Source organism: Cryptomeria japonica, chromosome 7 (genome assembly GCF_030272615.1).
Source record: "Cryptomeria japonica chromosome 7, Sugi_1.0, whole genome shotgun sequence".
Classification (NCBI taxonomy): domain Eukaryota; kingdom Viridiplantae; phylum Streptophyta; class Pinopsida; order Cupressales; family Cupressaceae; genus Cryptomeria; species Cryptomeria japonica.
Genome location: NC_081411.1, coordinates 179,718,307 through 179,790,395, shown reverse-complemented (window position 1 = coordinate 179,790,395; position 72,089 = coordinate 179,718,307). Strand labels below are relative to the sequence as shown.

The 72,089-nt window shown below is 34.2% G+C and overlaps 1 protein-coding gene across 1 annotated transcript; it reads left to right on the top strand.

Annotated features, from left to right (window-relative positions):
- Positions 1-45,730: 45,730 nt before the first annotated feature.
- On the top strand, positions 45,731-69,274 carry LOC131048454 (aldo-keto reductase family 4 member C10). Its single transcript, XM_057982401.2, has 4 exons — positions 45,731-46,226; positions 46,379-47,300; positions 64,022-64,276; positions 68,838-69,274. Exons 2-4 carry the CDS (start codon positions 46,731-46,733, stop codon positions 69,072-69,074), a joined length of 1,062 nt encoding a protein of 353 aa, XP_057838384.1. The 5' UTR covers positions 45,731-46,226; positions 46,379-46,730; the 3' UTR covers positions 69,075-69,274.
- The last annotated feature ends 2,815 nt before the right edge of the window (positions 69,275-72,089 follow it).

Here is a 72,089-nt window from a genome sequence, read left to right as displayed (position 1 = left end):
ACACCTTGTTGAAGAGGCAATATGGATGGATGAGGTAGAAATTATGAAGCATGGCACTTCATTGGACCAACTTATCTCATGTGGAAATGAGATCAGCCCACCCCGGTAGTATGGTGCAAGGGCACAAGCCTCAATTTCATAATTTATTGATTCAAAAGTTCATTTTTTTTATAGAAAAGTGTTGGGATGGATCAAAGAATCCTTTTTTAATGTTTTGTTTTGTAATAAGGCACCAATTGTCCATTTTGTAAGGCCTAGTGCCCTAGGGTGCATTATAAACCCTATGGTCAACTATGGTCAAAGGGACTTAGGATGAGTAGAATTAGGGAGTCAAGGTTGTTTTGGTATATTTAGATCCATTTCAACGTGTTTAAGTTCCTAGGTTGATAATAAAATTAGTTTGAATGGCAAAATGCAAAAATTGTCAAAAATTGACAAAGTTGTCAATTTGTAAAGCAACTTTTCAAAAAGTTGTTGTAATTGGTTGCCCAATGTTCAAAACCATCTAACATTAGTTTTAACATGTTGGGAAAACTATAAAATTCCTCAACAAACTCATGTGGGGGTTGTTGTGGGTGGAATTTGTAAACTTGATATTTGAAATCAATAAAAAACTGCATTTTTCCAAAAAATTTGTTGTTCTTTCAGTTGGTACAGAATTTCACGACCTCTAAAATGAAAAATCATTTCATGGGGAGTTAGACGGGTGAAATACCTTTCTTTTGAATCCAATCAGAGGTCTGGAGGTGGATTCTTAAGGGAGAAAAGTTGTAACAGATCCAAATAACCCATGAAAGTGCTCTTTCCTAGGGTTTCAACTTTAATTTCCCATTTCTTCCAAATTCACCATGGGAAAATTTGAAAACTTGGTGAAATGGAGTATTTGGAAGTTTTAGGTCCCAAAGAAAATTGAGAGGGGGGGGGTGAATCAGTTGTCCAATAAATTCAACCAAAATTAACTTAACCAAAACTTAATGCTTAATACCAATAAACCAAACTTTATGCCGATAGACAGTCTTAACAGTTAATTGCAATACCGGTAAAGATTAATGCATGAAACATAAAGACAATAACATCCACAACACATAACACAAATGTGTGTATGTGGAAACCCTATAAGGGGAAAAACCACGGTGGGAAGCCTTACCCACAATCAAATGATACTACTGCAAATAGTATGTGTGTATAATATGGATTCTGCACATGCAGAAAGGCTAGCTGCCTAGAGCTCACTGCTCAATCACAAAATGAGAGTCACACTTACTACAATTGGATGGTTAAATCCAATAATAATGTACAACACAAAATAGCATCTTCATATGTTGGATTCAGTACCTGTTTAGTTCTGATTGCCTTCACAAAATCCTTCCTTCAACCTTCAAATGATTTCTACATGTATAGCTCTGCTTATATTTGCATATACCTTATTGCAATCCTTTTTGCATTCCTTTCTCTCTTCTCCTATGATCTCACAAATGAGATCTTACATTTATACCATAACCTCAGACCAATTGAATAGGTCGGCTCACTAAAAGATATTACAATTAAATCAATATCTGATGCATGATGTCGGCTCAATGCATTTACAATAATAATAAATCATCTCCATAACAAGTCGTGTTGATCTGGAATAGATATGATTGTCAGTGCTTATCTTAGACCTATTTGCCAGTAACAGCAAATATGCAAACCCGAATAAATAGTTAACCAAATTGCCAAAACCAAGTGATCGAATAGTGTCTTCGACATAACCAAGTACTCTCCAAATCATTCCAAGTGCCGGTGAACAATATAATCTGTCAGTGAACCAAATACTAGTGACTTGCATAAGTCTCTGACTTGCCAATGAACATAACCAAAATCTCCAAGTGCTAATAAGTGTTGACAAGCGATGACAAGTGTTGACATCAATGACAAAACCATATCAACATATCCAAAATGCCAACAATCTCCCCCTTTGGTGTTGATGGCAACAGAAGATGGAAAAAACATCAAAGTGTCAAAATAGAAATACCAAAAACCAAAAACCAAAAATCTCCCAAAATACAAATATAGAGAGTAATCAATCTCTCCAACAATCTCTCCCCAAAGTAATAATCTCTCCCCAAGGGATAAAGTCTCTCCCCCTAGGAATAATATGTGTTATCCATGTGTTTTTCCATATCAATCTCTCCCCCTTTGATACCAAATGCCAAAGCAATACAAAACCTAATACAATTAGTTCAAAGAACTTATCACAAAATACCAACTCATTCAATATACCAACTACTCCCCCTAAGAAGTAGTTCTCCTCATCAAAGCTAGAAAAAGATTTCTCTGTTAATTGTGTCGGTTGATGACAAACATCAACTGTCTAAGTCTCTACCGATGGGGGTAGGACTCCAAGTTGCTCTTTGAGATATTCAAATGTTTCCTTAGGCAAAGGCTTTGTAAAAATATCTGCAATCTGCTATTTAGTATTCATGTAAACCAATTTGACTTCTTTTGCTTCAACATTCTTCTTTAGAAAATTGAATTTGATAGAAACATGTTTAATCTTAGAGTGAAATATCAGGTTCTTAGATATATCAATTGATGCCATATTATCACAATAGATAGTTATAGGTTCCTTGCATTTTACCTTTATGTCCTTCAACATTTGCTTGATCCATAATACATGTGTACAGTTAGTTGCTGTTGCAACATATTTTGATTCTGTTGTTGATAAACTTGTACAACTTTGTTTCTTGCTCAACCATGAAATTAGTCTACTGCCAAGAAAAAATGCTCTGCCAATGGTGCTTTTTCTGTCATCCACATCTCCTGACCAATTAGCATCTGTGTATGCACATAAGTCAAAATTTTCAGCTCTGGGATACCATAAACCAAGATTTGTAGTGCTTTGTAGGTACCAAAAAATACTTTTCACTGCTGATTCATGATTTTCTTTAGGATTACTCTGAAATCTTGAAATAATACATTCTGCATTCATAATATCAGGTCTTGTTTGTGTCAAATACAATAAACCTCCTATCATAGATTTGTATCTAGTCAGATTAATAGGTGTAGATTAATCCTTCAAAGATAATTTATCAGTTGTAGTCATAGGTGTGCTTACCGGTTTATAGTTTTCCATGCCAAATTTCTTTAGTAATTCCTTCAAGTACTTAGATTGACATAGGAATATACCTTTATCAATCTATGAAATCTGCAATTCTAAAAAGAATTTTATCTCTCCAATCATAGACATTTCATATTCTTGCTTCATTTTGTTAGAAAAGTCTTTAAACAAACCATCTTCTCCTCCAAAGATTATATCGTCAACAAAAAATTCAATAACCAAGATGTCATCATTAGTCACTTTGTAGTATAGATTGTTGTCAACATTACTTTTAGTGTAACCAAGCTTCAAAAGATATTTGTCCAATCTAGCATACCAAGCTCTAGGAGCTTGTTTCAATCCATATAAAGCTTTCCTTAACCTGCAAACCATGTTTTGTTATCTGTCAAAGAAAATCCATCAGGTTGCTCAATGTAAACTTCTTCAAGATCTCCATTCAGAAATGCACATTTAACATCCATTTGATATACTTTATAGTTCATGTGTCCTGCAAAAGCCAATAAAAGTCTGACTACCTCAATTCTAGCTATCGGTGCAAAGGTTTCATTGTAATCAATTCCTTCTTTCTAAGAATATCCCTTACACGCCAATCTTGCTTTGTTTCTGATTAACATGCCATCTTTATTAAGTTTATTTTTGAAAACCCATTTAATTCCAATTACATTTTTGTCTTTAGGCCAGGGAACTAATGACCAAGTGTTATTCCTTTCAATTTGTTCCAATTCATCTTCCATAGCTTTAATCCAATATTTATCTTCACATGCCTCATTAATTGATGTAGGTTCAATTTGAGAAATAAGACATACCTCCTCATTTGCCAATCTTCCTCTAGTCATAACTCCTTGAAATTTGTTTCCAATTATCTGATCTTCAGAATGATTCAATCTTACATACCGGGGTGGTTTTGCTTGTTGTTGTTCTTCAGTGACTGTTGAATCTCCAAATGATGCTGGTGTAACTGGATCACCAATTTGTACCAGTGTGTTCACAGTAGGTTCATTTCAAATTATCTCTATTGATGGTTCAGAGTCTATGTACCTTGAATTTCCTCTAAACTGATCATCGATTTTCACATTTGCACTCTCAACAATTTTCTGCAATCTCTTGTTAAAACATCTATATGCCTTTCTCTTAGATGAATAACCAAGAAATATTCCTTCATCACTTCTAGGATCAAATTTGCCAATATACTCATCTCTTCTAATATAGCATTTACTTCCAAATATTCTGAAATATTTAAGACTAGGAGTATTACCAAACCATAGTTCATGTGGGGTCTTACCGGTTTCTCCTCTGATGTGAACTCTGTTGAATGTATACATAGTTGTATTGACCTCTTCACTCTAGTATATATGAGGTAGATTTGCTTCTGATATCATACTTATGGCTGCATCCAAGATAGTTATGTTTTTTCTTTCCACAACTCCATTCTGCTCGGGTGTCCAGGGTGTTGACAACTATCTTCTAATCCCATTCACTTCACAGAATGCATTAAATTCCTTAGATGTGAATTCTCCTCCTTGATCTGATCTTAAACATTTGATTTTCTTATCGGTTTCATTTTCTACCATCACCTTGAATAGTTTGAATTTCCCAAATGCTTCAGATTTTTATCTGAGAAAAGTAACCCAACACATTCTAGAATAGTCATCAATGATTAGCATAAAGTACATATCTCCTTGTATACTTCTAGTTCTTACTAGACCACATAAATTAGTATGAATTAAATCAAGAATATTGTTAGACTTCTCTGGAATACTTTTGAAAGATGCTCTAACTTTCTTTCCAAATTGACATTCCTTACATACTGGATTGTGAGGTTTAACAATCTTAGGTAAATCTCTAACTGCCTTAGTAGTACTTATTTTCACAATACAGTCAAAATTTACATGATAAAGTCTCTTATGCCATAACCAACTTTCATCAATATGTGCAATCAAACATGCTTTTTCATTATTGTTCAAATGAAAGATATTACCTCTAGTCTGATTACTAGTTGCAATTTCCAAACCAGTTATGTTTAAGATTTTGCATTTGTCATTCTTGAATTGTAACTGAAATCCTTTCTCAACTAATTGACCAACACTCAAAAGGTTATGCTTCAAACCTTCAACATAGTAGACATTTTCAGTATTGTGCTTACCATCAAAAGATATAGTGTCTTTTCCTTTGATCAAACAAGCTTTATCATCTCCAAATCTTACTAGACATCCATTGTAATCCTGAAAGGTTAAAAATTTACTCTTATCACCAGTCATATGATGTGAACATCCTGAATCAATAATCCATTCATTCTTATCTTCAACTTTAGCTGCCAGGGCCTGCTCTACCGGTTGAATAGTAGGTGTCGGTTGATCTTTTGTTATAGCAACAAAAGCCCATCCATTGTCCATCAGATCCTCATCAGAATCATCAGTAACTCCTTCATCAGCATAATAACAAAATTTGTCTCTATTCTTCTTAAACTTGTATTTCTGATAGTTAGGGTTAGGCTTGTATGTTCTCTTAGCTTCTTCTCTTAATCTTTCATGTCTATTAGGACATCTAGAAGCCATATGACCAATCTTATTACAGTTGAAACATTTAAAGGGTGCTTTACCTTCATACTTACTTCCAATTGGACCTTTAGGCATTTTTCTTACAAATAGTCCTTCAAGTTCTTCAAGTTCTTCATTTTCTCTCCTGCTTTCTTCAAAAACTCTTGCATAGAAAGCTTTCCAATCAAATTTATCATGTGATGATGATGATGTTGTATTTGATGATGCCTTAAAAGCTAGATCTATCTTGATAGTAGTAACGGGACCAAATTCCTCAAGCTCAAAAGCTGAAAGTTTTCCAACCAAGGTGTCTGTAGATACTGATGCATTAGGCATTGTTCTTAATTCATTTATAGCGGTAACTTTCATTTTATATGTCGGTGGCAAAGATCTTAAAAATTTAGAAACATTCTCATCTTCACTTAAGGTTCCTCCACAACATTGTATACCCAAAACAATTTCATTTACTCTTTCCATAAAAGCAGAAATTCTTTTTTCTTCTTCTTCCATTTTCAGATTTTCATACCTGACTCGAAAGAATTCAAGTTTTGCAATTTTGACTGTGGAATCTCCTTCATTCAATGTTTCCAGTTTGTCCCAAATAGCCTTAGCAGTAGATCTATCTGACAATCCCATGACTTGGTGATCTGACAATGCGCTCAAAAGTGCTTCTCTTGCTTTGCAATCATTTTCTTCATCTTTTCCCAAGGTTGGTGGATTAGGCTGACCAAGAGTAGGAGCAGTATAACCATTCTTCGTAACCTCCCATATATCCTTTCTAATGCAATGCAAGTGTCTCCATCCTGATCTTCCATATGCCATAGTTGGTTCCATCAAGTTTCAGATTTTCCTTCCTAAAATAGTTAGAAGACATTGGATCTCCTCAAGTTGTTAAACTTATGCAAAAAGAGGACTAAGCTCTGATACCAATTGTTAGGTCCCGGAGACAACTGAGAGGGGGGGTGAATCAATTGTCCAATAAATTCAACCAAAATTAACTTAACCAAAACTTAATGCTTAATATTGATAAACCAAACTTTATGCCGATAGACAGTCTTAACAGTTAATTGTAATACCGGTAAAGATTAATGCATGAAATAGAAAGACAATAACATCCACAACACATAACATAAATGTTTGTACGTGGAAACCCTGTAAGGGGAAAAACCATAGTGGGAAGCCTTACCCACAATCAAATGATACTACTGCAGATAGTATGTGTGTATAATATGGATTCTGTACATGCAGAAAGGCTAGCTGCCTAGAGCTCACTGCTCAATCACAAAATGAGAGTCACACTGACTACAATTGGATGGTTAAATCCAATAATAATGTACAACACAAAATAGCATCTTCATATGATAGATTCAGTGCCGGTTTAGTTCTGATTGCCTTCACAAAATCCTTCCTTCAACCTTCAAATGATGTATGTGTGTATAGCTTTTCTTTTATTCACATATACCTTATTGCAATCCTTTTCGCATTCCTTTCTCTCTTCTCTTGCGATCTCACAAATGAGATCTTACATTTATACCATAACCTAAGACCAATTGAATAGGTCGGCTCAATAAAAGATATTACAATAAAATCAATTACAAGTAAATCAATATCTGATGCATGATGTCGACTCAATGTATTTACAATAATAATAAATCATCTCCATAACATGTCATGTTGATCTGGAATAGTTATGACTGTCGGTGCTTATCCTGGACCTATTTGTCGGTAACAACAAATATACAAACCCGAATAAACAATTAACCAAATTGCCAAAACCAAGTGATCGAATATTGTCTTCGACATAACCAAGTACTCTCCAAATCATTCCCAAGTGCCGGTGAATAATATAATCTATCGGTGAACCAAATACTAGTGGCTTGCATAAGTCTATGACTTGCCGGTGAACATAACCAAAATCTCCAAGTTCTGATAAGTGTTGACAAGTGATGACAAGTGTTGACATCAATGACAAAACCATATCAACATATCCAAAATGCTAACAGGGAGTGTATTTTAATATCCAAAAGGTTTCAGACTGAAAGGATGCAGTTTGGGTGAGATTTTGTTAAATTTGGTCAGGCATCTCTATGTGACTGGTTGTGAGAATTGAATAAAATTCATGAACAATCCTCATAACTTTTGTTTTAATGCAAACCAGAAGCTATAACTTAGTATTTGGTGATGATTTGGATACCCCAAGGTGCTCCAATAGTTAATTTGGTGGATTTGTGGATTTGGAGGGTAGTTCCTTTGTTTAGTGCTTAAATTAGCCTCGTGTCGAATTGAATTTCATCCTCAGAATGTTACCTGCAATAAGTTAGTTTCACAAAATACAAATGAAAATTCTAGAGGAAATCCAAACTCAACCAATGAAACTACATGAAATACATATGAAATAAAAATACTATTATTACCTTCATGGTTTATATCTCATTGTGTCCTAACTCCATTGTTCCTGGTTGCGATGGTGTGCTCTCAGACAATGCACGATGGCTTCCAAGATGGCATATGAAGAATATACTGATAACTTGTAGTTAAATAATACTATGATATGCAAATACTACATGATTATGCTAAAATGATTATGCTATATGATAATGCTATTACTATTTTCTATTTGCTTCAAGATTGAAACTCGTGGATGCATATGATTAGCTTGCAAAATGCACTTGAAGTCTCTTGAAGTCTAACTCTCTCTCAACTAAAGCTCTTGATTTTATAGACCTTGAGAGGATGAGATGATGTGGCTTAGATCAACGGTCCTGATCAGATTTACAGATTTGGATGGTTGTGAGCAAAGGTGAAGGTTGAGAGAAAGGGGGAAGGAGAAGACAAGTGTCACTCATCTCACCTTGACTGGGTTGCTGACTGAGAGAATCTAGGGATGGTTGGAGGAAATTTAGGCATGATGGGACAAGCGGACTCAAGTCCTTCCTAAGATGTAGGGGGTGTTGGAGAGAATATAGGAGATGGTTATGAAATATGTGTACGTACACAATATTCATTTAATTTGGAGGTTGGAGATAAATGATGAATTAATATTTAAGAAATATTAATTTCTTTAGGCACATGTTTGATGAGTTGGCAAAGGGAAGATGAAGTGGAGATGGAAGGTGAGTTGGAAAAAGGATTTAAATAATTTAGAAATTATTTAATATTTGAGACTATAGGATAAGAGAATAACTATTAAATATTAGATATTTAATTGTTTGGAGAAGATAATTAAATACTAGATATTTAATTAACTTTGTTAGAAGAATAATTAAATATTATATATTTAATTAATTAGAGGAATAGGATAGATGAATTAATTAATAGAATATTAATTAATAGAAAGACACGAAATGAATTAAATAAATTAATCTTTTCAAATTAACTATTTAATAGAAGAATAATTATTAAATAAATATAAAATATTTATTTAATTGCTCATAGCCATTTTTATGTGTATACATTTTGCCCCTCTTTGAAATGATGTCGAGACAACATTGTTTCAAAGATTAAATCAAGTCTCGATAATGCGCCTGATGGAGATTGAAAATCCTAATTGTGTGCCCCCTCAGGGGATTGATCGTGAAATTGTTGAAAACTCTGGTTTGAACGATTGATCTCATGATATTTGATAAAAAATTTAGTCAATTAAATTCATTTGTAAAAAAAAAATTAAATTGCCCCATTGAATAGCATTAATTACCCAAAGTTAATTTTTATTTCATTGTTATCATTGTCAGCTTGTGAAGAAAATATTCTTGGTGAGGTGGCAAAATGGTGATTCCTGTGGAGAACCATCATTTGGAGCATGTTTGATGATATCAGCGACCTCCCGAATATGGGTATCCGATATGTATCTCATCCCGAGCTTTGTTTTCAATTTGTCGTGCAAATTTTCATGTTTTTAGGCGCATTTTTGAATTTTTTGAAATTTTTATGATTTTTGGTATTAAATTAGCGCTTTTGCATTTTGTTTTAGCGCATTTGTAATTAGGTTTAGCGCATTTGCATAGATTAGCGCAAATGATGTTTTTGTTAGCACATATGTTAATTATGTTAGCGCATATGCATAGGATAGCGCAAATGTTTCGTTTGTTAGCACTTTTGGAGCCAAAGTTAGCGCTTTTGCTTTGTTTTGTGCATATGTTCGTAGGTTTAGCGCATATGCTTGAGTTTAGCGCATTTGCATAGATTTAGCGCTTTTGCTCAATAGGATAGTGCAAATGCTCAAAATTGATGCTTTTGATAAGTGCAAAAGATAAAAATCACTTTGATGATTAGATTTAACGTGTTTAATGCGCATTAATGATGAATAGGGACCTGGTTGAGTGATTTCATGATTGATTTGATTGATTGATTGATTGTTGATTGCTTGATTGATTGTTGATTAGCATTAAGAAACTAATTTAGTTTCTAATGCAAGAGCTTAGCAGAGTTTTGATTGAACTCAGTGATTGATAGAAAACCATGATTGATAGGTTTTAAAATGATTTGATAGCTTAATTTTCTTCAATTTGATTTGATAGATCGATAGCGTAGGTTGCTTCAGTGTGATTTGATAGATAGATAGCGTAGATTGCTTCAGTTTGATTTGATAGATAGATGATAGTTGATTGATTGATTGATTGAATTCTTTTGATAAATAGGAGAAACATGATATTCTCTAGTGAGATTATCGACAGTACGACATTTAGTGCTAGAGCTGACACAGGCAGAGGTTAGACATATAGATGTATGTGGTTTATGCCATTTGTTGTATATGTCTGAGATTACACATAATAGAGGATTGTTGACGGCATTAACCGAGAGATGGCACAGTGAGCATAACACTTTCCACTTGCCCACGGGTGAGATTAGTGTGACGCTCGAGGATGTCTATAGGATTTTGTACATCCTAGTGACTGGCGAGTTAGTGCAGTATGATTTTCAAGATCGTGTTGGGACAGAGGCTTGCAGAGCCGTGTTTGCTGATGATAGCATTAGTAGAGGAGAGATTCGATGGGAGGATATGGTGATGTATTATGAGACTCTTCCCATTATTCTTTTTGGTTTTATTGGAGGATTTATTTGTCCTGATAGGCGATCGCGAGGTTTTTATGTTGGATGGGGTGAGATTCTCCTGAGTATGATGCAGCATCGTACTCAATATGCTTAGGGTGTTTACATGCTTGCACATTTATATCACGATCTTCATCAGGTGGTGTATGATGAGAGTGTTAGTTTGTCTATTGGATGCACTTTATTGCAGATCTGGCTATTACTCGGCCTATCCATCACAAAGTTCATGGAGAGAGACAACCATATGTATATTTGTATGCAAGTATCCTTACTCAGCATAAGCTGGGTAAGATGGAGTATTGGTGTTGGGTGCTTGATTCATTGGATAGCATTACTTGGAGACCATATGTTGATTGTAAGCCATGGATGGATGATGCACAGACCTTAACATTTATAATGCAGAGTAGATATCTCATTGGTTGAACTCCTTATGTTGTTGAGCGATAGTTGATTAGTCGCATTCTTAGACAGTTTGGTATGATCCAGCCTATGCCTACTAGTGTGATGATATATGCTCGGCGTTATAGAGATAGACAAGATTGGGGACCTTCGTTATCATTTGAGATTGCTCGTGCAGAGTTTCTTGCTACTTCAAGAGTGGCTTGTGATATGAGATTGCACATTCTTGATCCTAGGGTTATTGCAAATTATGCTCAGTATATATTAGTTCATCTATTTCCTCATATTACTAATCCAGCAGATCCTCCTCCCAACTCAGGAGATGAGGATGATGATTCAAATGATCCAGTTTTTAGGAGATAGAGATGGAGACGAGAGCTCAGAGTTGCTCAGGAGGCTGGGGGAGATGGAAATGAGGGTGGGGATGGAGGTGGTGGTGGTGGTGTTATGAGACCTAGATGGAGGGGAGGTCGACTAAGATTTCGTGGAGGACCGTTTGGACCGATTGGCAGGATTGGGAGACCACGTCCTATGGGTGGGAGGGATGTTGGATGGATTGGGAGGGAGCATGGCATGGTAGGCATGAGATCACCAAGAGGGTTTCCATTGATAGGAGGAGGCAGGATGACTGGATCAAATGGGGGTTGTGGGAGAGGCATTGATTTTGGACAGATTCAGCCAGAACCTAGAGTTTTTGCAATGCATGGTGGAGATGATGAGGATCTTGAGGATCATGTTCCTCTCATTAGACAACGGGTTCAAAGAGTTACTCGGACTAAGATTCTAGCAGTTGGATAGGTTGGTGGTGATGAGGGGATTGGGATTCATGCACCACAGCATGCTTTGCCAGAGCAGGATGCACTAGTGCATGATATGCCAGAGAAGGATGTACCAGAGTATGAGACCATTGACAATATTAGAGCACAGATTGATCAGCTTTAAGCACAGGTGAAAACTCTTATGACTGAGAGGGATAGAGCTGTTAGGAGACAGCAGGATACTCAAGGCCTTCTTGATCATATTCAACGGGTTGGATCAAGTACTCTCTAAACTGACACTGTTAGAGCACTAGTTCAGGCTGGGAAGGAGACTTCCCACTGGCGACAATGATATGAGGAGGTAGTTGTAAAGAGCCAGAGAGCAGGTAGTTATCATACCACTGTGTTGATAGACACTAGCAGTGGTGGGGTCATGGGACCTCCTCAGAGGAGTGGTGAGCATGGGAGACAAACATCTAGTGGATCTTCTCACCCACAACCACAGAGATGAACAAAGTCAGGTGGTAGTGGTACAGGACAACCGTGACTTGATTTGGAGCATTTGTATTGTTTATTTGATATCATTGTATACTTGGACTTTTATTATTTTATGATGATCTATATGCAGACATGGACTCTATATGATGATTATCTTTATTATGAATGTTACTCTATTTGATGATGATGTTTTATATGGATGCAGTGATTAGATGGATGATGATATTTATGTATGTTTCTCTATTTGATGATGAGGCTTTATATGATGATGCAATGATAAATGCTTTTGTTGATTTTCAATTTTGATGATTCTTGGATGCAAATGAAAATGATTACTAAGTTAACTGATATGTAAATGATGCAAAATGTAATGATTGATTTGAAATATTTTTTTATTTATGTCGGTGTAACTGCAAATGATCTACATGAAATGTTTTTGATTTTATATGTAATTCTTATCAATCTAAGTGCAAAGATGCAACTAAATGATCTTTAATGAACTTTTAATGATAATGCAAAATACTAATGATGACACACTACATGATTAATGAAATGCACTTAATTTGAATGCAAACTAATGCAATGATTAAAATGAAAAATAGATAATGATTCTAAAGATGAATACACCTATAATGATTAAATGCAAATTGTTTTTGTTTGTCCAAGTATACTCAATCTTTATTTATCATCGTTGATCTGTTAATGAAATGATATGCTTATAATGTAACTGACAAATAAATGCTTATAATGCAGACGGATAATGAGCTAATGAAACGATCTAACTAAAAATGATACTGCCATTCTTCATATGCTATCTTGTAATAGTGCTTTGATTTCATCATTGAGCTTTAAAATGTTTTAAGAAAATACAAGCAACTTGACATAATGATTCAAGATGACTTGAGTATTCCTTACATGGATTTTGATATAGCAAGTTAATACAAGCAACTTGATATAATGGATCAAGTTGACCTAAGTATTATTTGTAGAACAAACAAGGATTATCCCCTTTCATGCATGCCTTGGAATGTCCTCCTTGATCTTTTGTCGATCATATCCCGAGACAAGTTCATACCATAGTAAGAGATAAACCACAGACAACAATCAAAGAAAATAATCATGCCTCATCATAGCTTCTCTAGTCATGGACATCCTTGAGTTGCATAGAGTACATGATTAGCAATAAAATCAAGATATAAACACTGAATCTTGCATGTCATTCACATGTTCTAATGGTCATTAACTGATATAATCATCTTAATGAATGATCTTTGATAATCTCGTATTACTTGTTGATCGATTCTTCATTTTCCTGAGTTTGACGATTCAGTTGTTGATTAAACACCTTGATTTTCGTTGCTTTGTTGCTCGTTATCTATTTCAAAATCCTAGGTGTTTTTTTTTGGTTTTTCCTAAGTTTTCCAAATATTTTGGGATTTTCAAAGATTCAAAAGATCACCTTACCAAAAGGAATTAGGATTTTGCCCCTAGTGGAAAAAAATTTATTATGAATGTATGAATTGATCAAGATCCAAACCATGGCGGAATAGAAATGTAGATATGATTGATTTTGATAAAATCTAAGATAGTGACTATGACAAGTATGTCAAAGAGTGATAATTGTTGGTAAGCTGCATATTTCTTGCGAAATGATTCAGAGCAATGGATGCGAAAGATGGAATGGAGAAGCTAGGATAGATGGAAGTGACAGATGCGGTAATAGTGCGCAAAGTGATCTCGCAGATGGAGGAACCTACTTCTTAGATAGCACCCATTTACCAGGTTTTTACCATCTAAATTTATTGCATTTTTTGGATTTTATATGTTGCTTTTTTTTTTTTTTTTAGGCTTTATATGTTTTTAGTTTATTTTTTCAGGACTTTATATATCAAGCATAGAATTTCTTGAGATGGATAGAATTGATAGGTTCATCAAACCAATCACCTTCAGGGGTAGATAACTTGTATGCTCCTAATTCATATGTTGCTACTATGACAAAAGGTTCCAATTTGGTTCAAATTTTCTCTTCTTTTCCTAGTCTTGTTGATTTCTTGGAATCTCCCTTAGAACTATATCTCCAATCTAGAAAATATGCGGCTTGACTTTGTGTTTATAGCTTCTTGCCATTCTTTGTTGGTATACTTTCAAATGTTCTATTGCATTTTGGCAACGTTCCTGAATTAGTTCTAGTTCTTGGAGTCGAGAGACTCGTTGTTCTTCTTCTGGTATAAGATCTTGCAAGGATACTCATAGAGAAGGAATCTCTACTTCTATAGGTAATATGGCTTCTGATCCATAGAGAAAACAATATGGAGTTGCCCCTATTGGAGTGCGGATGCTAGTTCAGTATGCCCAAAGAGCAGGATTTAGCTGAATGTGCAAGTCCTTTCCAGCTTCATTGACTGTTTTCTTCAAGATTTTCAAGATAGTTTTATTTGATGCCTCAGCTTGACCATTCCCTTATGGATAATATAGAGTGGAGAACCTATGTTGGATATGAAACTATTCACATAGCTCTTTCACATCTTGATTTTTGAATGGTCTTCCATTATCAGTGATAATGGTTATAGGAACTCCATAGTGACAGATTATATAATTCAAAATGAATGATGATACTTTTTTTCTTGTCACTGTTGTTAAAGGCATTGCTTCAAACCACTTAGTAAAATATTCAGTAGCAATCAGAATAAACTTATGTCCATTAGAAGATGAGGGATTGATCTTTCTTACCAAATCAAGGCCCCATTGTGAAAATGGCCATGATCCTATCATAGGATATAACTCTTGTGTTGGTGCATGGATGAGATTTCCATGGATCTGACATTGTTTACATTTTTTAGCATATGTGAATGAATCTCTTTCCATAGTAGGCCAAAAGTAACCCATACGAAGAATTTTCTTAGCCAATGTTAAACCACTTGAGTGTGTCCCACAAATACCTGCATGAATGTCATTAAGAACTCTCTCAGATTCATCTTTTTCAAGACATCTCAACAAAGTACTATCTAGACCACGCCTATATAGGATATCAGCAATAATAGTATAGCGAGAGGACTGATGGATAAAATTTCTTCTCTAATTACGAGATAATTCAAGAGGAAGGATATGATCTTTTAAATACTGATAAGTTTGATCATATAAGGATTGACTGGTTCCTGATATATGGCAAATTTGATAGGTATGTTGGGATTGAATGGTAGGGGTTAAGATATCTTCCACAAGAAATTTGTAATGTTGTTGATTATCCTTATTTTTCAAGAGAGATGTTATTGTAGCCATTGCATCTGTTGCTTTATTCTCATTTCTTGGAATCTGGGTGAATGTTATTTATTTAAAGTGTTCTTTAAATTTCTCTGCCAATTGTTTGTATGGCATAATCTTATCATCCTTTGTTTGATATTCATCATTTATTTGGTTGATGATAAATTAAGAATCACCATAGACATGTAGTTCTTTGGCATTCCATTCAATGACCATTTTAAGCCCTATAGCCAATGCTTCATACTCTGCAATATTATTGGTGCATGGAAATCGCAGTCTATATGATTTCGGAATTGTGTCTCCTTGAGGTGTGAATAAAAATATTCTCGTGCCTAATCCATATTGTCTATAAGAACCATCAAAGTACAATTCCCAAAAGTTTGTACTTACTATCAAGATGTCTGCATCAGGGAATTCGATGTGCAAAGGCATGTTATTTTGTAAAGGTGCATCAGCCAATTGATCAGCGATGACTTGTCCCTTGATAGCTTTCCAGTCAACATATTCTATGTCAAATTCACTCAGTATCATAACCCATTTGGCTAGTCTCCATGTCAATGTTGACTTACTCAACAAATATTTGAGAGGATCTATCTTTGCTATTAGTTTCACAGAATGAATCAGCATATAATGTCGCAGCTTCTGAGTTGCAAATACAACTGCTAGACATGTCTTTTCGATTGAGGAATAATTTAATCCATATCCAACAAGCATTCTACTTATATAATAAACTTCTCTTTCTTTTCCTTCATCATCATGTTGAGCTAGGAGAGCGCCTAATGATACACTTGTTGTTGAGACATAGAGTAACAATGGTTTCCCTTTGGTTGGTGATATTAGTCGTGGAGGGATCATAAGATATTCTTTTATTTACAAAAAAGCTTCTTCACATTTTAGATCCCATTTGAATGGAACATTTTTATGTAGAAGATGGGTAAATGGAAGGCATCTATCGGCCAACTGAGAAACAAATCTCTTGATTGATTGCAATATTCCTTGTAAAGATCACAATTGACTTATGTTTTTAGGTGACTCCATCTCCATGATAGCTTTGACTTTTTCAGGATCTACTTCAATGCCATGATCTGATATAATGTACCCAAGGAGCTTTCCAGAGGTTACCCCAAATGCACATTTCTTTTGATTTAATCTCAATTGATATCTTTCCAGCCTGTCAAAAATCTTGCTTAAAATGTTCAAATGTTCTTGTCTTGTATAAGACTTTGCAAGTATGTCATTGACATAATCTTCCATAAATGTATGCATCATATCATGGAAAATTGTTGTCATAGCCCTTTGATAAGTCACTCCTACATTCTTAAGCCCAAATGGCATAACATTCCAGCAATACGTTCCCCATGCACAGGTGAAAGTTGCCTTCTCTTGATCTTCAGGTGTGATTCTTATTTGATTATATCCTAAGAAGCCATCCATTAATGAAAACATCTCATGTCATGCTGATAAGTCCACTATGATATCAATATTTGGTAGCGGGAAATCATCTTTTGGACATGCTTTATTTAGATCTTTGAAATCTGTACAGACTCTTATGCTTTTATTTGGCTTTGACACTGGTACAATACTTGAAACCCATTCTGGATAAGCAACTGGTCTTATGAAACCCACTTCTAATAGTTTCTTCAGCTCGGTTTTTATAAGAAGAGCAATGTGCAGATGCATCTTTCTTAGCTTCTGCTTAACGGGTTTTCCTTTTAAATCCACATTAAGATGATGCTTGATAAGATCTGGATTAAGTCCTGGCATATCTGCATAAGACCAAGCAAAATTTATTTGTCTTTGCATAAAAAATTCCATGTATTCTTTCCTCTCTTTTTCTGACAACGAGGCAACAAAATGAAGTATTTTAGGATCCTTTGATGTACCAATGTTTACTGCTTCTGTTGGTTCTATCAAGATAGCAAATCTCTCTTCAAAATATGCAGGAAGAATGTCAAACTTTCCATCTTCTGGCGCCTCAAGGAGGTTTTCACCATTAGATATGTCCTTTGTTTTCTCTTTTGATTGATCTAATGTTGCCATGAAATGGTTTTCAACAATAGGTCTCTTTCCTTGTTTTATTTCGCTTTTGCGACTGGAAAGTTTGGCATTCTTCTGACTACGAGAAACATCACTTGATTCTGCAATGGAAGATATCTTAGGATGGATGGGTTCAACAACATTAAGGTACACGACTAAGTCATGATCATTGGAAAAGACATTCAGTTCGGGGTAGTCTAAATTATCCCAATAAATAAGTTCAGGATGAAGAAGGGGTAAATCATAATCGCTGTCATCATTAGGTGTTTCAACGTTCATGACATAATGATCATAATTTGGCATATAATAGGTACTATCATAGATTAAATGTTTTTTAGAATTGTCTTTCTCAAGCGTTTCCAAATTAGTCTTAACAAAATCAATATTAGCATTTTGTAGTTCACACTTAAGTGGTTCTTCAACTGACGTTTGTCTCTTAAATGAATGAATTATATCGACACACACATCTTTAATACTGCAAATTCCTTCTTGGTTGACCTCATTTGTATTTTGGAGTTGGCATACTTGTGTATATGATAAAGAGGATTCTTTTGCTAGATTTTGTCTCCTTTCAAACTCAACTTCTTCTGGACTAATAGTCAATCCAACTTGACTATCTCTTAATTCTTCTATGGTTTTCCCATATCTGGATACATCTTGTTCCTCTTTTGATGAAAATCTTGTATTTCTAGATGCTTGATCTATCTTTGTTTGTGCTTCTTGTGGAATTACTTCTTTGTCTTTGTCACTTCCTTTCCTTTTTGCATATGCCTCTTTTCTCTGAATTCTGAGTTTCTCTTGCCTTCTTTCTAACTTCATCTTTTGTTTTGCAATAGACAAGTCTTCTTTTATGATAGCTGCTTGGTCTTCATTGTGTTCCTTACTTGATGTAGTAGATAAGACATCTGGACCCCATTCATACTCATTGAAATCTATCTTTGAATCCTGATCTAAGATTACTCCACTATACCATACTGGAATGTCGTATGGTGCAAAAAGTTCTTTGATTTCTGCCATCTCTATTTTTACTGCTTCTGGAATATCTTGTTCAGATTTTGCATTTGTTTGTATTTTCAAAACTTGTTGACAAGATTTTTCTTCACCTTTGATGGTAATCTCCTCTTCTTTCTTTTCATGTTCTTCTTGCTCCTTTTGTTTATTGGTTACTGTTTTGACCGCTTGATGTAGCTTTTCTTGCCAATTTTCTTCTTTAGAAACTGATTTCTTCTTCCATTTGTGTTGTTGATGATTATGTCGCCTTTGATTGGATTTTAGATATCCCAGCTTGGATTTATCTTCTATGGATTGTGAGTGCGGACAAATAGGTTCTGAAATACCTTGATGCTACTTACCAATTGGTCCTTTTTCTTCATATCCCATTTTTTGCATGATTTCATATCCTTTGCCATATTGTTTTATGGGAATATTGACTTATGCTATTGTTGCTATGGTTTTATCTTCATCCTTGTACAACCAACCAAAAATGTCTTTGTCTTCATTTTCCTCTTCAAGAGTTCTAGTACTAACAAATGTTCCTTTAAACATATGTTTTGATCTTTCTGATGGCATTGATTGAATATCTGTAGGCTTTCCATATGACTTAGGGGAAAGTGGAAAATTATTCAAAGAATACTTTCCCATTCCTTCATCATTTAACTTGAGCTTTTCTTCAAAATTTTCCCATAACTTTGCTTGAATTTCTTTGGTAGGATATACTGATTCTCTGTTATGTGGAACTCTTGTATCTTTTGTTGGCTTCAAATTATTGCAATATTGACTGGAATCTGCAATTATAGTGATCTCTTTTCCTTCATGAGGAAATTTTACACATTGATGATATGTAGAAGGAACTGCTTGCATCTTGTGAATCTAGGGTCGTCCTAGAAGAATGTTGTAAGAGAGGTTCAAATCTAGAACCTGACACAATGTATCCCTTTCCACAGGTCCTATTCTTATTGGTAGTACAATAGTTCCTTTAGAAGAACATTTTGCTTCATCATAAGCCTTGATGGGTTTTTTTTTTTCGGGTCTACAGCATTTTCTGAATATCCCAAAGCTTTTATCAAACTTAATGCACAAATGTTTAAGCCAGCTCCTCCATCTATGATCACATGTTTGACACAATTTTTATTAATGGAGACTTCAACATGTAAGGGAGCATTGTGAGGATGTTGTAAGGATGTGTCATCATTTTCAGAAAATGATAAGCAATGAGGAGCTATAAGGTGTCCTACCATGTTTTGAAACTGATCTACATCCAAATCTTTTGAAACTATTGTTTCCACTAAAGCTTTCTCAAAAATTTCCTTATGCATAGGTGAAACCTTGAGAAGTTCTAGAATTGATATTTGAGCAGGTATTCTTTGTAATTGCTCTACTAAACTGTATTGTTGTGAAGTGGATGTTGGGTCTTTTTCTATACCTAGAAAGGTAACCTTTGCTTTGCTTCTCATGATAACATTGATTGGTTATGAAGATTAATTATCTTTAACAATGATCACATTTATGACATCATCATATGTATAAGTGTAATTCACTTTGGCTTTTCCTTTGTCATCTTTTAATTGGGACGATTCACCTTTGTCATAATTCGGAAGCGGGGTTTTGAAAGCTAGGTGTGATTCATTTGTCTTATGGCTATCCACTGTGATGGTTCCATTATCGATTAGATCTTGAATAAGGTGTCAATCTCTGACAATCATTTGTTAGGTATCCTTTATTCCGATGATAATTACAAAAATGATTGTCATTCCACCAATTGGGCTTGACTGGTGGTTCATAACTTCTTGCTTCTAGTAAAACAATCAATTTGTTGGCAAGCAGAGTATTTAGAGCTGATTCTAAAGGTTCTCCAATGTTTGTGAATTTCCTCCGAGGATTGGAGAAAAAGGACTTGGCTTTATTATTTCTTGGATTGTTATTGGTTGGGATTTGACTTGATAGATTAAAAATTGGTTGTTGTTGTTTTGTAGTACTATTATCATCATTCCCTTCATTGTTGACATTCATATTCTTTGACCAGAACTTGTGTTTGTCATGGTTGTTGTTGTTGTTGTTGTTGTTGTATGAATTATTGTAAAGTTTTAGTTCTCCTTTCTTTACCATTGCGTTCTCTATTTTCAAACCATTCTCAATCATTTTGGCAAAAGAGGGAACTCATTTCACTAATAAGATTATCAATGAATATGTCCATTTTTTCTTTATCAGGAACATCTAGGGGATACCTATTAAACATGCATTTCCATCATTGTAAGAAGATCATAAAAGATTCACCATTCTTTTGTTTAACATTGCAGAGATCCAGCATTGTTATTTCATTCCTTATATTGTAGGAGTATTGTGAAATAAACCTATTCACAAGGTCTTCAAAAGATTTGATTCCGGATGGTAATCTTGAAAACCACTCCATTGATTGTCCATTTAGACTCCTAGGAAAAAGACACATAAGGTAAGTTTCATCATGAGCAAATTCCATGCTCATAGTAGAAAACTTCCTAATGTGATCTTGAGGATCAGATTTTCCATCGTATTTGTCATATTTAGGAATCTCACAATGTTGCGGAAATGGTATCATATTCATATTTTTATCAAAAAGATATGGGCATATATCTTCTAATGAATACTTCTTGGAGCTTGTCCCATTTTCCATGTCTTGTATCTATTGTTATAGAGTTTGTATTTGTTGAGTAAGGTTTGACAATGGATTATCCACATAGTTTCTCCTTGCTTCTTCATGAGTTCTCTTATCACTACGCTCTTTTATTTTGTCATCCCTTTCTTTCCTTGTTTCTTCATTGCTTTCTTTGTTCACATCTTCGTTATTTGGCTCATTTGTATTTTGGGTGTTACTTGCCTCCGCATCTTGTTTCAAGCTTTCTATGTTAAAGTCTTCTAGTAGTTTAGCTCCAGATTTTGCCAACATCAAGAGATATTTTTCTTTTTGTTTTGCCAACAATTTATCCATTAGCCTATCAAATTTGAAGTCTTTCTCAGGGTCTCTAATGGTGCTATTGATTGCTTCTTCGTCAACAGCAGTAAATCCAAAAGTTTGGAATACAGGATTATCTTCTTCCTCCATTTGTTGTTGTTTTCTAAGTTGTTCATGTTGGGCTCTAATCCAAACTGGCAAGCATGTGATTATTTCAAAGTTATTGAAATTTCCAAAGGACAAAGTCAATAGGTGATTATTGGTTTAGGAAGATATGCCTTGTTGATTTACCACTATTGTTTGTTCGTTGGGATAAAGCGTCTCTTTGTTGAAAAGCACATCTTTACAAAATTTCACTATCAAATTCTATACCGCAACCATGTAAGTAGTGACGAAAATGGTGTAGAAATATCCTATGCTTCAATAAGATCTAATGATTGATATACAAGAATCTTATCCTTTTCTGAGTAGCTTTATAATTGGGTTTTCTTTTCTTAAGGTGATACTTAAAAGTCATATAAGCATTTGACAATTTACAAGTTTGTTTGATTCCAATATTGATGCAATTCCAGTTTTGATATAACCTAGGTTCAAAATAAGAAAGATATATCCAAGATTATGAACCTAGTATAGATTGATCAAGCTTCATGATAGAGGAATTGATTATCCTGATGAGAGACTTGACAATGATGTTGATTTTTTTGCACTTAAGATGTTTGAATCAATAGCTTGTTGAATGTTGATGTTTATGGGACTTCTTGGGAATAACCTGTGGGATTAGCACCCTAGTTTGTTGAGCTAGTTTTAAAAATACGTGATGGGTTAGAGGCAAACCTAATCTAAGAATTATTTTGATACTGATGTTTTGACACTTTGGTTTTGATCTGGTGTTTCAAGTATTGGAAAGCTTTTGTATTACTCTTTTGATCAAACTTTTTCAGCAATTTATTGGATTTTTGCTCACTTGTAGATGATAATTTTCTTTAGTTTTTGACCATTTGGAACATGTTACATACATAGAAGACACAATGTTTAATAAACAAAATGCACAAGCAAGTACAAATCCTATGGCAAGCTGAGACAATAGTTGTTGAATCTCACGTGGGGTTTCTCCTAAGGCTACACTATTCAAAGCAGATATTTAGATGCTTGACCCCATTGGCTCCACCCTCGGCACTCACTTCTTCGGGGCAGCCAAGCACCAGTTTCCATGAAAACTCCCCATGACAAACTTTATATCTCTACTAGGAACCGTATGTATGTAAGCTGCTTTAGAGGTTCGACCTCCTGCACCAACAACTAGAAGGATTTTGGCAACTAGTACAAGTGGTTTTTAGTAAAGGCTTCCGATCATGTGGCCATACATGCAGCACTTTCAGCTCTGTAAATACAGAAGATTCCCGACCTATAGAGGTTATGCTCCATAGGGTTTATGGGGAAACATAGTGTCAGTATGAACTTATCAGCACATGTTGTTTGGGACTTTCGTCACAAACACGATTTATTTATAGTGGATTGGAAGGACTCGGTATTAACCCATTTCCACTTTAGGTCATTCCCCTCTCACTGGCCCCCTCAAGGTAGCTCGGGAAGGTAGGCCCTCTAAAGGTTTTAATTGCTTGAAAGTAAAGAAAGCGTAAAAGAGTGGGTTTGGCTTTTTGGTCACCCAATTAAGGGGAGAGCATATACCTACCACTTTCAAGACACATAATATAAGTGTTCTTTTTAATCCTTTCAAAGCAATTGTTGGCTAAGTACTATTTGGAGATGTTGCTCCAACAAGCATGGTGTTTATTTTAGCCTTTTTTTTAAAGTCTATGTGCAACTATTTTAGAGAAGTTACTAAAAATGCAAGTTGCATGTTGTCAATTAATCCTCTTAGTTAAACTAAATGAACAAGATATGATATGTTACTTCCCAAAATAAGGCTTTTAATTAACTAGATGATGAAATGCATAAAATTTGTCTTAAATATCATCCTACACATGCATGTTAGTAGTCTAAAAAATTTGATTTCTTGGACATTCGGACCTGCAAGAAATTTTTGTTAGTTTATAAACAGAAGTGCTAATCTAACATATGTGTTATCTTCTTGCTCAAAAGCGCTAACCTGTAGGTCAAAAGCTCTAACCTAGACTGTAAAAGTGTTGCTTTGTGGATAAAAAAGTGTGATTTCTTTGACAAATGCGCTAACTTAGGACACAAATGCGCGAACCTGTGATGCAAATTTCAGACTTTAAGACAAAAGCTCTAACCTAAGATGCTTATGCGTTAACCTATGGTGCAAATGCGCTAACCTAGAATGCAAATGCGCTAACCTAGGATGCAAATGTGCTAACCTCCAGAACAAAAGCGCTATTAGAATTCACACATGCATGAATCTACATTATAAATGCATTAATTTTACTTTTTGCAATATTTTTAAAGGTATATGCGAGGTCCATGAGCCCCACGGTGGACGCCAAAATGTGTCGACTTAAATTTCATCCTCAAAATGTTACCTGCAATAAGTTAGTTTCACAAAATACAAATGGAAATGGTACAAAAAATCCAAACTCAACCAATGAAACTACATGAAATACATATGAAATAAAAATACTATTATTACCTTCATGGTTTATGTCTCATTGTGTCCTAACTCCACTGTTCCTGGTTGCAGATGGTGTGCTCAATGCACTGATGGCTTCCAAGATGGCATATGAAGAATATACTGATAACTTGTAGTTAACTAATACTATGATATGCAAATACTACATGATTATGCTAAAATGATTATGCTATTACTATTTGCTATTTGCTTCAAGATTGAAACTCACGGATGCATATGATTAGCTTGCAAAATGCACTTGAAGTCTCCTGAAGACTAACTCTCTCTCAATTGAAACTCTTGATTTTATAGACCTTGAGAGGATGAGATGATGTGGCTTAGATCAACGGTCCTGATCAGATTTGCAGATTTGGATGGCTATGAGAAAAGGTGAAGGTTGAGAGAAAGGGGGAAGGAGAAGACAAGTGTCACTCATCTCACCTTGACTAGGTTGCTGACTGAGAGAATCTAGGGATGGTTGGAGGAAATTTAGGCATGATAGGACAAGCAGACTCAAGTCCTTCCTAAGATGTATGGGGTGTTGGAGAGAATATAGGAGATGGTTATGAAAAATGTGTACGTACACAATATTCATTTAATTTGGAGGTTGGAGATAAATGATGAATTAATATTTAAGAAATATTAATTTCTTTAGCCACATGTTTGATGAGTTGGCAAAGGGAAGATGAAGTGGAGATGGAAGGTGAGTTGGAAAAGGGATTTAAATAATTTAGAAATTATTTAATATTTGAGACTATAGGATAGGAGAATAACTATTAAATATTAGATATTTAATTATTTTGAGAAGATAATTAAATATTAGATATTTGATTATTAGAGGAATAGGATATATGAATTAATTAATAGAAAGACACAAAATGAATTAAATAAATTAATCTTTTCAAATTAACTATTTAATAGAAGAATAATTATTAAATAAATATAAAATATTTATTTAATTGCTCATAGCCATTTTTATGTGTATACAAACCCTTATTAGCCTAGATGAGGGTTTAATAGAAATGGTACTTGCAAGAGGTTCCAGAACTTGTCCTTTGGTATAAAGTGTCGCCCCAAGTTGGTGTTCAACAAAATCAAACAATATTGGCCTATCCTTTGGAGTTTTTGGGTGGGAAGCAAAAAAGTGAGTTTTGAAGGCTAATAGGTCTAAGGAGCCAATTTGCACTTTGTGACTTTTGGGACTTGAACAACCAAACCAAAGGGTTTTTTGGCATCACTTGAGTTTGTACGAACCTATCAAACCCGTCTTGAGCCTTTGTTGGCCTATAAAACCATTTGGAGGGGTTGTGAGCAATTTGAGCCATTTTGAGCCATTTTGTCTATGGGGTTTGAAACCAAATATTGATAACCTTACACATTGTCGCATTGTGGGGTTATGGGGATGAAAATAGGTAACTTGGGATGTTGAATTGATGCTCATAAAGGTGTGAGGCTTGGTTGGAGTTAATCCTTGAATGGAGGGTGTTGCTTGGTTGAGCAAGTGAGCAACTTGGAGCATTTTCAAGTTGTTTGAACCATACCTCTACATCACTCTCATTTTGCCTATTGTGTTGAGACACATGTCTTGGATTAAATCACCTCCTGAATTTTTTTGAATTAAATCTTCTCCTAGATTTTTTGGAGCCATCAAAAGCTTGATTTTTCTTTGGTTTGAAGTACCCCCCATGCAAATATTTGTAAGGCTACATTGACTTACTACTTATTTGAGTATTATTAGGTCTAGTAAAAAACATAGGGATCTGAAGCAGAATATTGTTCGAAAAAGAGATGTTTTGAAGCCTTTGGTTTGTTAGCATTTCACAAAGGGAGAGTGTTGGCACTCCAGTAAGTTTGTTGGTATAAGGATATTGAGAAGGTTGTTGAAGATTGTGGATATAACTGAGAAAGGATGATTATTGTCTTAATAATATTATTTTGTCATTGATGTCAAGCAATTGACTTTCTGATTAAGTATGATGTTGCCATATCTTAATCAGTATGTTTTGATAAGTATAAAGATGTCGGTAAGTGACACAGAAAGAATGAAAATGAAGGGGAGTAATAAGTTATTCAATGGGCAACTATTACCGAGTTAGACAGTGATGAGATTTTGTTGTTTTGATTGTTTTAAATAATGAGTATTCAAAGACTAAACAAGAAGGAGAAAAGATTTCAAGCTATAGAATGAGTAAAGGTTTGATATTGTTCTATGTTATCGAGCATGAAGCTAGTCGGTAAACACTAAAGTTATCGATATCGGTTAAAGAAGGCAGAATGTCTACTGAGTAAAGGTTCGGTATTTACCGAGTAACAACTGAGTAATAACATAATGCATTGGACGAATAAAAGAATTATTAAATGAAGGATGCCAATGAGCTGGAGATGCATAGATGATTGGTATGTCGTGCAAGAAGTTTGTTGAGGCTCTAGGACAACAAAATTACAAGAGTTAGATCTATAGCGCAGATTGAACGGTCATAACCTAGCACAAGTTCCAAGGAAGGAATACAAGTTCCAAGGTGAGATAAAACGTTTTCAGATCAAAGGATACAATGAACCTAGTCAAGTTTGAAGATCTGATGGCTAAGATTGATCATGGGAAATGTGATCAAGGAGATTAAACGGTTAGGAATTGTTTATAAATAAGAAATTGTTGATGAACAATGTATGCGGGCAAATAGAAGAACAATGATACTACAGTAGTGATCACCGAGCACAGAAGATTGAATATCTGATTAAAGAACAAATTGAGAAGCCCAACAAGGAGCAAGATAAGTCTTATGACAAGATTATTTTGAGCACATAGAGTCTGCTTTAGCATTTCAGATGTGAAGTTGCAGATATATTTTATACTGTTATTTATTTTGTAAGTGACAGGAAATCTCTTAACCGAGTGGACCTAACAGTCTTATTTGTAAATCCTCTAGCAAGGTAACATTCTGAATGAGTGTTTGAAATCTTTTGACAAGGTCACTTCTAACAAAGTGCAAGATTCTAACAAGTCTGAGGGAAATCCCTTAACCGGGTCACATCTAGCAATGCGTTTATGTAATCTGTAACAGGATTGGCTTTTAACCGAGCATACTCTAGAAGGGTATATTTCTTAGTGGGTCCGAAATCCCACAGTGGTTTTTCCCTATTTGGGTTTCCACATTAAATCTGGTGTTAAATGTGTTATGATGTTTTAAGTGTATCTGTTTATGAGTTTGAATGATTTACAGTCATAGTTGCATATCAATAAAGGCTACTGAGGTTGAATCTGAAGTAAATTGAATTGTGAGTTTATATGATTCACCCCCCCCTCTCATCTTACTAACATGGTTGTCCTTCGACAACCCTGAACATTCCAAATTAAATCCCACCTTAGGCCAATTACCATGTGAAGATGTATGCAAATGAATGCTATTTGGGAAAGAGATTTTAGGATGAAATCTTTGATCTCCACCAAAAGCCTGCCCACTGTCACGATACTATTGTACTCCAGACCATGGTCTATATGGTCATAGTTTTGAAACTTGTTTGGGCCCCTTTGCTGAAACCTACCATTATTCTGGTGGGACCTACCACTAAACTTGTGATTTGCAAATTGAAATTTTTTAATTTTTTTGCCCACCCAGAGCCATCCTCCGCCTATGGTCCTCATCCCTTACTAGACTCATCTACACAAACTAAAAAGGGTGCAACACATTTTTAATCTTTCTTTCATCTCACAATAATAATTTTTTTATAGAAGTGTAGTGAGTCAATTGGTCTCAGCCATTACCATTGATTGTTCTTTACTCTTTCATTGTATTATAATATATTGTTTACTTATTTAGGTGACTCATGGGGTTAAGATTTCTATGATTTACACACTTACTATTAATTGACAAGTATTTGTACAAACAAATGTCTAGACTTTGCATGGTTTTCCACATATGAGTTTACACCACTTTATTTATCATAATAGCACACACATTTACAATTTAGGCTAATATTTCTAGAAGTCATTAGGAACGTAGGTGATTTTGCTCTCATTATCCAAAAAAGTTGAAGGATAAAGATAAATAGATATTTTAAATTTCGACAATAGTTTGGTAAATTTAGTTTTTTATTTCTTTTTTTTAATTGAAATAAGAGCTTTGCATAATATATAACCATGTTAATAAAAAAATAGTTGATAGTTATAAATTTTTAGACAATGGAAAATATTTGAAGAATTAGAAAAATAAAACAAAAAATGATATTAAAATCTATGATTAATTTATCAAACAATAGTGTGTTGACATCACAATTATGTATTATTTTTAATATTTAATGTCTTTATGTATTCATTATATGTATCCTTCTTAATACTAGTGTTTCAAAATGAAGGATTAAGACTTATTTATATTTCTCACTTAAATAAAAAATCTTTTTAATTACATAATTCTTTATGGACATAACCATTACACTTTTGCTATAAAGATATTAATTATATGATTTATAAACAAATATTTAAATATCTCCTATTAAAATATATCAGTGTTTTGAAGTCTTTTTCTTTCATAATTAAAAAAAGTACTTGGTATACCAGCCAAATAAAAGACATAATTATAATCACTTGTTTAAAAGTCCTATGTCATGATATAAGGTTAAATGTAAAGAATGGTGAATGGTGTACTAAAATTGACTTGAATATGGATAAAAGACATAAGGGGTCCGTGAAGAAAATGAAATTTGGATAAAAACATGGGAACATAATCATTCATTCGTTCTTTTGATTGAGGTGTTTACCGTGATGTAAGGCTACACCAAATCTTTATTGAAAGGATAATGCCAAATAATAATTAGTGTAAAAAAGGTCAAATTGAAAGGGTCCCATAGAACATTCCCAAATTTAAATATTATATAGAATATAAAAGGTCTTGCATTTCAAGTTATAAACTATTCAATCTGTTGAAAAACAAATCTACTGTAGAGGATAAAAATTCTTTGAGATGTGAAAGGAAGGTAGAAGTTAGTGCATTTTCAAGAGTTATAGTTCTCGTGGTAGGTGACGACTATGACTTTCGTTTGTTTTGAAGGTTAATTATTTGAAATCGACTATGACTTTTGTTTGTTTTCAAGGTTAATTATTTGAAATTTGATTTTTTGTAATTTATTGTAATTAAGAGCGTGAGTTTAAATTGATATTTTTTGTTTAAAGCGAAGAATTGAGGAGTATTTATTGTGTCAAAATTGTTTGGGGCTGTGTCTATTCTGGCTCCAAAACAGATCTTTCTTACAGCGTGTTAGTGACAGGTTAGTCAATCGTAACCGTTAATTGCAAAATCGACGGTGTAAAACGTGCGACTAACACGCGTGTTAGTCAATCCGTACTGTCGTTTTGGAGCCAGAATAGACGCGTCCATTGTTTGGGGCATGATATTGACCTCATCTCTTATTTATTGCACCTCCAAAGATTTGAACCTTGGTGAACAATATAATTAAAGGACATATCATTACCCTCATTAATCATGCTCAACAAATTGAATTACAAGATTTTGATCAGTAAGTGACCTTTTAAGATTCTATTTATCTTTAAAAATTACTATTATTAAATTGAATGATGAATTCTCGTACCAAGGATTTTAATTAGAGTATGGATCTTTGGGTAATTTGGTATATGTGACTTTAATTTAGAGTATCTATGTTTATAATCTACTAAAAAAATTAAATGGCATTGTAAGAAGAGAAAAGTGCATAGTTTAATATTTCTTTTTCCATATTTGATATTAATTAGTGTTTTCTATTTTAATATATTTTGGTTTATACACTAACTTGAGAATTATTTCATTACTCTATTAAAATTTGATAATATGTTCAAAACACTTCCTAAAACCGTGTTTGCCCTAGAATGGATCAAACCCATGATTTCATCATATAGTAAATTCTTCACCACATTTAACTTTCAATAAACTAATGACATTACATTTCCACAATCTATTGTGTTGAGATTTGTTCTTTCTGACTTTAATTGGGTGAGAGTTTTAATAAACTTTCTATTTTAGTTATTTTTCCTTATTTGATATTAATTAGTGTTTACTATTTTAATAAATTTTTAATGTTTTCACTAACTTGAGAATTATTTCATTTCTCTATTAAAATTTAATAATATGTTCAAAACACTTTTGATACACTTCCTAAAACTTTGTTTGTCTTAAAATGAATCACACCCATGATTTTGTTGTATCATAAATTCTTCATTACATTTAACTTTTAATAAACTTTCTATTTTATCAAAACCTTTTCAAACATTATTATATAGTTTAATTATTATTTAGTATGATTTCATATAATATTTAATGTAAATTACTTTTCTCGCCTCATATTTGATTTTGAGAAATATTCTAGCTTTCATGAATCTTTTTGTATTGCATTAAATGACCAATACAAAAAAGATATAATCAATTTTTTCTTTCATTTGGGTGTACTGATCTTTGGATTCTTGAGCCATAAATTTGTAGACTATTAACGTGTGATTACTGAGAGAAATATCAATGTTCATCCAATGAATGGCTTCATAAAGTTATTTTCTTAGATTAGCTTTTATTTTTTATATTTTCTTTTAAGATTTTCTTTCCCTTTTCTTCAATAAAATGAATTATTGAGAATTCATTAAAAATCATATACAAAGATGACCTCTTAATCCTTTAGGTTTTATTGTGAGTCAAGTCCCACGCTCATAATTTTGTCATGCTTGATGCCATATGAGTGTAGATTTGAAGTGAGTAAACATTGATATCAACAATCAAGATGGATGGATATTTTTATGTATTTAGATTTTCCACTTTGATCGATAATTAAGATTTTTTTATTTTTTTTAAAAATGTATAAGGGCTTTCTCATTTGTAAAGATCTTTTGGTTCTTGTTGAATGGAAGCACTACTATTGAATTTATATGTCATATATCAACTTAGAAAGTGTCCCATGGTTTAATTTTGTTAAATGTGTTTTTGTTTATTTACCTATGACTCCAATTAGATGTAAATTGTATTTGTATATTTGAAATCTACAAGGCATGGTGATGTCAATTGATGGAGTTCTATATATAGGTAAGCTTGTGTAAGTAAGTTGATGGAGTTATTTCTTTATCTCTAACCCCTTCATAATCCTTATCCTAGTTCAATCTCATTTACCCATCATGTTAGGTTGGGGTAGATTGACTATTGGATTAACTTTTTTCTCTCCATATAAAAATGTTTATAAAACTAATTATATTAGTGAAAAAATAAAAGAATAATCTTGTCTTCATGTTTTCCAATTTAAATTTGTGAAAGTTGTAGATGCGTAGATTTTCATTTCATTGGGATTATCAAGGCTAGAAAACACATGAGCACAAACACAATTTTCACAATATCTATTAAGTCGTGGTCTAAACTTTAGGTTCACACTCCTAGGTGAAGCATTGGAACTCCCCACTTATCTATAAGGATTCAATTCTTCATGCCATCTCCTTCTCATGGGAACTCCTCTTCTAGCATCATGACATGCTCACTAGCTAGCATGCCCCTTGGAGAAAAAAAATTATAATATAATCTACCTTCTTTAATTTCTAATTTTATATTTCCTGATTGATAATTCTAAACATGATTATTACCTATCAACATACATATAAAACAATTTAAATTTGGTTTATAATGTATGTTCTTATAGGAATCATACCTACAACATTCTAATAAGAAGCATCATTTACACCTAAGACAACATGTTTGTACATTTATCTTTGATATTTTATAGATTCACAATGATACTCATGTCTTCATCAACATCTACATCCAAATTTGTAGTCTCTTTTTTAACTATATTATTAACATAGTCTCGGGGACTCACTAAGGTGCAAGGAAGTCCTGAATGTCAACTCTTGCATGGAAAGCCCCACAATTCTCTTCAGCACCACTATATTTCTCATTACTTTATGTATTGGTAGGAAATTAGGTGTTGCATGTATTTCAATCAATTCTCACTAAGGATAGGATCATTCTTGTGATTCTTTCCCAGAATCTCAAATTCTCATAAATTAGTTATTTATGCACTCTAATCTAATTTGCAATTTTAATTATTAGTGTGTAGCCTTATGTCATGGTGTCATATTAGTCCAAATTCACATCATAAGGTATGAAAGGAAAATATATCCACGATAATCATATGAGAAATATATTGCAAGAATGGATCTATACAATTTTATCAAAATAGTAATTCTAATATAATGCAATATATACCCTAAAAATATTTTTAGAAAAATCCAATATCTAAAACACACTCAATTTATTGATATTAATCACATTGTTATAATATAACATAAAGTTCCTATTTGTCATCAATAAGAGATACACAAGGTCTTCAACTCTATATTCTAGAGTCAATTTGATAACTTAATCTTGCTATAAACTCATTACACAATAATATTATCCCTACATGTTATAATTTAATCCATATAAATTTATTTGTATGGGCATCACAATAAGTATCCACTAAGTGATTATAAAATAATGGGCATAAAATCATGGTCTAATTAACTATCTTGAAAACAACCCCAAAAAATTTTATGGGCTATGAACACTAAGCCTCCATATTGGGAAGTCTCTAACCCCCCCAAAAAAATGTCAATTGGTTTCATGCCTCAAGTATCTGAAATGAAGTAGAGGTGCAAAATATATGCTAGGAAAAGGTATCTCAACTTTGTTTATTTATATTAAGTTTACATTTAAGCATGTATATGTCCCAAATTTTCCCCAAAGCTATAAAATTTCCAAATAAACATGTTGTTAAAGTTTCAACCCAAGATCATGTTTGGATTTGAAGATATTAAGGTTTCCATTTTTTTAAGTTTTAGTTGATTTTGAGGTACTTAAAAATTGTTGTGGCCCTAAAATTGGCAAGGATTGAAAAATTTGATTATAGCTTAATAAAGCACTACATGATATTTCCAACGGTTTAAATGGTTTGTCAATCATCCTCTCAAATCAAAAGTTATGGCCTCTAGAAGTTTGGTCTTTTGAATAAAAAACGTAAAAATGTATTAGAAATTGAAACAATATTTAAGGGGGAGTTACACGAGTCGGTGAGTATTTTTACACATCATAGGGAATCTTTGATTGGAGATAAGCTGGGAACCAATTTTTGGGTGGTTTTAGCTCATAGTTTTGTAATACCATTTTATGGTTCCATGTACCAAACCTTCTATATATATTAGATGCTTGAGATGGAGGTTGTGTGTGAAAGCCTTATAGATGTTGAGTTGCCTCCATATCTCTAGTTGGTGATACTCCTATAAAAAAAAATCATAATTATATCGTAATATTATTGTTTCTTAATAATATTTTGGGAAAAAAATTGAGTGTGGGATTTGGGTGATCCCATGATACTGTGTCCAACTTTTGGGACATCTTGATTTTTGTCTAAAATCACATAGTTTTAAAAAATATAATTATTTAAGAATTTCGAGGTTCCATTTGAAATATTTTGATTGAAGAGGATCGGATCAAACCCCTTGGATATAACTCATCTAGTCTTAATTCACACCTACAATGGAGTCTCCTTTGCACCTATCAAAATTGTTAGGATTAAGGTCCATATACCTTGTAAATCCTATGACATAGTTCCAACATCCTTGGAAGGTGTCCCAAGGCACTTAGGATGCATTGGGAAAATAATTTGTAATATTTGATTCGCACCATTATTTGTAATACATTCAAAGGAGTGATGGGTTCCACCCGAAGTTGTAAAAGCAAGTTGATGAATTAGGAAGTGGAAAAAAGAGTGACCTTTTGGATTCTTCAAGTGGGAGCATGGAAGAGGCAACAAGTGTCTCTTGGTATTTTGTCATTTATTACATTTAATGTAATGTTTATCTTACAAGAATGAGCACCTAATTTGGAGGGAAAGTATTGGAGCCAAAACTAGTATCTTTTCAAGATCCATGGAGGCATTCCAAGGGCTGTTGTTGTGAGAAATGAAGAAAATTATTTGTACATATTTATTGGTGGTTTTGGATCTCTTGCCATTCTATAAATTCAGCCTTTTGGGTGTAGATTATGGTGATAACAATTGATTGTAGATTTCTCTACAAGAGAAAAGGATAGGTAGGAGGCATAAAAATGTTGTTCACATGTGCATAGGTGATCCTATGATGGAGGAAAATATTGTGATAGAATTGATTGTATTGTAAGCACATTTATTGTTGATAATGCAAGCTTGATGTCTCTTCCTAGTGGAGTTTTTTTCCCGCAAGGGTTTCTCCACATAAATTCTATGTTATGTGTTGATTTTATGTTGCTAATTTATGCTATCTTGTACTAATGTTAATCATTATTAATTTTTTTTATAAGTTCACATAAGATAGGCTTATTAATAATTGTTTACAAGCTGACATTTTGCATTATTAAGAAGAAGGATCTAATCATGGTTTTCCACATTAGTGCAACCTAATTTTCAAATTTGCATATGAGTTTCATATTTTCATGTTGTAGCTATTCAAGCCTTGAATTAATCCTTTTATTATTTTATTTGATAGAGATTGATCTTCACAATCTTGTAGAATTTGATGGTCAACATCAAGTGCCAAGAATCATTTGCAAGAAAAACACCTATTACACAAAAGAGATCAAGAAAATATAATATGCTCTATAACAACTAGAGAATTCTATATTATTGCACAAAACAATATTAGAGATATGATAATTATAATGAATGAATGAATCCCTATAAAGGATGAATGAAACCCTAGGTGCAAACCCTAATGCTAAAATTGGGAGAACTAAAGCAATGCAAAGTAGGAGCTAAATTAAGCTCAATTACATCTAGAACTAATGTTAGCAAAAAAAACTCTAGATAATAAAATAACCTAAGTTTATCTTAATTAAAAAACTAATTAAAGGGCCTAATTAATAAATAATTAAATAATTATCCTAAAATTACTCCAACACCCCCTTTCAAATTAACTTAGAGATAAGTGAAAGAGCCAATGATGAATGTAAAATGCGTGTATGAATGAGTCCTAACAACAAAAGCCTGATCAGGCACTCATGTACAAACCAATGCAAAGCAATTCAACTCACACTATTGAGGTCTCTATAAACGGAGAAAAGGATAAAAACCACATGGGATAAAACCCCTCTCCAAAAATGAGAGATGCAATGAAATGAAAAAGGTACTACATGTGACTAAGATGGACTCAAAGTCCCCCTCCAAGTACATAATCAATCATGAAAGTACAATGAATTTCCCCCCATAAGAGAGAAAATAAGGATAAGAATCCCCCAATAAAGAAGTAGCTCATGTGCCAATGATGAATTCCTCAAGACATCATAATCCACTACTTGCAAACAATATTTATCCCCTTTGAAAGAAATCGATCCACTAGAGATAAGAGATCCCACTCCAATAAACTAGAAGATGTAGGAATCTAAATCCAAATATATGATGATGTCTCTAAAAAATTCTCATGTGTTGCCAAGTCCTTGGATGATGAAGATGCCACGAACCAATCAAGTACATTCCTAATCACAATAGAAGGTGACAAACAAGGAACCAATAGAAATTGATTTTGAACAAGCTCTAAAGACAAACATGATGTGATAATAGTTGTTCTATGAATGTCATCAAATAAGAGAGATAAACCCTCAAGTGTGTCCTTCAAATCTAAAATGTGAGACTCCACAAACAATGAAGCAATATTTGTAAAATAGGAATCCCAATCAAGAATAAAAATAGATGCATATCTTGTTTTTAAACAAGAATAAGAGTCTCAATCAATGAAGGTACAAAAACTGTCTCTACAAGTGGAAAAGGAGCAACTTGAGATTTTAATGCAAATTCAAGAAAGAGTTGAAAAGCATTGTGAGAAATTAGGACACATTTCATTCCAATGCTGATTTCTCCCATAATATTTACATCTACAACCCTTATACATGATTCACTCCTCAATATAATCTCCAAAAATGATACAAAAACATAAACCCTCAATACAAATAGATACTCGATTTGCATGTAGCTCAAAAAGGGAAAGATTGAGATATGTAAGTACCTGATGAAAATTCTACAAAAAAAAACCTAAGATCTAAATAGGAGACTCTAAAAGATTTCCAACAACATCTGTTTTTCAAAACATAATCTAAATGTGCAAGATATGGCCTTAGAAGCACAAAAGGATAACTTTGGAGGCTTGGTACAAAATATTGGTGTAGAATGTGATCAAACCACCTACCATAGATTGACATCAAAACCAACTTTTCGATGATATATTTTTTCTTGATTTTGACTTTGTATGATGAAGTTATGGGCAAAACATTGGATGCATGTCAATTAGGCCTTGAAAGGCTTGAAGGATTCCCAAAAATGGGAAATTTTTGAAAAAAATAACTTTCAAAAATAGTAGGTTTCTAAAAATAGAAACTTTACAAAACATAAAGTTTCCAAAAAATAGAAATTTTCCAAAAATAGAAACTTTCCAAAATAAAAACTTTCTAAAAAAATTGTAAAGGATTTTCTAATATCTAATTTTGACAAAATGATGGACAATTTTAGGGTTCTTGGGCCTCCTGAGCGCAAGGGTGACCTTTGTTTCACTCCAAAGACCCTATATTTTTTAAATGCCCACAAATTTTGCCTCAATTTTTGTGCCCTCAACCAATTTGACCTAATTTTTTAATTATTCCAATTTTGATGAAATGATAGTTACTCTTAGGGTTTTTCGATGCTACGAACGTGATATAAATCTCTATTTGAGCCCAATGTGCATAGAAAATTCACCTAAGATTGGATCCCTCAAGCATGCAAATAAGAACTTGATGAAACAACTCGTCATGTATAAGTTGATGATCAACCACATGAGCCAATAATCATCTACAAACAAAACACCTATCACACAAAAGAGATCAAGCAAAGATAATATGCTCTATAATAGCTAGAGAATTCTATACTATTGCAAAAAATAATATTGGAGATACAATTATAATGAATGAATGACTCCTTATAAAGGATGAATGAAACCCTAGGTGCAAACCCTAATGCTAAAATTAGGAGAACTAAAGCAATACAAATTAAGAGCTAAATTAAGCTCAACTACATCTAGAACTAATGTTAGAAAAGCACACTCTAGATAATAAAAAGAATCTAAGTTTAGCTTAAGTGAATAAGAAATTAAAGGACCTAATTAATAAATAATTAGATCATTGTCCTAAAATTACGACAAATATTTGTTATTGAACCTATTCATTTCCCAACAAAAATGCTAACAAAAAACTTTTGCTTTACCTTTTGGGGAATCAAATGAATTTATTTAGATGTTATGTTTGTATGTAGCCCTTATTATAAGCTTTCCAAAAATTATAATGTTGAATACATTTAATTTGATTATTATACTTATTTTTATTTATTGTGAATGTAGGTTTCTTACCGAACATTTAGCTCTCTATTTCACACATGTAGAAAAATAGGAAAATAGAGAAAACAAATTCTAAAAACTATGACAAAAAAATCACACGGAAAGAGACAGAATACGACTTCAAGTTAAAAATCATAGAGAAAGTTCTAAGACCTGAAACCATACATAAAAGTGATGCCCAGACAACAGGAAGTAAATGAAGTAAACAAAATACAAAACCATAGCCAATAAAGAGAGTAGTCATAAGAGAAAAATTTCAACATTCCCAACCATTAACTCATTCAAGAAGAGATACCGAGAGCACTACATGGCTCAATAACACAAATGCAAAGATAATAAACTCAAATAAAAAGCTTTAAGGAAATAACCCCAAGAAACAACAACTCATTCAACAAAAGAATAAAACTCTAAAGTATCTCTCTGGCGTAATGCCAGGCTGGGAGATTCACAGAGAAACCAAACACTCTCAAATACTCACAATGACATTAAGACTCTCAAACCGATGCAAATCCAGATTCAAAACACAAGCCGAGAACAAAATCCATATAGATAAATTCACAAAGTCATGCGTTCACGGCAAGACAATAATCACAGAGTATAAATAAATTTCTCCCCAAACTATATTATAAAACTATATACTATAAATATTTCATGAAATATAATTTCCTTCCAAACTATATAAAACTATACAAATATTTTTCCCATGCCCAAAAGACAATGTTTTTTGCAGACATGGAGAAGACAAAATCTGAAAATAAAATACAAAGGGCAAAATCCTCCAACTTGGAAATTTAGAATTGATGGAGATGAAAATCTGAAGAAGCACCCAACAATCCAAGCAAGCTCAAGCCAAAATCTTCAAGCTCCAAAATCCAAAATGCAGAAGAAATCAACCAGATGGTAACCCTACACAATGCATAGGTTGTCGAATAAAAGGAATTACATCCAAAAACCAATAAATCTGACCCACCCTACCTCAAAGAATATTTTATTTTCTCAATAGATAATAAACCAATAACGATTAACGATTGGTAGGAAATATAATAAAACTATTTACCAAGTAACAAGAGAATATTAATAAAATAGTACAAAGTATTATTCACATGATATGAATAAATAATAACCATGCCCAATTAAATAACCAAGGGCTATTAATTAAAATAAATTCAATTAAATAAATAAATACAAATAACCAAAGTATAAGTAAATAAATAAAAGCCATTAATAAAATATTAATCATCACTAAAATATAAAATCAACATTAAACAATAAATAAATGAATAAATAATATTTAAACAATAAATACCAAATAAACGATAAATCAATAATTAATAAATAAACACTAAATCCCAAACAAATAAATAATCAAATCAAACTATAATAATCCATCAATTAATTAAATAAATAAATAAACAACTACATACTCACAAACCAACAAGAACCGCACCTCATTGACTGCCATGGTGAATCATGCCAAGACAACTGACAAACCAAGGTAGACATCTTAAGCCTAGAGTATATGAAGGGAACTCATGCCATCTCCGACAACTTGCCATTGGGATTTAAAGACACGCTCAAACCTATGAAACCAAGTGGAGTCAATGTTTGGTACCCGCAATCCTGTATCCACAAAGCCACGATACGACATATACAAATATACCATAGACAAGCAAGTGATAGAGAATCACAACGCCACATCATGCTCGCAATGAGTGATGTGACATCATCCCTATCACAAAGACAATCATAGAACGCACATACACATCATAATTCCAATTGTCGCATATCATCGTGAAATAGGGTTAGTATAACCAAAATACCATCAAATCCATAAGCAATATAATCCATCCAACATATCAAAATGTATAGGATCCATAAACATATGTCCATCATATAGCATGATCATAAATAGCAAATATCATCAACCACATAGATCATCAAGTAGCATGTGTCCATACAGTGTCTAGCATCATCATAAACATATGAAATATAAAATAGAGTCATAGTCCTAATCCAAAACATCATAAATAAGTCTAGAGAAATCTATCAAACATGAAACAAAAGACAAGTCGAGGAGGGACACTACATTAGGAAGTTGTTTTTTCTTACACACACACCCCATTGAAAATAGGAACCCCTTTTTTGTTTTTTCCTTTTGGTTTTGTTGAGTCTTTTTCTTGGTCATAGCTATGTTTTTCCTTGAGAGTTATGATATCTATTGATTCATTATTTATATGTATTCATTTGTAAGGTTTGCATTTGGGTAAGTTCGTTGAGCCTAGCTAGGGATCCTCTTGCCTTGTAAAGTTTTACCCTCACCAAGAAATTATAAAATTTTGAGCACCTCTTAAACATGGGATGCTTTACATAAAATTGTGGAAGTTTCAAGTTCATATGGGATTGTGGGAATTCAACTCCTATAGGGAAAATCTCTCAATCCACCTTAAAACCCATAATTTTTAATTATTATCATTTTCTCATAACTTTGGCTCAAACTGTTTACAAATTGTAAGGAGCTCTACAATTGTAGAGATCCAATCCTAATTTTAATATATCCCTCATACCTCCAGATTTCTCTAATTCCTTTATCCCTTCAAAAAAATTTAACCCCAAGGAGGTTACCAAGCTTAATGTTTCCGCTCTATCTCACACATGAATGGCAACAAATTGGTGATAAATTCAACTAGTACATGTAAGTTCTTTTCAGTGCTCAAATCCTCATTGTAACTCTCAATCTATGCATTTGGTGGTGATGATCAAGTTCAATGTTTTAATATTTCTTGATTGCTTGGGGGTACCCATCACAACTGGTGTATGAGTGAGTTTTTCTTTTCTAATAGGCATCGCCCATTTAGCCCATTCTTTGGGTTATTTGTTGGATTCAATGCATATTTTGAATATATACAATACACTTGACACATTTAAAATATCAATTTATGTGTGTGATTTAGTAACTTATGTACTTAATGAGTATTCCTTAGTCATAATTTTCACCCTCATTGTGCTTCAACAAAGCATAATATTGGCCAATATTCATGGTCTGTTATTGCAAACTAGGATTTTTATGTTGTGGTGGGTATTTGTTTCTTTTATAGGAATTTGGTGAGTTTTCAGGGTTAAATGACATCAAAATCTTGTAATTTTGAATCCCTAACCCCCCTATTTATTTTTTTCCAATCTTTAGTGTCTATGGGTTTTAGTTTGATCTATCAACTTCTAATAGAGATCATGAACAAGAATGTTTAGGTTAAATGAGGGGTTTGTAGGTGCATTTTTACCCAAGTTGTAAAAGTGAAGTCATAAGGGTTCAATCACCTATATATCATTTGCTTCCCTAAAACTATATATTGTTTCAATTGCAAGACCTTATTTCCCATAAGGAGATATTCTAACCACCCTCAAGTATCCACAATTTCAATCATCTTGCATTTATTTCAATTGATTTATTTTTTATAAAAACTTTTCATTATTGGACGTGTCTTGATGACTAGTGTGTCCCTACAACATACCTATTTCTTGTAACTCCCACAAATTTGACCATTCCATAAGCCTGTTCCTATTACAAAAAAAAAAGTTCCCCTTGAGGACATATTCTAATACCCATCACCTTTTGCAATAGTCCTATTCACATGAATTTATATGAATTTTGGGTATTTTATGCTTATAAATGTATCTCCTAATCTACCATGAATACACAAAGAAGAGATGTCAAATATGCATTATAAACAATAAATGTGATCACAATACATTCACTTCCATTCTTCTCTTTGTCTCAAACATATCAACACCTTTTTTCTTGTGAACAACCTCTTTATGACTCCCATATGTCCTTATACCTACAAATCAACTCTACATTCAATTGTTATTCATTTCAATGTACATTCTACATCCAAAAATCTCAATTTATAGAATGGAAAGAGCTCCAAAACAACCAATAAAGGTTTCCAAATAATACTCTTCATTCCAAATGACCATAACCCTTGGATTTCCTCCACAAAATCCAAAAGCACACTAGTTTTGGTTCCAATACTTTCCCTTCAAACTAGGCACCCAATCTTGCAAGATAAACATTACCCTAAATGTATTAATTTATGGAATACCAAGAGACACCTATTGTCTCTTCCAACCCCCCACTTACAGTTTCCCAAAGGTCACTAATTTGTCCACTTCCTAAGTCATTAATTATCTCATTATAGGAATCCATGTGTGGGAAAATCATATTAAATAATTATGTTCACACCTGACTTTTACCATTGCTAGTGGAACCCATCACCCCTTACGAATGCATTACAAACAATAGTGAGAATAAATATTATAAAATATTTCCCCAATACACCCTAACTTCCTTAAGTCATTTTCCAAGCATGTTGGAACCACGCCATAGGATTTACAAGGTAGATGACACCTTAATCCTAATAGTCTCCCACTTGACATCATACATTGTAAATACACCAACATGAATCACATAACAAGGGAAAAAAACCCCTTATCCATCCATGTACCACATGGATATTCACCATGCTCTCATGCTCCAACAATATACTTACAAAAGCAACCACATGGTAACTACCATCAAGAAAAAAACACCTCATATTATCCAATATGCCATATATAGAAGAAAAGTAACATGCCAAGGTGAACCATATCAATTGTCACTAAAAATTACACCAATATCTATACAAACATAAGCATAAGAATCAAAATGATAACAATATCTCTAATTAACTTCCTTACTCATATCATCTGGAATAGCAACCACAACAGATTTTAATCCATCTAAGCTAACTAGATCTCAAATGAGAGCATACCAACATAGATAGAACTTCATGCCATCAACATATCCACTCTAAACTACAACCAAGTATTTGCATATTCATCCCACTATCTTAATGTAGCATGCCAATGCACAAATTATCACAGACAAGGACAACTAGCAAACTCTACATGAACACTGGAACAATCTTGTGGATATAGGCACTCCACATCTAACTCATCTTCATTGCCACTCAGTAGGTGATCAACCCACACAACTACATAGCTCATAGATCCAAACATTGAAGCATGCAAACTCATCATCACATCAATAATTAAAAAACTAAGATATCAAAGAGGATAACCAAACATATATCTAGAAGATCACACTACAAGAGTAATGTCAAATCTAAAAATAAATCAAAGCATATCAAGTCTATCTATAATACTTCACATAGAAGATGTGGTTGATTCCTCTATCACATAGAGTCAAGGAAACATACACTAATCGACAAATCGTACAAATAAATATGTTGGAATACCTCTCTTACCATTAGTCTCCATATCTCTCCCAAGTTATTAACACTCAACCATGTGGAAACAAACATCCAAGAAGAAAAATAAGACTAAAGAGAGAATTTGCAAATCAAACCATATCCTTGTTCCACACTACCATGTACCAAGTTGTGTAATGTAAGATCTCCTTCACCATTCCCATGTTGGAAGGGAAAGTTAGGGGGCAAGGATAGAAGGAGCTAAAAGGGGAGATACATGAGATGGAAGAAATATGTATCAAAGGGAGGACTAGTTATGTTGGCATGTGGAGACCAATCCAAATTTTTGATATAGCAAAAGAATTATGCACCAAGGTATGAGGAACCGAGGTGACAAGGTAAACTTTGCATGAACTTGACACTCAAACAAAAGGATGTCCTAATACATGCAAGTCAAATTAACAGCTTCATTAGTCATGTAAAGTAAAACCACAAACACAACATATAAGAAAAAGATGATGCCCCACTATACACCAATTCAAACACACCAAGATATAGGTGGTCTTAAGTAGGTGTAGTCATGGGTCAAAAGATAAATCAAGATAAAAGATTCATTGGTAAATATGTCATGCAACCAACATATCTCTTACCAAAAATAGGATAATGTGATGTGCAATATTTAGAACCAAGGAATCCTTACAAGCATGTTTGGTTGGATGGATAAAGATGATGGGAAAAGGAATATGACCATTTAATGTTCGCCAATTAGGATCATGTGTTATTTTATGATAAGGTATGATGTATGTGTGTCATGCTTATTTTTGTTCAAGTGTAAGTCCGAGGAGCTCTTAAATTTATTATGGATGGGGTTTTGGATGAGGTGCAATGCAATGATATGATGTAGTGTGGAAATGTGTGTTGTTTATTATGGGATGAAGCATGGAATGAAGTGAGGTGTGAAAATGGAAGTGAACACAACTTATTTAGATTTGATGATAAAGGCATTGAATACTAAGTATGTATAAGGCCTTATACTTAATACAATTTAAGTGAAACTTTTGTATCCATCAAAGGAGGAGAGTAGGAAAGAGTGGATAATGGTAGATAAGATGACATGCGACATTTATGGATGAGTAGCACAAGCCATGATGGATTTATTATAAATGGGTGGATGAACGTTATGTTATTATGGTATGTGAAGATATTTGAGGATAGGAATGATGGTGGTAGGGGAGATGATATCCTAAGAGATGGTGAAAAGAGACTACTACACATGGTGATTGTAACTAGGTTTCCACCATGATACTTTCCCAAGGCACCATCAAATCGGTTTTCACCACAAGATGGATTATTTATCTTTACTATTTTTCATTTTTTTCTATTTTTGATTGATTTTTTTTTTATTATTTTGATTAATTTTGTAATTGGGATATGATAATGTTGAGATCAAAGAAGCACGTTGTTGACTTTGCTTATGACCTTTGATTAATTGATGTGATTGAGGTAAGGCAAAATCGCTAATATGTGTACTATTGATAATTTCATGCATCTCACATAAAAACACTTCAAGAGGGTTCCATCAAAGTTTTGTCTAGATGATTTATTGCTAAAGGGAATAAATCAAGAGTATGGGTGTGTGAAATTTTGGGGATGGAGTAAGTTGGTTGAGCTGGTGTAATTGTGGAGATATGTGGACGATGGAAACTTGGGACCGATAAGTTTGCATCTTAACTTGTCATTTCTAGAATTTATGTAGATGCCCCTAGTTAGTTTGGAAAGTGGAGTGCAATTGGAGATTGAATTAATGTGCTTTTGTTGCACCTTGTGCTTCATTAATTTTTTATCTTTTTGATAGTCCAATAGCATTTGATGAGGATATTTACTAGAGGACTTTCTATTTTTTCCTTTTTTGACTTGAGTTTTGATCTTCAATAGGTAAAGGCTTCAAAACACTTAGTAGCAAGTAAAAAATATACAAAATGTTAAGATAAACTAAGATTTAATCTTAATTGCAAGTTATCTTCAACAAGATATACCAAGACAACAAAATTATTACTATAATGAAAATCTACTACAATAATTATACTAAGACATTCTCTCAAAATAAACCCAAAACTGAATAAAACTTAATATAAATATACAAATTCTACCACACACAAATGGTAACATCTATTTAGCCATTAGGATGCACCATGGTATTTGTGGTTGGATGCCATATAACCAAAAATTTGACTTCTCATCAATGAGGATCATTTGTAGGTTGTTAATTATACCATCACCTCAAACAAACAATCCTCATCGATGAGAAGTCAAAACTTCAATTATGTAACATTCAACCATGGATGTCATGATGCATCCTATAACGCTACCCACACAAATACCCCATAAACATTAAGTAATAAAGAAAGAAAAAAAGTTAAAATATAATCCATCACCTAAAAGATTCTCACCTTTTAAGAAGAATAAATAACTAATTGATGATTTCTATGGTTAAACCACATGCAATCCCTATGGAATTTTAGGTTTTCATTAAAATTTTTTGTAATTTATTATTGAATTTATTTTTATTTTCATGGCCCGTAGAGTTGCATGCTTGTGATTTGGGGAAGGGGGGCCTACTTACCTAGTATTCCCCATCCAATATAATTAATTTTTGAAAAAAGATTAACTAATTTGTCAACGTCCGCAAACTTAGTTGTCTTGTGATTAATTCTATTTTTAACCCTAGGCATATATTCCGGGTATGATGAGGAGAATAATACAAATGGATAACATTTTTAGGATCTCTCTCAACTACCAATGTGTAGTTGGCAATTCTGTGGGGGAGAGAAGTGGCCCACATTTTAAATTTTTTTATTATTTAAATAATAACAAAATATTAGTTTTGTCCAACCTCGAAAGAATCGAGTGAAATACCAATCGTAAGGCATATTCTCCCATGCAAAATAAGTGTCCGGACAGCAAGAAATCAGGAGGAAAAAGAGAAATATTGCTGCTTTTTACTGTAACTAGTGGTGGAAAGCTTCCAACCAACTGTCCGTGAGAATTTTTGTGTTTTTGGAAGTTACATCCAAGTAAAAGTAAAAGTTTGATTGCATGACAAAGTATCCATCAACCAATTCCCAGCTAGTTTCATTGCTAAATTCAGCTTGTATTGCATGATTCTGAGCTTGATTGGGCAGAATCTTGGGGTTTTGGAATTTTATGGCAAAATGTAGAGTAGAACTCTCCATATTTTCTTGGACACCAGGCGACTTTTGTGTACCACGAGATCTTCATAGGGATCTTAAAAAAGCCAAGTTTGACTATGCTTTAATCGGCTGGAAACCTGTTTCAGATTGATAAATGTGTTTGACCATTTATATTCTTGCTTGTTCGCCTTTTCTAGTTTGAAATTCAAGAAGCGGATGAGAATTCCAAAAGGGCCAAGCAAGGACAGGTGAGTGTTTTACTTATGTTCTTTTTGTTTTTCTCTAACAACTTTTGAACAATTTCACATTCCATATATCCACCCAAATCGATATTGGGAACACCGGGTCAAAAGCTTATTCAGGTGACCTAACCGTTCCATATAAAACCTACTATTTGTAGGTTTCGAGGCAGTGAAGGACAGATTGATAATCATAATACCGTCTGACTGATTTGGTGGGGAGCTCAAATCTTGGAGACTCAATACCCACCTTAGAAAAAATTGGAAATCCAAGTGGATTTCAGGGAATCTGTTCAGAACTGATTGTAATCTTGATATCTTCTGATCTATTGTGGTCTATTCTGTTAGCTTAAACCGTGAAGGGACAATACCGAATTGAGAAAAAATTGGAAAACGGAAGAGAGAAATAGCTTACAGGAAATCGTTGATAGAATACAAATTTAATAGTTTCAGAGGTTTCCTGCGTACCCCATGCTTGTAAGGACAGAATCGAATTGAATTCTACAAAGAACGATGAGGGCAAAAAGCTTTAACAGCTCTGAGAACTGTTTTGTATTGAATACGGGGCATAAAATTCCTGCTGTTGGTCTGGGGACATGGCAGGCTGATGGTGATATATGCACTGAGGCAGTGAGGACTGCATTGGAAGTTGGATATCGGCATTTGGATTGTGACCATTTGTATGGAAATGAGGTTGAAGTAGGGCAGGCCTTGTCAGAGGCCTTGAGAGGTGGACTGAAGAGAGAGGATGTCTTTGTGACCTCCAAATTGTGGTGCACTACAAATGCCCCCAAGAGGGTTGAGACCTCTGTTAAGGTATGCTTGAAGAATCTTGAGTTGTCCTATTTGGATCTGTACTTGGTGCATTGGCCTTTGACTTTCTCTTTTGGGGATGCCACTGATCCTCCAAGGAAACCTGGTATGGAATTGAGGCAACCTTCACATCGGTTGAAAGCAACCTGGCAGGCCATGGAGTGTTTGGTCGAGAAAGGGCTTGTGAATTCTATCGGAGTCAGCAACTTCAGCATACAACAGATAGAGGAGCTGCTTAGCTTTGCAAAAATAATTCCTGCTGTCAATCAGGTACTTTGATTCTCTATTCTCACTGTATAAACTGAGATTGGATGCATAAAGTGGATGCTGATTCTTAGGAAAGTGAAGCTTGGTATGGAAACCTCCTAAACCTATGTGTCTAGATTCAACTCTTGATATGTTTAGATTCAGTGCTTTTTAACTTAAAATCTAGATTCATATGCTCCCCACATGCTATTATTTGCTTGCATACTCTGGGTCCCTTTAATATTTCAATTGCTAAAATAATTTCTTTATTTGCTTCGTGCTTTATTTATACCAAGTCTTTCATAGGTTCATTCTAAACTGCCTTATCAATATTTATGTAACATCCTTGATGAAACTGTTTACTCTTCTAAATTCATCTCTACCTTACACGAATAGCAACAAAATAGATAGCTGGTCCATTGCCTACCCATCTCTACGGCATCAATTGCAACCAATTGACTATTCTTCATGCTAGATTTCTTATAATTGTTACTTAAGTTAAAAGAGTGGAAAGTTTTAAACTGACTCACATGTACTCTTTGTCTCCATAAAGGAGCGTATGCTTCACTCTTAAAGGTTAGTGTGCTGCTATAGTGTGGCTACATAGAACATATTATGCACTTTGGAATCTGCTGGGAGATCCAACTTGAAAGCAACCCCGCCACATCCAAGTTGAGGATGCTTCTTTTACTAGCCACCTGAAGAAACTGTGTTTTTAAGGTTTTTAAGGTTCCAACCATACACAACCCCAACTCCTTACTTATAAATGCTGCTCAGAGCACTGATGTTTTTTGACTAGGTTTTCATCCAAAGTGGGCAGCATGCACTTCTCATTTATAAGAGATTTAGGATATTTTGACCTGGTGGAGATAAATCAGTGATAATAGGAACATAGCTCATTCGATCACTACTGAAATAATGAATCATCAGTATCCTTGCGATATTTGAAAGGAGACATTTGGCTGGGAGAAAGTCGAGTTCTGTTACATCTAAATTCCACCAATGGTAATCATTTTATTTAAAAAGGAGATTAATCTATCTCATAATTTCTAGTTTAACTTTTCAACACCTTAAAATTGGATTGCAAACTTAATCTGCTTGTTAATTTTGGGATGATAAATATAATGCATTGAGCCGAATCTCTCAGAAATATCCAAGGAACTGGGGATCACAATCACTTCGTCTACTATTATAGGAGAGATAAAGTTGGTACACTTTTTTATAAATTATCAATTGCATTTTATGTAGATATAATTTAACAAAATAAACACTATACTAGGCAAATCTCTGTCAACTGATATGCTATCTTTTCCTTTGTTTTATGCAACCTTGTAAAAGAAAAATAGTTCAAGACTATCCCATCTACGGTCTAGCAAATGATCAAGGAAGAATCATCAGCAAGATTGTACTTGGCGTTTTTCCAGTGTTATCAAGGGAGAACATTGAATGAACTTAGAAATATGTAGATATATTCCAAAAATTATGTGTATATTAAGAAAACCCACATGCCCCTCATAAGGTAAATACAGACATGCTTTTGAAACAATCAATTTAAGATGGAAGCAAGAATATTCAAACTTGCTTCCTTGGGTTATTCTTTGATGGAAACACATCATATGAATTGTTTGTCGTTACTGGAACTGCTGTGTCAGATCTTAAGACATCAATATTTTGTTCCTTGGTATCTTCTAAACCTATTTTAGTTAGTCAATTGACTTGTAGCAATGGAAACATTTTGCTCATGAGTTCTTGAGAAATGACTTGCAACCATTTTTTTTAAAGACAAGTAAATTATAATGTTAAACTCAAGTCTATTAAATGAGGTGTTTACTTGGCAATTCACACCTTCAAATGCTTCCTGCTGCGTTGCCTCTTGATTTAAAGCAGTTAATGGTGGCAAATAATGCACAGAAAGCCTTGTCTCCCTTTTAGCTCATGGTTTCAACTAGTTGCTGGATACTATAAGAGAGATCTTCAAAGTTCAAATTAATGGCCTCTTCCTGAGTTTTCATGCCTCCAGGCTTTATTCCACAACATCTCACTCTGTCACAACAATTTTAAATAGTTTAGATTTACTCAAACTTTCTGCATGCCAGAAACATGGATCTTTACTAATAGTCTTCAAAGTGAAAAATTGTTCTATGCAGTGTACCACCTAACTAAATCCAACAGTAAGAGGAAATATAAGACAAAAAATGAAGAAATGCATTTTCAATGGGCCACTGTATACCCCAATCAAGAGGCCTGGAGGCATTTGCTTGCTGAAAACAAATAGGTGCTACACTTTAAAAGACATATAATGTGCAAATAGATTGATGCAAACAATGTAGAGTGGATGTCAATTCTTAGGAAAAAGTGAAGTTTGATGTAGAAACCTCTTAAACCGAACCCTAAACTAACAAAAAAAATGCAGAAACATATTGACAATGGGTATTGTACAGTCAATATTTACAAAGATGGCTGAAGGCACCTTCTTGCTGAAAATAAACCATTACTACAAGTGAAAAGATGTATAATGGGCAAATAGAGTGGTGCATAAACTGTAGAGTTTGTTGCTGATTCTTAGGAAAGTGAAGGTTGGCATGGAAATCTCCTAAGCCTATGTGTCTAGGTTTGTAATGTCCCATTTTGGGATTTCCCTAAATCTTGCATTAGATTACTATTCTCAATTGATAAGGGAGGGTTAGAGAGAGGGTTCCTTTATCTTCTTAAAGGGAAAACAGTTTGCCGGCCCCTTTATTGTTTTCTGTTCTGCTAAAATATTCTCCCTTTTGATTCTTTTTTCATTTAGATTAGAGTGTAGATCAAACTTCTGTATATATCTGCATATTAATCTATCTGTATGTGTTTTCTATCTGCATATTAATCTATTTGTATGTGTTTTCTATCTGCATAAGGAATTCACTGGTAATCATACCCAGATGCTGTTATAAGCAATCAGTCAATTTCGGTGTGGCTTTCTGAAGGTATCTTTAAGTTTGATCCGCTTGTGATGTTGATGTAATTCTGAGTGCAGTCTATTTCTTTCCAACCGATTCATGTATTATGGATTAAGTATGAATGTCATACATATTGCAGTCTATATTAATATTACTACTGAATTCTGCATAAGAACATTATCAGGCTTCATATATTAAGCATACATATTAAGCACATCCCCAACCAAGAACAAAGATGTTACTGCCTGTAACTTAAGAACAGTTCTGATTTGATCTGATCGATGGTGATCTCCTTGGATGCTTGGATTCCTTTCCTTTATATCTCTCAATGTGAGGGAGGGGTCACACCTCTTCACCATGTATGCCCTTTGGCAAGAGGCACACCCTTTCACCATCAGCACCCCTTGAAAGAGTGCAACTCTTAACTATTTCTGCCTCTTTGAAAGGGACACAACCTTTCACAATCAGATCTGCACTTTTATTTAAATTAGATCTGCACCTCTGATTCCCAAATTATCCCCCTCAAATGAGGTTCTCTTCTCCCTTTTATATCTCATGTTTGAGGGAGTCACAACTTTTCATTTCATGTCTTTGACCATTCATTAACTTAATTAAAATTTAATTATATACTTTTATATTTTAATTTTAATTTTACTATTATCATTTACCATTAAATTGTATTTCAAAGTGGGGACATTACAGCCCGTCCCACTCAAAATTGCTTGTCCTCAAGCAACGATCAGTTTAATTAAATTTTCCCAATGCAAGGATTCCTAACTAACCCCTGAAGATTTGTAATCTTAAGAAAAGTTCTCTCATCAATTGTAATTGTAAGAACTGTGTTTGGTTGTTTAATTGAGACAAACAAAGATCCTCATTCATTGGGAAGAGGATTAGAAGCATGACACATATGTAAGACCTTAATTGCAATATTTTTTTCCTAAATAAACTCATCTTTCTAGGTCAACAAAAAATAGAATTTACAATGATAGGAATCAGTAATCATAAATATTCATGTAGTAGATATGCCCAACGGAGTATACACATAAAACACGGAGCATACACATGAAAACACAAAGTAGACACATGGATATATTTTGATACAAGCATACCCATGTAGATATAGTTTACTTAGTCCACAAGAAGTTGGAACGTCCAACCAGGACCAGATCCATCCCTTGGGCCAATCAATCTATCATTTTACCCACGAGAGGCAGGAGCGTGCAACCAGGACCAGATCCATCTCTCGAAGTAACCAATCCACAAGAGGCAGGAGCGTCCAACCAGGACTAGAACCATCTCTTGGGCCAATTCAGTTTATCCACAAGAGGCAGGAGCGTCCAACCAGGACTAGAACCATCTCTTGGGCCAATTCAGTTTATCCACAAGAGGCAGGAGTGTCCAACCAGGACCAGAACCATCTCTTGGGCCAATTCACTTTATCCACAAGAGGCAAGAGCGTCCAACCAGGACTAGAACTATCTCTTGGGCTAATTCACTTTATCCACAAGAGGCAGGAGCGTCCAATCAGGACTGGAACCATCTCTTGGGCCAATTATTATTCCATAATTCACAATAAATCTCTTCCACAAATTTGTTATAAAGTCTTCCATAATCTGATCATAAGATTGTCATAAAGTATCCACAATCTTTTCTCAAAAGTCTGTTACCAACTCTTCATATACTTCACCTTAGATCTCCATAATATTGTCTCTTAATTTAGTGTATATATTATATACTTGATTGTCTTCTTCGCACAATACATGAATGTTTAACAATCTCTCATATTGTCTTGCCATTGTCATTTAGTTGTTGCCATATTTTGGATGGAGTTAATATATCCCTTCTCATTGATTAGAATGCATAATCGATTTATCCTTACCCTACAGGCTGGCAAGATCATGCTCTGATACCACTTGTAATGTCCCCTTTTGGGATTTCCGTAAATCTTGTCTTAGATTACTATTCTCAAGTGATATGGGAGGGTTAGAGAGAGGGTTCCTTTATCTTCTTAAAGGGAAAACAGTTTGCCGGTCCCTTTATTGTTTTCTGTTCTGCTAAAATATTCTCCCTTTTGATTCTTTTTTCATTTAGATCAGAGTGTAGATCAAACTTCTGTATATATCTGCATATTAATCTATCTGTATGTGTTTTCTATCTGCATATTAATCTATTTGTATGTGTTTTCTATCTGCATAAAGAATTCACTGGTAATCATACCCAGATGCTGTTATAAGCAATCAGTCAATTTTGGTGTGGCTTTCTGAAGGTATCTTTAAGTTTGATCCGCCTGTGATGTTGATGTAATTCTGAGTGCAGTCTATTTCTTTCCAACTTATTCATGTATTATGGATTAAGTATGAATGTCATACATATTGCAGTCTATATTAATATTACTACTGAATTCTGCATAAGAACATTATCAGGCTTCATATATTAAGCATACACATTAAGCACATCCCCAACCAAGAACAAAGATGTTACTGCCCGTAACTTAATAACAGTTCTGATTTGATCTGATCGATGGTGATCTCCTTGGATGCTTGGATTCCTTTCCTTTATATCTCTCAATGTGAGGGAGGGGTCACACCTCTTCACCATGTATGCCCTTTGGCAAGAGGCACACCCTTTCACCGTCAGCACCCTTTGAAAGAGTGCAACTCTTAATTATGTCTGCCTTTTTGAAAGGGACACAACCTTTCACAATCAGATCTGCACTTTTATTTAAATTAGATCTGCACCTCTGATTCCCAAATTATCCCCCTCAAATGAGGTTCTCTTCTCCCTTTTATATCTCATGTTTGAGGGAGTCGCAACTTTTCATTTCATGTCTTTGACCATTCATTAACTTAATTAAAATTTAATTATATACTTTTATATTTTTATTTTTATTTTACTATTATCATTTACCATTAAATTGTATTTCAAAGTGGGGACATTACAAGGTTCAATGCATGTATGATGTAACCAGCGACATGACATTCCTTGGATGTAATATTAGTTTTAAAACAAAACAGATCATCACCTTACATAATATTGTAATATTGAATAAAACGTGTGTTGTGTCTGGTTACACAATATGCCCTTTCCTTTTGGATGTTTGTCTCCAAATATTGATGCCCAAACATGTCTAATGATGATTCTTTTTCTTCCACTTTTTTGTTGCCTTTTTCACAACTAAGAAAAGTACAAAGTTCCAAAGTTGACGATGATGTGCGATGTTACCCCACATCTCAACATTGTTTATATTATATCATAGTCAATGAAGAGTACAGTTTACACACTATGATCCGTATCAGCCAAAAGAACACATTGCATACATAACCCATAGCCAATGAGACAAATGATAGACCACCAAGACTTATATACAAACAAAAAATTACCAAAGAAAGTACCGGTTGTAGAAATATCATATCACAGTTTACATATTGTTCATGGTTACAATGACCAGCCAAAAACGCATTTAAACTTCATTAAAATCAGGAATCATGAAGGGCCCTCAACTACTGTAACACCATTGGAGAACTGAATATTAAACTGCTGCTTATTAGGACATAAATGTTCCCTGACATATCAGCATAAATGTTCACAATCTATATTAAATTGTTGTTTATTAGGCTGTGGAGGAGCTTGTGATCTAGCATAAATGTTCCCTGACATATCAGCTATGAGAATAATGCTGACCAAACCAATAGCAAGAAAATGTTCACAATCCATAAGGTCATCTTCAGTTTCACAATCTTCCAACCATTCACCTTTCCAAGCAATATATGGCCACCATTCATCCTGAATTATATTAGACTTTTGTAACAGAAACTTGACATGGCCGATCAATCAGTAAAATTTTCTTTATCAATGTCATGATAGCCTAAACAACAAAGGAAAATGGAAGCTCCCATCAAGAGTCAGTAAGGGTCCTCCTTTTTCCCTAGAACACCTTTTCATTCCTAGCCTTTGACAAATACGATAGGATTTCATTAGACTAATTAAGCCACACCTTATTTAGGTCCTGTCAAAACATTTCACAAAACCAAACAAAATTTCAAATAAAGAAATAATCAAATTTACTATGCCACACCAACTTATCGCTTAGAGAACAGACCAACAACATTTAGCAATTTTACAATAAAAATGCACATGTTCAATAGTTTTGATGATATTGTGCTGATACCAGCATTAATTACAACAATACCAACAAGAGTTTTTTTTAATAACAATCAGCCACCTACAAGAACTAATAAGGTTTCATTGGTTCAATCTGATTAGACCATAAATGACCAAAAATGACCAAAAATGGACTGCCAATCTTTAACAGACGGAGATTTCCCACAAAGAGGTTCCCACAGAAGGTTAAGCATATCGAAAATCTTTTGAATCGCAGTCAACATGCTGTAAAAATTTTAAACTTTGACCATCATGAAAGGTGTACCGCTCTTCCATGTGATATTGTTGAGGACTTCTGTATTAAACTTCAATGAATAGGAAAATTCATACCTTACAAGGCATTTTGAATAATTGAGTATGTCTTTTTCTAAGTAGTAGGAATTTGCATCCTGTCCTAAAGCTCAGCCCATGAAACCAGGAAACCATTACTAAATATACCTCCAAACTCCCTGAAACCTTTAGCTTCCCAGCCCTTGGAACAGCTTCTAGTAAGGGCAAGAAGCTTATTATTATAATCCAGTTTCCACCAGACGGATTTATAATCGGCATATGTGCTTCTATCCCTAGGAAAAGTCTCATGGTCTATAAATAAATGCTTGACAAACTCTAAGCTCTCCAAATGCTACAGGAAACAGAAGAACCACCAGGGTTGACAAAATTTTACCAGATATAATGTCACAGGGATGAAGGCCCTTCCATAACTTATTTTTCTTTGGGGAGGCAGGACAAATAGTGTCCCTAATAGGATTTTCCATGGCTTAGAGCATCCAATCCCAAATAATGTATTTAATATCCAGAGCAATACCCTAAATTTTCATATCTTTTAGACCCAAACCCTCTAGTTTCTTAGATAGGACGGCATGCCTTTTTTTGTTACCCTTGCCATTTGACCATAGAAAAGACTTGACCATTATTTGAAGCATCTCAATCTAGGAGCTATGAAAAAGCCAAGCAGAAGCATAATAAATGCTGAAAGAGGAAAGAACCTTTTGACAAACCTGGGTGTACTAGCCAAGGATTACAAATGTCCCTGTCATTGGGTGTTCTTATTAACAATTTTATGATAAAATGCAATCCCACATATGCATAAGAGAGGGCTCCACAACCAAAGGGATACTGAGATAACGCACAATTCTGCTAGCTCCCCTCAGTCCCACCAACTTTTTAAACCAATCAGGTTGAACATAATACCAACTTAGCACTATTGATTTACTATAAGAAATCTTAGAGTTAGAGGTGAAAAAGTTTATATTAAGAAACAAGGTAGGATTATCAACAAGTTGTTTGTCCAACATCTCATTATTATCAGGTAGAACAAGACCTCTAACAAGAGAATGAACATCAAAATATAGGAGAATATAGTGCAAAGCTTCAAATTCAAAAGTAGATGCTAGCAGGTAGCTTTATTTGATAGAATTATGCAAAAGAATGGCTCACTTAATTCCCCATCGATCTCCACCTGTATGGAAACATCTTTGAAAATAATTTCTATCTTTTAGAGTTTTTCATGATAAAAGGCCATTCAATCTTATTATGTGCTTTTTCAAAATCTAAAAGAACCATAATAAGATTTTTAAGAATATATCTTCCTTTAATAAAACTAGTCTGCATGGGAAAAATAATCTTCAGCAAAATAGTCCTTAGCCTAATGGCCAATGCTTTAATCATGATTTGTATGAAATTTTACGTGGGATAATTGGCCTCCAATTCTTAATCAATGTTCTGTCACCATCTTTACGAATTAACTTAGTTACACCTCTATTGATTTCACTCGCCGAGGTTTCTCCACTTAGAGTCTCCTCATAAATTCCAAGTAAATCTGGAACAGTCCATTCGAAGTTAATTTTATAAAATTCAATTGGTAATCCATCCCACCCAGGAGATTTTCCATTTTTGAAGGATTTTATTGCAGAATAAATATCGTCCAATTTATTTTTTTTCTCCAATTCAATTGCTTCTCTTTTGTTTCACTTTTGTTTGATATAACTTTCTTGCAAAGGTCTCTAGCCTTTAAATTTGTAATATCACATTTAGAAGAAAATAGATCCTATAAAAGAAATTAAAGGCAGCTTTAATATCTTCTTGCTTATCATTAACAATGCCATTGATTTCAACAAGACCGATCCTCCTTAACAAATGTTGCCCTTAATATATTGAAAAAAGATTTAAATCCTTTATCATCCCCTTCAATCCAGTTAGCCCTGGTTCTAAGCTTAAAATGTTGAGCAATAAAGTTTTGATGACGCCCCCATTCATGCTTTACCTCTTTCATGCTTTTTTGAATATCGGTATCATACAGATTCTTCTACGAAGCCTCCTCATGCTCAGCCAAATTTTCTTATAGTCAAAACTGTTAATTTTAGTGATCAGATTTAGAATAACTTAGAAATAACACAAAGCAATCACACAAAAGAGACAAGACACCAAGAATACCCTGGGAAAACCTCCCTTTTGGAGGAAAAACCCAGCATCAAGTCCAGATCAAAATCCTTTAATCATGAGCAAATTGCAAGTACAATGAAGATCAAATCACTTATCTGATTAAGTCATCAACCTAAGGCAGAGCTTTGCCCAATCTAAATCACTGATGTGCAGACCCTAATTTGCTGATCCGACAAGTAATGTTTTGGCACCACAGAAGAGGATGATCGCTGCTCTAAATTAGTGAGTTAGACAACTCAATGTCGCCCAGCATAGTCGCCCATAATTGGCACAAGTCTGCTCCACAATGGTGATCAGATTCGGGTCTGGGATGGAGCTCAGAATGATCAATAGTTCGCCCAGATATAAGGTAGATTCACAGCTCAGATTCCATACTAATTCGCCCAGCCACAAGAACAGAAATTCGGCAGAGTATATGAGGTTTGGATGCCCTAGGACAGATTTGCACTCCTAGATCAGATTCGCTTCAACAAGAATCCAATTCGCTGAAGTTCTCTCACACTTGATGAATATCCTTTTGCTGATGATGATGATTGCAGCTGGAAGCAGATCACATAAGGTAGAGAGATATATATTCGCTTGTGATTGATGATTTCTGATCCTCAAATCATCTTACTTATATATGACTTCATATCAACAATAAACCTTGGTCGACCTTGCATATTCTAGCGCCAAGATATAATTTTGAATTTATAAGTTACATATGGGTCAGGACCCATATACAATTTACAAGTTAAATCAATTGCCCAATAGGGCCTGCCCTTTTTATTACAAGTTACAAGTATTGTAATCACTTAAGTTATTACAATATATATATTTGCCATCAAATAATTCAAACTAGCTATTTAATATCAACAAAGCCAACTTTCCTCCCATCAAGAGTTTTCTTCTTCCCAATTGTGCTCAAGAATTTTTACCAACTATTAGTAAGATTCTTCCAGACGGAAATAGCAACAGTACAAGAAAGTATACTTATGTTAATATTCTGTAATGTTTAAACACCATTGGAACAGTCTAACATCTCAACATTTAAGAAAGAATTGTCATATTGCCCTCAATAGCTAGTTTAACTTCATGCTAAAGTAATTTGTAATCAAGCCATAAGATGTTGAGGTGGCAGGTGTAAACTAAATACCAAATGGCACTGTTGTAGGGCAGCTTCTATGTGTGAACATCATTCGATCTTGAATCACATGGGTTGTGACCAAAGGCTCTCTGAAAAAGTGTATCATGTGTTTTATGAGCATGATGCAATTGTCAATATGATTTCTCACTGGCTGTTGATCCAAGAAGACGATAGCTAATAGCCCCTTTGACTTATATCACCATTTCCTTATAGACTGCAAACGACTCAAGTAATATATCGTGGGTGAATGACTGGAAATAACCTGGACTATTCAAAATAAAAGAAAGAGAGATTAGGATGGGAAACAGTTAAAACCCAACAATGGGAAACAGTTAATGAAATTATAAGAGGCTTGGAGAGGGAAAAAAACAATCTGCTGGTTGACATAAACACCCATGCAACATCGCAGCAAGAACTACCAACCTGGTGGCAGTCACAACAGTACCTTCATTGCATGTTACTTTTGCAGCATAGTTTTGGAGTCAGTTTAAGTGATCAGTTCTTTTTCTTTGTCAGCCTTGGTATCTGTCCAGTTATTTATTTTATTTGCTTGTGTAATATCCCCAAATAGGGATAATAGAAAAACAACAATACTTCTAAAACTAGGGCATAGAAAAATCTGAAACTTTATTTGCATATGAATTCTACAATAAACTCATAATTATGATCAGATTACTGATCTGATTTTTCTACTAGAAGAAACAAGTTTCTGAGTGTTACCAACCTTAGGAAAAGTACAGAAAATCTCTTTATTTTTGCCCAGAATTTTCAGAAATGCATTTTTCTGAGATAAAGATGAAATAAGTATGCAGATTTAAATACCAAAATACCTCAGACTTGTTCAAGCCCTAGCCTCTCTCAAATATGGCGTCAAACTCCCAAGACAAATAGTGCGATGTCTGATTTATTTGTGCTTTCTGTTGCCTTCTGCAAGAATGCTCAGAAATATGAAGATGCCATGTGATAGTTAATTCAATCTGTACATTAAATTCTGACTTTCACCTCTAAAAAATCTTCCAAACCAATAATTAATTGACCCAACACTAAACTTTATTCTTTAACAATAATATAATTAATTTTCCAATCAAAATAACTTTATTTTGAAAATTGTAGAAAGTACCTCTACTTCTAAATCAAATCGTTAACCCCTGCAAATTTGTCTGCAATGGAGACTTCACAAATTTGGCCCAATTGTGAATTCTGTTGCCAATCCACCTTTAGAAAGAGTCAGGATTTTGTCCAAACCATGTTGATCTACTGAAGGTTTCCATCCTCAGCTTCTCATAAATCATCATATAAATTCATCACATCAAATCCATAAAACATGCTTACTACAGCCCAACAAGCCTTTTTATAAAGAACTCCAACCTAAATCTAGAAGTTTAGGCCTTATTTAATTTTTGTCACAATTGGAGAACTTTATTTAACAAAGTGACTATTTTATTATTTTCACTTTATTTTTTAAATTAATCAATTAAAGTCATCCCTCTTGAAATAAGATTAATTTTTGGACAACTTAATCAATTAATTCAATTAAGTCACTTTATAAATATCTGGTAATATCACAGCTTAATTGGATCTATTGGTATTACTAGAATGAGGCTTAAGAGAAAACAAATTCAGTTGGAGCATTACTGGCTGTGCTGGATCAGGCATGGTCAGACAACAAGCAGCAGAAGGCTTGGATAAGCTGATTCATGGGCCTCTGCACCAGGGGTCTCTGGGAAGGTCAGGTGACTTCTGTCTTTAGGCAGTATCGCCATCTTCATTTGGTCAGTAGCTGACTCCCTGCTCTGCCTATCCCTGCTTGTTGGCGAACCCCTCTAACTCTAAGATTGGGTCCTCGTGATCAAGATGCAACAAATAGCGACAGAACAAGGAAGTACTGTTGTCTATGGTTAGATGCAATGTATGTCCATACGATACACAATATTAATAACAAACTGAAGGTTCAATATGTACAAATGCACACATAAGCAAACCATAATAAGCACAAATACAGGTGAGCAGTTGCACACCTGAATTGAGCAGATATTCCAAGAACTTTGAATCCTTAAAATCATTTTCATATGGAAACCTGTATTTTTTATTTAGAACATTTCGTTGTTCCGAAAAATTCATCAGCTCAAGAGGCCTGGAAAATTCTGAACATTTCGGATCTACTGGAAATAATTCCTTGAGTTTTTGACCATTTTATATAAGTTTTGGAAAGTTCTGGTACTGAAACCAAACTGTTAGGAATTTTTTTGGAAGTCTTCAATAATATTGCAAGGAGCTTCAAAATATTTCTATACCATATAAGAGTATCTAGAAGTTTCCATTTTTTTAGTACATATTTCTGTTAATCCCTTGTTTCCCACCATCTCCTTAAGAAGTGTAAACGATGTCCCTTCTGTTTCTTGAGCTCCTTACTTTGGAATGTTTGTGTTTCCATTTACCCATTTTCAGTTCCTGATACAACCTACGAAATGAGGTTTAATATCTAATTTGTATGAGTAGGAGATAAATATATTGATTTGTCAGATATAGACAGAGTACAACTTCAAATAGTAGCTGCAGTTTGCTTGAAAATTCAAAGCCAGAACTGATCTAAAACCTGTGATCACAAAATGTTTTATAGATGGACATTTTTTTGTAACATTTTGCATATATAATTAGTCCATGTAAAATTGCATAGCAACAGCCACACTATTGCAGAAAGAAAGTTTCAATATTTAGAGGGATTCAAGATCTATTTGCTTACTTCTCTCAAACTGCAATTTGTTAAAATTAAATACACATGCTAATAAATTATAATGATGGCATTATTAGGTAAAGGGTCCAACCCACCTTTGTGGTCAATGTTTTCAGCTCCCAGTAACTGGTAAGTACATGTCCCAATCCATGGTACATATTGTTGATGTTCAAATCTGCACTATTGTGCAAACCTGTGCCAGCACGGGAAACCTGCAAGTGTGGGAAATGACTTGCAGAGGATCCTCTGGGATTTTCAAAGCTAGCTTTTCATAAGATCTTCAATAAGCTCCTTTCTAACCACTTGTAAGGAAAAAGGGAGAAACAAGAACTAAAATGAAAACATATTTTAATCAAGCAATACACCAAACCAAACTCTTCTATCTGCATAGGTTTCAATAGGTGATGAAACTATCAGACAACCATAGTGATGAAGTGCAAAGTTTGCATGGTCATTGATTTGCAGAAGGTCAAGCAGTGTCTGACACATTAATGAAGGCTGCAGATGCAAATAAAAGGCAGATTTGAACATCAACGCATCTCAAAGAAAATACATCTTTCAGGTATGGGAAACAGAAATGGGACATTGCCAGGCATCACGAGGCTTGGCCAAAATTTCTTGCCTATGTTGCCGTTTTGTACCTTGTAAGCCCTGGATTGAGGTCCAGTTTGAACCTAGTTTGGATTCCAGGTTGATCCAAGCGGGTTTCCTGCAGCAAGATTTTTTTGGACTGTGGATTTTTTCCAAAAGAACTTGGTTGTAACAGTCAAGAACCTAAAAAAATCCATTCAAAACCTGCACAAAAACATCCTTTTTAATTGTTATTTTTGTTTTTAAATTATTTTTTGACAACTGCATTTGGAAAAAACAAATTTGGATTTGTGCAAGTGGTCTGTGTGAGTGGCTGCACTTTCATTGCCGTATTTTACAAGATTTTTTGCTCAACAAATATTACTTCAAACAGTTCCAGTGAACTTTTGCTTTGACAATTCTAAAAACCATTATCACATATAAGTTTATTAATAATTAATGTTAATTCGTTTTTAAAATTAATGTTTATTACCTTTATTAATATTGTATAAGGCTCAGTTTTTCTATATTGAAAATATTAGGAAATATGTAGACCAACTCTAATATTGTTAGCGTTACACACACACATATACATATACATATGAATTGAATCCATGAACCTGAATTGGGATCTATGCCTGAATTGGCTACATAGTTTCCTGCTGTCTTCAGTTGAGTATCCTGACACTTCTGCCACAATGCCCTAGAATGATTTAAAAATGAACAGAAAATATTTGCTCTGGCCAAATGAATGTGTTCTTTTAATTACTGAAATCAATGGCAATGGGAGTTAGGATACAACCACTGCAGTAAATGAGGGTATGGCTGCCCTTAACCTCCAAAGCCATAGGTACATGTGAATTGGCACCCTTAAATTTGAGCAGTGTTTTTGTGCAGGAGAAATCCTTATGAGGGTGTCCAATTTGGCCATTAATGATGTTGTGGGTTGTGTAGGGAGGTAGGTGGGACAAAACATAGCCAAAGCTGGGAGTATCAAAGTTTGGAGGTCTGGGATACCTCAAGATTTATACCACATGATGGAGATCAGAGTTTGGGAGTAGAACATACTAGGTATCCAAGTACGAAAATATCTGAACTTTTGATCCCGATGATGTGACAGTGTGTTAACTGTTGGGAATCAGAGTTTGGGGTGCCATGGGAAAGGCACTCGAGTTTGGGTAAGGCCAAAGCTTTGGTCTTGAAGGGTAACTCAGTGCAAGTAGCAGGGAGTTGAGGTTTGGGTTAAAAACATGCCAGTAGGGTTAGGTTTGGAACTTTAACAAAGGTAAGGGAAAGAGCAGGGTTTGGCAAAAAGAAATGATGGGTTGGAAAACTCCAAAACCCTGTTGGAGATGAAGGGAAAAGGTGGACGTAGAGGGAAATGCATGCCTGGATGGGAAAGCTTGATATCATGATAAGAATAAAGGGAAATGATGGAGTTGGGTGGAAAGGCATGCTGGATTGGGAAACTCCAACAAGGGTAAAAGAAGTTAAGGTCAAAGGGACGGGATGTCAGTAAGGAGATCTCTGAAAATCTGACAAGGAAAAACTGAAAAGTGATGAAAGCAGGGAACAGGTGATCAGTATGCAGGGATGGAAAAGTCCAATATCCCAATAGGGGCAAGGAAACAAGATGGAGCTGGAAGAAAAGGCATGCCAAGACCAAAAACTGTGAAACTTCAACAACCTGCACACTTCAAAACTTTTGAACAGGATGGGCACATGGGAGATGAAGAGGGAGAACACACATATGCAGTCTTTGACCAAGAGAGACTAGAAATGGGAAATAGACCTTTCGTCCTAACACAAATTAAATTGAAAAAGGGGCCATGATATTTCCACATAGAAAGTTGGCAATAGAGGTCTGTGCCCTCTAAGGCGAATGCCAACTTTTGTCTAGCAGAGTTTATATTCTTTGGCAATTTGAAAGGCTGAATCTCTTGTCCAAGTGCAGTGCACATACGAAAGGTTTTCCTGAGTTGGCATTCATACCTTATCAATTTCATCTCATCTATTTTCAGTAATATTACAACTACATGTGCCAATTTTCCTTTCAGCAGTTCATTTCAGTTTTTTAGAGGTTTCAGATATTAGTTTTAACTTGTATAAGAGTTTTTTTAATTTTTTATAATAGATTTCAGACATTACATCAGTTCAGATTTTAGTGCAATGCAATTCCAGGTAAACAGATGTCTCAGATTTTCTGTTGCGTAACTTGCATTTCATGTGTGTGTGTGTGTGTGTGGGAGATATTTAGTTTTAGATTCGTATTAGATAGAATAGTTACAGCATGCTTTTCAGTAAAAATAGCCAAAACATTTTTTAATTAAAAGCTCTTCTTTGAATGCATCTATTTTATCTAAGCATATTGCCATGTAGAAATACATGCCAACCAAATATCATTGTTTTCCCTACAACATGGTTTACCTGTCTTCTGTGCGTTAGTAGCCAGAAAACAGGCTCCTGGCCTCCATACTTGTCTGCCATTTTATTAGTGACGATTGACTATTTTTTCAATTTATTTGTTATGAATTATGATTGATGCAAAAAAGTGAATGGCAGAAAGCTTTACTGTAACTTGAATAACTATTGTACATTAATATTATGGAGATGGCTAACTGGCCTGCATAATTACCTGCCTGGTATTAGTGTGCATTGAACTATTTTCAAGTTTTATTGTGGTTTTTTCTGAAAAATGAAAGGATTGAAAGCTTTAAGTTTAAATGGTGCTGCATCATGTTATTTTTCTGTAAATTCTTTGTATGTGCAGGTAGAATTGCATCCCTTTTGGCGGCAAGATGATCTTGTCAAATTCTGTCAAGCAAAGGGTATTCATGTGTCAGCTCATACACCTTTGGGTGTACCTGCAAGCAATTTATTAAGCAATGAATGCGGATCAAGTGGAGAGGATGAATGTGAGACACCTCGAATTGCATTCAGAAGGTGCAGGTCTGTTCATGTACCAATGATTAAAACATCTGTAGTAGCAAACATTGCAGCACGCCTCAACAAAACTCCAGAACAGGTTGTTGACAGTTCTTTTCATCAGTATACATAGGAAAAGGTTTCTTTTTATTTCAAAATGAAATACTGTAACAGTAACTTACATGTAATCTTTGTTTTTGTGTGTGTGATGCAATAATCCCTGCAAATGGGCTTAGCCAAAGCAACACTTCGCTACAGTTTATGATGAACAAATTTGGTTTTCAAGTTGTCAAAGCAATTTAATAGATATTATATTTTACAGCTGTCGAGGGAATCTATCCCTCTATCGCTAAAGGATATAAGAGGAGGGAATCTAATGTTAAAGACTGAGTTAGCCTGTTAGTTGGCTTCATTCAGCAAAACAACCTGGTTTTGTATTTTGGGATTGCTTTCTTTTTTTTACTTAAAACAAATATACATTGCAGAATACAACATATGAAGCTTTGTTATCATGGAGGATGTGAAAAACCAACTATCTTATAAACATGGGCCAATTCATAGAATGACAAACAGATCTGAGTGCTACCAAAGAAATTATATATTTTTTCAGAGATTAGGCATAACTCCAAAACTTGTACTGATGTAACCATACCACCACCGGTAAATCTTAACTTATAAACCCTGCCTAGATAATCTGGAATCATCCCAACTGGATAATAACCTAAAGTTATAAGATTAAATGAAACACATTATTCATTATAAGATTCAGCAAAACACATTATTCATTGCTAGAGATTCTTTTTGTACCTTTATAGATCAAACAGAAGTTGTTCTTTTTACTCTGTTGTATGGCTTGATTTTCCACTTGTTATTTTTATAATGGCATCCCAGCATCCATAGCACAGTTTAATTGAATTGCTTGCAGCACATTCATGTGATACTTTTATGGTAAAGCCCACTTCTATTTTGGAGAGACAGAAACCTATCTTATTTTTCTTTCCATTTTGGCATCATTCTGACACGGTATGGTCATATTAAGCGAAGGTGTCTCTGATTTCACATTCTTATCTCCAATGTATCACAGTGGCTATCTGCAACAAGGATCCTTAATTATAGTAAAGAAGCCATTGAAAGTGCTAGTATTCCATGCTAGACGTCACAATTGAAGAACATTTGAAAGCCATCCAAGACTTGCACCTGGCTTCCTCTGTTGGTATAGTATGTTTTGAGAGCTGGGTGTGGTAATTTACCCGATGTGAATGTGCAGTATTGTCTACTGGGGTTTCATTGTAATATACACCCTAATTTTCTTTCAAAAATATAGCAACTGAATATGGGATACAATTATCTTCCTTTCCACCTTCTTATCACCCAAATCCCAAAATGGACAAGGTGAAAGCATATGGTGTTCAGGATTACAATTTAACTGAAATGCAGCAACTGAAAGAAAAGCACTAGGCAACAAGCCAGCCAATACCATTTATTCAGTGGAGTGCAGCAGTGCTGAAAGAAGTAAGCATCCACTTATTCAATGAGAATTACAAGGGCACTAACACTTATTAAATGGGAAAGCTTATACAATACTGAGAGGAAAACAACTTCTTCCACTTATCTAGTGGTGAGTGAAAAGGGCACATCCACTTATCCAGTTGGAAAGCTTAATACAAATTAACTACTTATTCATTGGGGTAGCTACATAAGCAAATAACAAGAGCAACTCGGTGGCAGTACTTACCATCTAGTTTTACAATCCAAAATGCATAGGAAAGGTAAATCTTCACCGGTATGACCATTCAAAAGATTACAAGTTTAGTCCATGTACAGCATAAACTCTGAGTAACTGCTGATGTAAAAGAACTGCTAGAACACTGCAAATGGAATCCCAAAATCATGAACAAACCCTCCCAACTTAAAACAACAGCAATATACCTTAATGATGATGAATACTGTTTCTGGTACAGGTCTGAAATGCATTGTAAACACGCTGCTACAAATCTAGACAGCAAGCAAAAAGGCTCAGAAAACTTTACCAACTCTCATCAATACACCCACAATGAACAAGGTCTGAAAACACCACTTCAAATCATGCTCAAACATCACCAAATCACGCTGAGAGGATGATATATTAGACTGATAATTGGAAAAAACATATGCAGGTCTGGAATCAGCTTTGTTTGCAGCTGCAGCATCTATAACAGCAGGTACAAACAATTCCAATCCTCACACCAAACTTAAAAGGTCATTCCCCAGAAGTTCATTCAGCACTTCCATAAAGTAGATGCCTTTAATCAACAAGAAGAAACCACAAAAACATCAGCACTTGAGCTAGGGGCCCTCATGCCATCCTCTAAACAGCTCCAATCAATCGTACATCCTAGCCAATGATTAAACCTGCAAAATTAAACTGTACTACAGCCTTCCCTTTTTATTAACATTATCATATAAAAACATCAGAGAAATAATTCTTAATACCAGCAATGAAGAATTCCAGATGGTACAGTCAGTATGAAGAGGTATGGACTGCACTAATGTGAATGGTACATCTTGCAAACCTCCCAAATTGCCTCAAACACACTTCAAAATTCCTTGATAGCAATCACTTCAATCTGTTACTCAAAACACAACGAAAAACCTCCATGTTCGCTAACCAAAAACTGAAGCTTCAATCTGTAACACAATGGTGGTCTCTGTATGAAACTACTCAGCTAGCTAGGGGTTTTTTCATCCTCAAAACCAACAACTCTAAGAGGTTTTTCTTCCTCAAGAAGAACTCAGGTTCATTCCAATAGCATAACAATATCATTCACAAATCTAATGTCTCAAATAAGCTCACATCCTCTTTATATAGCTTTTTGGAGGGAAAATATCCATTTATAGATAAAATAATTCACTTTTTTCTCCAAAGCGACCTTTTTTGGAAAGGAAATAATATTTGAATGTGCAAAAAGGCCCCTCATGTCCTAGGTTTCCAACTTTAAGATCACTTCTGCAACTTTTAAAGATATATTTAACAGTGGAATTTTAAGTGAATTTTTAGATTATTTTACCCGAGTTGTGGAAAGCACTAAAACAACATTTAAATCAAACTCTGATCACACAAACATGATATTGAAGACTTGGGATGATGGTTGGAGCCAACCGGATGATATACTAAAAATAGACTACTACTCCAAGAAGTTTGGAGAGCCTACCAAAAGTCAGAAATCACTTCTGAAATTGTCATGATAATCTAAACTACCAATGGAGCTCATTGCTAGGAATAAAACCCTGCAAGACCGATCATGTGCACTCCAAGAAATATGGAGTTCACCCTAAAGTTTAAACCACCGATTAGCCTATATGAAATATTTTGGAAAGTAGACTAATTGTTCAGAAATCAGTTAATACTTAAAATGGGGACATTGCATTCATTGTGAAAGCACTCATGATTTACCTCTTCTTATACCCCATTGGTTGGCATTCCATGACCTATGTAAAAGGAGATCAGAAAAAAAATGAAAGAAATAATCTATGCCCATATCCAAAAACTAATATATAGGTCTCTCAAGTACATTAAAGACATTCTCCTAGTCAGTTGGAGATTATAAGAGGTTTATACGGATCGTTTGTTTCTCCAACGAAGACAGTTGCCAGTTTTGAGCTCTTCCAAGCAAATATTTAGCATCCAAGAAGCACTTGTCATGGACAACCAAATTTGATACAAGGAGTGAATCTAAACAAGGTGCAAGCTAAGTGAACTTGATTCTGGAGAAAACTCCATGTTTAAGCTTGTTTAACCCGAAATGGTATTGGGATGGAATATGGATGACCTCCCAATGAGTCTCAGTTACCATTGAGGGTATTCTGCAGTTCATTTTGCTAGGTTTTATCCATTACTTTGGCTTTCATCTTTGTTCTATAGTCAGCTATATACAAGTTTGGTCTATTATCTCATTCATTGCAACAGTATCACAAGTAATTGTGAGCCAGTGCATTTGCGTGTCATTTCCCAAGTTTTGAAAACCTGTTTCTGGAATGTTGTTATATACACCAATTTTATCGGCTCATTTTTACATTCAGAGAGAAAACATAGAGCACAGGTAGATTGAAACCTTTAATTTTAGATAAGCATTAAAGGAATTTTTTTGAAAGTTTTCCTTTGATTAGTTCCATTTAAAAAGTTTAATTTAAGCTCTCATGAGGCTTTACAAAAATATCTTATACCCTAATGAGGTTTTGAGTAAAACATTTAGGGCTGCTTCTAAATTAGCATACGGCAGCATCATTACTAAAGCTGACCATATCCAGATTTTTTTGGGTCCAGCTAGATTTGTGTGATTTTTTCTGGACTTCCCAATTTCTATAGAAATTTTATGTTTTTTTTTAATCTGGATTTCTGAACCTTTGTCCTGAATTAATCTAATTTTTCAAACATTTTTAACTATGCGTGGAAGTCCTTGATGGTATGACCTACTATTTTAGGGGTAGTCCTTTGTCTTTTTTACATAAATCCTCTTAGGTGTAATCGGATTAGATATTTTCTTTGTTTTAACTTTTTTCTTTAAATTGGCATTATTGTATGTATTATGTTTATTTCTCTGTACAGCATACTAAATAAAAGGCTAATCTATTATCTTACTGTTTTCCTTTTGATTTTTACCATTCAATGATGACGTTCTCAGGTAATTTTAAGATGGGGACTACAGCGAGGAACAAGTGTGTTACCACGCAGTTTGAGACCTGAACGGATCAAGACAAATTTTGATATCTTCAATTGGTCATTATCTGAAGAAGACTGGAAGAAGATTAACTCACTAGAGCCTCAATTGCGGCTGATAGACAGTGGTTACTCAAATATATCTGAAGCTGGACCTTTACAAGCAGTTCAAGAGACCGATGATGACATCGAAGGCATCTAATGGGATTGCTGACAGTGTTCTCCAGGATTCTGTAGATTAAAAATTCATTTCAAATATATTGAGTGTGATCTTGCTATCATATTATTGCTATTTCAGAAAGCTATATATCATTTCTCAGGGATTGGATGATTTTTTAAAACTTGGCTATGTATGTAATTTTCTATAGAATAAAATACAGCCTCTTTGATATAGCAGTGAAATGTGGACCGCTTCTGTATGGCAATTTCGTAAAATGTGCAGATTTTGTTATGTTTTTGTTTGATATTTTCTTGTATATGAAAAAGAACTTGAACAAGCTTAACATTGTGTTAGAACAAGAAAGTATTATATTTGGTCATTCTCAATATCTGCATGGGTAGTCCTTAGTTTCAAGACCTGTTATTTAAAATAATGATTTACATGGATATGGTTTGATGTGGGGTGTTGGAATTTGACCATGAGACTTAGGTGATCATTTTGGATCCATAGTTTGGTTGTTAGTATTGGAATCTATTGGTGTTTTTCTTGAATTTCTTTTGACAATATATTGGATGGTTAAGGGAATTAAGGGGAAATAATGATTTATATCAAATCCAGATATGTGCCCTACCATTTGACTATGCTGATAATTAAGTCGCTGAATGTGTTGGCTTCATTTTTGTATCAGAATATTTTGTATCACACTAATTACATACTTGTGCAGTTGTGCATACTTTGTAGGAATGGATAAGGATTAGTTAGCATAGGGTTTTAATGTAAGAAAAACATGAATCTATTTGAAGATTTGAAGATCATATTCTTTCAATGGTATTCACATCACTTAATAATAGATTAAAGTGAAGTATGCAACTCTGGTTATTCTGAGCGGTGTAATCATGTAAGATTCTGAGTGGTGTAATCAATTAAATTTCTTCATGAATTTTGGGTCAGTGAAAGTGCAATGTACACTCTACATGTTCCTTTTAGTAAAAATTGATGTAAGAGATTATTATTTGGGGCAAGACTTTTATGACATGTAAATAAGTTGAGAATAAAAGGTTGAAATCCTGCGTCATTTAATTATTTTGTTTGCGTGCATTATGTATGTTCTTAATGGTATCTAAATTCAGTGCATGCCTCAGGTGAAAGGTGCCTTAGACTATTATGCCACTGTGTTGTGATTAAAACTCGTATCTGAGTCTAATTGCAAGTAGGTTCAAAATACTTGACATTTTGATTGTATCACTGAGGTCTCCATATCAACAATTTGATATAGTTTGAGGATGCCTTGGATAGTACTTGATACAATGACTAATTACTAGTTTTTAGGAAAGACATGGAGTTTGTGCAAGAGATAGTGGAGTTTGACCAAATTGCAAGAAAGATGCCAAACATTAAAATCTATGTTACATGTTTTCTTCTCTGAATTGCCTAGTCATTTATACTGGATCACAACGTGTTTCAAGCAGCATAGCTAGATGGTTGCATGGACACCTAAGAAGTGCAATTGATAGCTATTTATTAAAGTTTGTCATTACAACTTATACATTTGTTAAAAAAAGGTCTTACACAAGTTCCTAATTGCATGCCAAAATAATTTCAAAGAGAAAATGCATCGGATCAAAATAGTATTCATTGAAAAGAAGGCTAAGTATCTACATATAGAGTATGAGTTGTGGCATTGAAAGGATGACAAGTTCAATATATCTTAGAAAGCTAGAAGGGAAAACCAAAATTTGAGGAAAAATGTCAAGAGGCTTTGGTTGTCATGCAACAATTGAAGATTTGACAACCACACCATGATCAAAGGAATCGGATGAGGGACAAGGCTAAAAAGTATAGAAAGGTCACTTTTGTCATCACCATCCCACTTAGATCCACAAATTGAGGAGAGAGGATATTGTGATATAGAAGAGATGTAGAAAATAATTGCCTGGCAAAATAATTGAGACAACATTGCATGGTTAGAGCCTAAAATAGATGCATCATTGAACACACAAATAGGGGATCTATTTAGGTTTCTAAGTGGGACATTTTTTTGACCAATTCGAAAGAAAGATTGCTTCAAGATGGTAAAATGCAATATGATTAATTTTTTTTTTTTCATTATAAATTTTAATACTTTTGCACACGTATAACTTAATTGTTGGAATGATAAGCTTTGCTACTTTGAACATCATGTCCAAATTTCAAATCTCACCATTTCAACATTTTGATAAACTTAATAAAACTAATGTTTAAGAGGTCATATTGGTAAAACAATAAAGAACTGCCACCTAGTAACAAGATTGGGGTAATTAGGGGCCACAACTAAGGCATGGTGGCAATAAGTTCGTTCCTCTTGATCAGGTCCCTTTTCCTAGTCAACTTGATTTTGATAGTCAAGAAGAAACGGTCAGGCAGACCACAAATTGGGATAACGCTCAAACTTTTACCTTACTGGTCTTACGCCACATGCTGATCACATTCTTGAAATCTTATGCAATGCCCTATTTGATAAGCATATCCGTGGGGATGACTGTGTGCACATGATGTTTAAAGATCATCCTTGGGGTCTGGAAGAATTGTATTCTTGTGAGGGGACCGAGTCTCTAACTTGTGCAATGGTAACGTAGTTAAGATAAAAGGGAAGCCATTAATGGTAAAATGTAATTGTGGATGGTAGCAAGGGAAGAGGATGACAGCAAAGAACTGCATATAAGAAACATTAAAGTCCCCAAAGGAAAGTGCACGGTCCAACATCCCTATGATGAACAAGGAGAGTCTTGTTATTTATTATTGGCAACCTTAAAACATCACATAGTCTAACAATAAGGTGATTATATAGGAGAGGGTGCAATAGTTGGGTGGGATCTTATTGTTGAAAGTATTTGTGTTGGTAAGATTTAGTCTTGCAATATATTTATATTATTAGCAATAATAATATATAAAGTAGTAATTGAACTTTGGTGTGTGATGGGTATGCTGAAGAGGTGGAGAAGGTCAATTAAGAAAAAAAATAGTCTATATTTTTGCATAAATTTGTTAGTACGTGAGTTCAATCCATAGGCCATTTAG

What these genes read in the sequence shown, in the direction of transcription:
- LOC131048454 (XM_057982401.2), top strand. Translation starts at nt 46,731, where the DNA reads ATGAGGGCAAAAAGCTTTAACAGCTCTGAGAACTGTTTTGTATTGAAT. An exon ending in TAATTCCTGCTGTCAATCAG is followed by an intron (nt 47,301 to 64,021) that starts GTACTTTGATTC and finishes TTGTATGTGCAG; the next exon opens with GTAGAATTGCATCCCTTTTG. An exon ending in TCAACAAAACTCCAGAACAG is followed by an intron (nt 64,277 to 68,837) that starts GTTGTTGACAGT and finishes TGACGTTCTCAG; the next exon opens with GTAATTTTAAGATGGGGACT.